Source organism: Bufo gargarizans, chromosome 2 (genome assembly GCF_014858855.1).
Source record: "Bufo gargarizans isolate SCDJY-AF-19 chromosome 2, ASM1485885v1, whole genome shotgun sequence".
NCBI classification, from domain to species: Eukaryota; Metazoa; Chordata; class Amphibia; order Anura; family Bufonidae; genus Bufo; species Bufo gargarizans.
Window position 1 is genome coordinate 202,913,634 of NC_058081.1, and position 71,680 is coordinate 202,985,313.

Sequence of the window (71,680 nt, forward strand, 5' to 3'; positions counted from 1 at the left end):
CGCCAGGCGAGTGTGAAACTGGGCATATGGAAGGCCTCGAAAGAGGCTACCATAAGACCCAGGACCTGCAAGTATTCCCGAATGGAGAGGCACGGGGAGCGCAGCAGATGCGACACTGCCCCTGGACCTGGGAGGACTTGAAGGCTGGTAGAATACTTAGGCAGCCGAGGTGTCCAAAATCACCCTCCGGAAGGAGAGCCTCTGGGACGGGAAGAGGCAGGAGTTTGGGAAAGTTACCAGGCAGCCGAACCGTTCCAGGGTCTGAACAGTGATCCGGACGCTGTCCGTGGTCTGCGGTAGAGAGGGGGGCCTCTATCCGGATATCGTCCCGATAGGGCAGCAAAGGAATGCCCCTGGTACGAAGAAGCGCCATGAGCGGTCCAGGACCGTGGCAAGGACCCGCGGGGTGGTCGCCAACCCGAAGGAAGGGCGACAAACTGACAGTGTCGCCCCATAATGGCGAAGCGCAGGAATCGATGGTGGGATTCCGCAATCGGGACATGTGATAGGCCTAGGAGCAGCAGGGCGGGCTGACTGGGCCCTCTAGTGCCGGGAAGGCTGGTGCAAAGGAAGGGCTCTTTGCGGGCGACCTGAGACCCCCGGCGGAGGAAGCAGGCGACGGCCTACCAGATGAGAAACGGCAAAAGGCATGCAGAGATGAACTCGTCCAGCTGATCCCCATAAGGTCTGGAAACCCCAAAGGGGAGATTAGCAAGGGAACGCTTGGTGGAGGCGTCAGCATCCCACACCTTCAATCAAATCTCTTCGCGCTGAGTGACAGAGATGGCCAACCTGCGGGCAAAGAGGGAAACAATGTCCCTAGAAGCTTCGCAAAGAATCTTAGAAGCCTGAGAGAGCACTGGCTACCCCTGCTGAGTGAAAGGTAGGTCACAGGGACGCGCTGCCAGCGAAAAAAGGACCTGGAAGAGAGTCTATGCGTCTGTCTACAGCATCCTGGAAAGAGGAACTGACTAAGACAGGAAGGGCCACATAATTGGCTAATCCGGCCACCGGAGGATCCACCTTAGGGGGAGGAGACACCTCTCCTCGCCGTCAGCAGGGAAAGGAAAGTATATTCATGCGCTGGGTGGTCGAGAACCTTATTAAGACCACCCCAGGCCCTGGACATGACCGCGGAAAAATCCCTCATGGACCGGGAACATGGTAGTCTCCGACTGCCTGGACGGAAAAAGGGGGAACTCCTGACCAGTGGAAGGAGGAGAATCCCCTTGGAGAATAAAGGTGTCTCGGACAGTCACCACTAAGTCAGCCACCCTGGTGGAGAGCTTAGGCGAGGGGTCCCGCTCCATGACCTAATCAGAGCCGGAAATTCTCCTTCAGACTTGCGCTCCCTAAGGGAGGGGAGAGTCGCCCGAACGCGCCTCTAGACGGATAATTCTCCTTCGGATTACTCTCCCTAGAGAGGGGGAAGAGCAGTCCGCAAGCGCCACCGGCGAGGTGAGGGGGGTGGAGAGACGGAGACATCCGAGGTGGGATGCTGCCGCTCACGCTGCCTCTTCGTAGTCAGTCACCCACTGTGGGGACCACTGAGAGAGATGGAGTCGTTAGCGCCACAGGATTAAAGGACATGGTTGCCTTGGCGACTAAGACCAATTTAGCGGCCGCGCTGGACATGGCAGATGCCCAAGCGGGGACCGCAGGCCCCCAGGGACGTGGAGGAGGGGTGGAGGAGGGGGGTAAGGCAGGGATGCAGGTAATACTTATCTGCTCCTGCAGAACTTCTCCTGCAGAACTTCTCCCTCGACTCCAGGACCAGCAGGGATGCACCTCATCAGGCTTCTGACTCCTTGTCCAGGAGTGCAGTGTTCTGGTGGAGGGAGGCAGCAGGAGACCCAGTAGCTGGTGGGATACCGGAGCTGCAGGTCGAGCCCGGATCCACTTGTCTTCTTTGGGGGGCAATGGAGGCAGCCAGGCAGCGTCCAAGGACGGCAGCGGGCATTCCACGGGGGACCAGGAAGGCGCCATGCCGACCTGTGTCCCCATCTAGAATAATATAAACAATTTTTGAAGGCTGAAAGGGGCTTTGAACTCAGAAAGCCTGGACATGGGGCAGCAGCAGCAGTACCACTGAGCTACCAGCTTGCCTGGCACAAAACGGAGTAGAGTGATGAGGAGCTGCACGGCCATGAGCAAACAGAGTCTCCGGTGTAAGGAGAGTCAGAGCGGCATGCCGAGGCTCCGCCTCCCCGAACGCGTCATTATTGCGCGAAAAAAGCGCGCGAAAAATAAGCGCGCGCGCGAAAATATGCGCGCGCGCGGAAATATGCGCGAAAATAAGCGCACGCGCGAAAATATGCGCGAAAAAATGCGCACGCGCGAAAATATGCGCGAAAATAAGCGCACGCGCGCTGAAATAAGCGCGCGCGTGATTTAAACAAACACCACGTGGAGGAGCGGCCTGCCGGCGGGCGCTGAGGGAGCGCAGCAGCCAAGGCCCGACGAGAGAAGCGCTGAAGCCCACAGTTTAAGGGGGAAGAGATGCCAGTACTCCAGTGCCAAAATGAAGAAAGTGCCCCATCAGGATCCTTCTTCAAGTTCACCCAGGTAGCCACAGACAAATAGACACAGAGGGAGGGGGAGGGATTGGGCAACACTTATCTGCTCAGCATGCTCCCTCGATGGCCAGACCAGCAGGGATGCGCCTCTTCAGACTTCTGACTCCAATCCAGGAGAACAGTGCTCTGGAGGAGGGTAGGCAGCAGGCGTCCCAGCAGCTGGTGGGATGCCGGAGCTAACAGGTCGAGCCCGGATCCACTTATCTTCTTGGGGGGAAATGGAGGCAGCCAGGCAACGTCCCAAAGACGGCGGCGGGCACTCCACGGGGGACCAGGAAGGCGCCATGCCGACCTGTGTCCCCATCTAGAATAAAAATAACAAAAAGGAGTAGAATCAGAGAGTGTCAACCTCCTTCACCAGACACTAAGCAAAGACTGAGTTCCTCCTGGTGGAGTCTGGGGGTATAGCCCGAGGAGGAGGAGCTCTTTCATTTGCATAGTGTCCCTCCTACTAATACCTCTAAGCTATACCCATGGTCTGTGTCCCCCAATGGAAAAAAGTGAAGTTTGGGAACGAATCGACTTCGGATCTTGCATCCGTAGCTCGATTCACTCACCCCTAATTATCAGTATAGGTTATCAGTATCTAAAATCTGGACAACCTCCCCCGACCTTTGCTCGGATCTTCAATGATATATCCTGACCGCGGCGGAGAAACTAGTCTTATGGGGGATAGGACAGGTCTCACCTAGCGCTTTAACTCAATCCCCCCTGATGAAAGGGACCCTGATAATATGGTCCACACTCTTCAAATCGCAGGAGCTTAGATTTCCACTCTCCAATACTCCTCTAGCTTTATTACAAGCTTATATCCACCCTTAGGTTCAACACCCACCTGGCCAGAAAAGCTCATCTCTGTAGAGCAACTTCCCAAATGCCTATTATCTCTTTCTTATAAATCGCTCATATCTGGTGTACCACCTAGTAGAAATGGCCTTGCGGTTCACCTGGAGGTCATTTCACAGTGAACTTTGCTTGTTCGCAATTCAACGAACATGTGAACATATGGCGATGTCTGCCGGCGCCATATTCTTTTGCATTGTGCCGAACTTTGACCCATGACACATCCATCAGGTGGGACAGGACAGCCAATTGAGACATTTCAGCACATGGACATACCCCCTACCCTATAAATAAACCTGATCTTGCTGCCATTTTACATTCAGTCTTTTGCCAGTGTAGGGAGAGGTTGCTGTGTGGAGCAGGGACAGACTGTTAGGGACACCAAAAGCTAGCTAATAGGGCCACAAAAGTCCTTTTAAGGACTGGTATAGGTGTGCTATCGATAGGTGTGACTTACTGAGGGGTGTAATATACTTATAATATACTTTCTAACATAGAAAGTATATTATAGTGCATTTGTATTGTGCAGCAGTTGTGTGCGTCTCTCCTGTGATACTGAAGCTATACAGAGTGCCAAACGCTATTGGAATAACTAATTGCACTTGGTGTAATATATCTGTTGCCACCTCTCCCCCCCCCCCCCAAAAAAAAATGATTGAGGCAGGTGTGTGATATAAATATAATATACTTTCTATATAGTGTATTTGTATTGTGCAGTAGTTGTGTGCGGTTCTGCTGCAATACCGCAGCTATATAGAGGGACAAACGCTATTAGAACAACTAATTGCAACTGGTGTGATATACCAGTTGCCCCCAAAAAACTGATTGAGGGGTGTGATACACCAGCTTCCACCAAATATTGATTAAGGGGTTTGATATACCAGTTTCCAGCAAAAATTCCTCTGTATCAGAACCCTCCTTACTATCTGCTGTGTGCACCCCCAAAGACACCACCATAGCCCCTTCACTCGAGTCAGAGGAATTATTTTCCCCAGACATTACCGATGCGCAGCCATTCTTGGCATCGGATGAGGAAGATAAGGTAGCAACGGCCACCACCCAGCGGTCTGACGACAGTACCCAGATCAGCCTACTCTGAGATCTCTAATGTCAGTGGTGGTGAAGGTGATGATGATGACGTGTTGATGGACGTCACATGGATGGCCACAAGAGAGAAAGAGGAGGGGAGTTCAGAGGGAGAGAAGGAGCATCAGATAAGGAGGAGAAGCAGGCAGAACTTGAGTGCACAGGAGGCGAAAAGCAGACTGCAAATGTATCTGGAGCGAGCCATACACCATGCATGGTCACATCTGGCGCTCCCAGGACGGCGGCACATGGCTCCGTAGTGTGGGCTTTTTTTAACGTGTCAGCTGCTGATAATAGTGTTGCCATTTGCAGCCTGTGCAGTCAACGCATAAGTCGCGGTAAGCCCAACTCACCTAGGGACGACTGCCTTAAGAAGGCACCTAGCCTCCCATCACGGTGTCCAGTGGGAGCAATACCATCAGAACCCACAAAACCACACTCTCGGCTCTCAACGTCATGAAGACTTAAGAAATATATGATAATTAAGAAAGATAAAACAAGTCCTAACAGTCAGGAATACCTGCTAACTAGCAACTAATACAGATATCTTACCAGAGAAGTCACCTGGATTGGTTGGATCTGAGCTTGAGACATTGTATGTTGAGTCTGGTTTCAACTTACGATGGGTCAGAAAAGACCATTGGATGTTAAAAATATTGTATCCTGAGGCCATTATATCTTGAGGGATCACTGTATTCCCTTTATAAGATGCATTGCATCATATAAATGGAAAAGCAAAGAGCGCTTCCATCTGTATTGATGGAAGCGCTAATTGTTTCTGGCACCCGGGGCGGACCGCCCCGCCCCCCCCAGGCACACCACTGCTTTGTGTGCTTAGTGTCCGCCTCCGAGCGGCAACAGCTATACCCATGGTCAAGGCTGTGTCCCCTAATGATATGGATGAGAAATTAATTTACCAGCTAGCTACAGAACGGGTGATAAATAACGAATTGGTGGGGAAGAAGGCGTTCTGACCACTGGAAACTCCCGCAATTCCAAACATGAGTGGTCCTCCAGCTCCCTATCTGAATTTACAGTTAGTTAGCACATTACTCTACCATTTCATTCACTTCTATGGAACTGATGGAGCGCTGTCTACATTAGTCCCACAGAAGTGAGTGGAGGGTGGACCAACAAGCGCAATACCACTCTGTTCAAAGGGGGGTGCACATGGTCCCCTAGTTCTCGGGACTGAGAGGGTCCTAGCACTTGGATCCCTCACAATCCGTTACTTCTCACCTATTCTGTGGATAGGTGATACATCATTTTCATTGGATAACCACTTTAAAAAGTTTGAAGTCATACTGTGAGAAATAATCTGGTCTACAAGTTTTACATCTCAAGATCGTGACACAGTACATTTTGTTACATCATCAACAGGGGTTCTTGTCTGGTCATTAGGGAACCCTAATAAGGATTTTTATATCTGTATTACTGACTGTCCATTTGTTTTGAAGTATAGCATTGGTTTGGATTTACAAAGATTAAGCGGTAAAGGGGTTGTATGACATCTAGTAAAATTTACATGGCAGCTGGACAGTATTCAAAGCAACAAGAAAAGGAAAAAAAAAAAAAAAAAAAAAAAAAAAAGCACTCACCTTATTACAGTGTCCCCTTTTCAAAGCTGCAGCAGCTGTCCCCACCAGACTGCAAGTGATGACGTTTCGTACACTGCCATGACCGATTCCAGCCAGTGAATGGCGTTGCCCTTGATGTCTGCACAAATGGCATGTGACCTGTGAACCACATTGGCCACATGCCATTTGTGCACATATCACTGCTAAGACCACTGATTAGCTGGCAGCAGTCACGGAAGTGGAAACAGAACGTTATCACTTCTGGTCCGGTGTGGTTTATGATTTTCCAAAAGCTACAGCTATTTAAAGAAAGACACATATCAAAAATCATTACCAATTATAATAATTTAATAAAATGTCTAAAGACCTATCAAACCAGTAAACCCTGCAGATACAGAAAGCAGTATAAGCGTCACGTGTCTGAAAGTTTGAAATGTTAAATTCTGCTGTGATCACATTGAAGGTTAACCAGACGATGTCTCCAGCAGCTACCACTGAAGGGTAAAGTGCTCAAGCACCTTGGTATTTGGTTCCAGTTGTATGTTCTGTCGGCCATTATGAATACAAATAATGATGGAACAGAAAACAGCAGGAGGCTCAGGTATTCAGATTCCCTTATAAGTCTTAAGGAAACAGAGGTGATGACGTGTTTGGGATTTTCAAAAATCCATTAGGAATTGGACCATGATGACCAGCACAGGACACCATGTCTTCTGTTCTAGAAACCTATCCTCTGTGGATGTCACATCAAACAGTCTTTGGCGACTCTGTGCCCTCAGATATTTCCTCTTTATCAGATGTGTCCTCAGGCTTCTCCAGCTCAAAGTTCTGTAATGAAACAAAGAGAGAGGTTCCAATTATGAACATACGATACGATAACCTGTTCCAGTAAACATCTTTAACCTAACCGAAACAGGATGAGGCAGGAGGAAATGCTTCTTAAAAATAAAAATAAAAATTAGGAAACAATGTCACTAGCTGTATATTTAACATTGCCTTATATATAGTTTACATGGAGTTCTAACATCTTTAACCCCTTCCGACTTCATGTCATACATGAATCTTATGGCGATAGTACAGACTCAGAAGCTTGTATGCACAGGATCACCACGAGTGCCAAGCAGTGATTGACAGCTGGGCACCTTTAATCCTTGCCTTTTTAACCCCTTATAGTCTGGGGTCAATAGAAAACGTAGCACCTAAGCAGTTAGAAAGAGGGCTCTATCCCTATCCCATCACCCCTCTCACCCATGAGCAGGGGTGTATCTATCACAAGGCAAACAAGGCATTTGCCTAGGGCGGCACTTGCCAATGGGGCGGCAAAATGCCTTCTTTGCCGATCCTTCACTATGCGAGCGGCATCGTCGGCACCGCATAGTGAAGGAGTTGAAAGACTTATTTCCTCCCGACCTCCCCTGCCTTTTGCGTCCGCGCATTGCCTTTGTGACGTCACACGGAGGTGGAGTGATGGGCCGGCAACGCTAGGGTGAGCCTTATCTCCTCCAAGTGCAGAACGGATCCTGCACGCGGTCACCGTGAACGCTGAGGCCAGGCCCCGGCCACCAATGCACTGATTCCTGAGCCTGCTGTCTTTAAAAACTGTAAGTACTTAAATTACAGTAATTCACAAAAAGTTAATTACTTAGTTGTTTTATGGGGTAAGGGGGCTGGGACCCGTTGGGTGGTTAGAGGGAGGAGAATGAGGGAGGGGTTAATACTGTACTAATTCTAGCTGCACATTGTTTTAAAAAAAAAAAAAAAGTAATCTGTAAAATACATTTGTGTTAGAAGTTGTGCTTTTTTTATTTTTAGAATAATGAGACAGCCATTTTATTTAATGTATTTGTGCTAATTTCTGTGCTGTTGGAGGGGGGGGGGGTGAGAGGCAGTATTACACAATCTTTATATATTTGTTTTTTATACATATACAGATTGTGTAATACTGCCCCTCACCCCCCTCCAATCAACACAGAAATTAGCACAAATGTATTAAATAAAATCTGCCTGTATCATTATTATAAAAATTAAAAAAGCACAACTTCTGACACACATACTTTGTATTTTACAGATTTTTATATATTTTTTATAGATCTGCAAAATACAAAATATTTGTGTCAAACTAGGAATGTGCATAGTTTATGTTTTTATCAGGAAAGGGTGGAGCCTAAAGAGGAAGGGGTGGGGTTTACAGAGGAAGGGGTTTGGCCTTGATAGGAAGGGGTGGGTCAAATTTATATTAGGGGGTGCCCGAGTTTAGTCTCGCCTAGGGCAGCACAAAACCAAGATACACCACTGCCCATGACTGCAGGGTGCTGATGGGTTGTCATTGCAGCTCGAGGCCTAAGACCTCTTTCATGTATTTAACATCAGTATTTGTATTCCAAAACCACGAGTGGATCCAAAACACAGAAGAGGCACAACTCTTCCCATTATACTTTCTCTGTAGGCTCCTCTACTGGTTTTGGCTTAGGGTACTTTCACACTAGCGGCACGGACCTCCGGCAGGCTGTTCCGGCAGGTGAACAGCCTGTCGGATCTGTCCTGCCACTAGTGCACCCGTGCCCCTGGACTACCGCTCCGGCCACATTGACTATAATGGGGGGGAAGGGGGCGGAGTTCCGACGGAAGCGCACGCCGAGAGGCCGCCGGAATAAAAGTACGACATGTAGTACAGCCTGCCAGAGTCCCTTGCCGCTAGTGTGAAACTAGCCTTACAAAGGCTGATGCAAAATACTGACCAAATTCTGACTGTGTGAAAGTGGTCTTACGATGGGTTACGGGTCTGCTAACCCATGTAGAGGTTGAATACTGACAAGCAGGCATAATTCGCTACCCATACATAAGTGTAATGTATTAGGTAAATGATCACATGTACAAGTGCTCTTGTGGGACTAAAAATACAGTTAAAAAAAAAATTGAAAACATTTTTTTTAAATTGTAAAAAATGCATTGTAACAATAAAAACAGGCTTTATTATGGAAATAAATACAAACAAAACTACACTATATCGGAATTGTCACTTCTGTAATGTCCTGAGCTATAAAGTTATCTTGTCATGCCTCTCACGAAAAAGCAATCAAAAAGTCTTACTCTACAAAATGGTGCAAATAAAAACTACAGCTCACAAATAAAACGATGATGGGTTTTAATGGTGAAACTAGCTGAGATGATGAGCAATATGTTAAAAATCAGATCGTAATAATGGCTACAAACGCATGTCCAATCAATCATAAAGCGCACAGTATGTTCATACCTCCAACTCCCGCATTACTTCATCCAAAAAGTCTCTTGAGTTCTGCTTGTAAGATACAGCTAGTTTAATGGCATCTGCAAAAAGCTTTGTAGTAAAAAGAAAATTGTTTTGTTAGAAAGTAGTGTTTTATTTTTATTGGCTATGGATTAAAAAATAAAATAATTGTAAGATAATGGATTCCTTTACACTGCGCCTCCCATTAGAATCCACTCTTGTATTGGCTAACCAATAGCAGGCGGGTGACGCTAGGGAGGCTCGTTCCTGTCGTGGCCTGCTATTGGCTGCCGCCCCCCCCCCCCATCCACGCAACGGGGAGATGCAGCGGCGGACGTCAGAAGTGACGTGGGTGCCGGGGAGCCAGGTAAGTACAACCTGTGTGAGGGGCCCGGGCATTTGGGAGGGGGGGGGGGGGGGGGGCGGCATTTTAGGGATTGGATAATCCGTTTAATGATAAGTTCTAAGAACTATACGAGAAAACATAAAATAGAACATGTGTGTAATACTTTACCTTTACTACGTTGGTGCCATCGGCAGCAGAAACAAAGTAAAATGGCAGGCTATGCTTCTTGGCAAAATTAAAACCTTTCTGTGTCATGCGGCGATCAGCTAGAATGAGGAAGGAAAAAAAGACAGTATTGGTAATGAGCAGGAACCAGAACTAGAAGAGTATATATATATATATTTGTCATAGCTATTGGAGAGGAGTGGACCAACATTCCACAGGCCACAATCAACAACATGACCAACTCTATGTGACGGAGATGTGTTGCACTGTGTAAGGCAAATGGTGGCCACACCAGATACTGACTGGTTTTAGGACTGTCTTTTATGTATGTAGAAAATGTTTCAGATCTTTGCGTTCAGCTCATGCAAAATGGAAGCAAAACCGAAAGTGTTGCGTTTATATTTTTGTTCATTGCTTCTCAACCCACAGTACACGTGACATGCTGCAGGGGGTATAAGACAGCTCCAGAAAGAAGAAAAAAAAAATTCCTTTGCTGGTTGCTAGGGAACTGTAGCACGTGAGCCCTTAAAGAGCTTCTGTGAGCAGAATCAACCATATCAATCAAGTAGTGTTGACCCTTCTGAGTAAAACAACCTCTTGTGTTCAAATCCGTGGCCCTGTTTTGGAGAAATTAGTTTTTGATTCCATATGCTAAGAAGGGCTTTAGTGCACCAAGAGGTTGGCCTAGCCCCTTGGAGCACCGTAGCTCCTCTGCTTTCCCCTTAGCCACACCCCCTCCCCTTGAGTGACAAGGCCAAGCATCCATTAGTCATAGGCCAACAAGTCCATGGATCTGAACAACAGAGGGGTCATTCCACTCAGCAGGATCATTGAGGTACCGTGCAAAATGCAGCCATCTTAAAGCTCTGAAATAATGGACTTCTGAGTGAGTTCTCCTCCTCTCCTGGTATAATCCAATCCTAGGGCCACCCACAAGCATCCGAGTGTCCTTCACCTTCCACTCCAATTTATTCTTCTTGAAGTTGGATTGCCCCTACCACTTCAGTACTAAAACCTCAAGCCTACCATTTTTATGTCTCCAAGACACAACAACCATTTTGAAAAGATACGCTTAAAGGGGGTTTCCCATGAAATATAATGATGGCATTGAGCTAGGACCGACCACTGCAACCGACACTGATCCTGAGACTGAACGGGACAGCATTTCAGCCATCTCTTTCTGCGATGGAAATATTTTTCTTTTATCACGGGACCCAATCCCATATCCCCTGCAGCAAACCCCTCTTACTTCTTAAGTAAATTGGGAGCTAGGTTTTTCCCTCTCTGACAACCCTAGGGTAATTAGAACAGTCCGATGGTATAATGATACGGATCTCATATAATATTAGGTTCCTACATGACACGGACGGTTCTACTGTTGTAACATTTTTTTTTTTGTCATAGTACTTCAGTTCTTCCATTTGTATAATCCATAAACTATTTCCTCACCATCAATCTTGTTTGCCACAACAATACAGGGGATTTCGGGCCGGTACTCCCGCAGCTCCTGGTACCAGGTGGACAGGTTTTTATATGTAACTTTTCGCTGCACATCAAACACCTAAACAAGGGTGAAAAATACGTAACACATTTACCCGGCATAGGATGTAGTAGTAATTACATGTGTTTAGTGGGACAAAAGACTAAACTTCATCTCAAAATGGGATATTAGGAAATGACAAAAATGTACAAAATAGACAAATACGGAATGTCAAACACTTATAGGGAATCTGTCACTGGCGACCTCCCCATGCAGCTGTTTGCATAGACACATAGCTGTGGTTCTTCCGATTTGGGCCGTGGCTACACTGCAACTTTTTGTAGCACGACTGATTGATTTGAGCTATTGAACTGCAGCTGCAGTCTAGATGCATGCAATCTCACAGACCGGCAGCTGTCACTCAATAGTTAAAAATCAGTCGTGCTACAAAAGTTGAGGTGTAGCAGAGGACTACAATGTTTTTCTAAGGCTACTTTCACACTTGTGGCAGAGCATTCCAGCAGGCAGTGCCGTCGCCAGCACTGCCTGCCGGATCCGGCAATCCGGACGCAAACAGATGTATTTGTTAGACGGATCCGGATCAGTCTGACTAATGCATTGCAATACCGGATCCGTCTTTCTGGTTGTCAGATCCAGTATTTTTTTTTCCACATTTTTAAAGGTCTGCGCATGCGCGAATCGGAAGAACAGATTCGTCAATGCTGCACTAATACATTACAATGGAAATGAATGATGGATCCGGCATTCCAGCAAGTGTTCAGGATTTTTGGCCAGAGAGAAAACTGAAGCATGCTGCGGTATTTTCTCCGGCCAAGAAAACGTAAGAGGGACTGAACTGATGCATCCTGAACGGATTGCTCTCCATTCAGAATGCATTAGGATAAAACTGATCAGTTTTTTTCCGGTATTGAGCCCCTGGGACGGAACTCAATACCGGAAAAGAAAAACGCTAGTGTGAAAGTACCCTCAGTTGAGCCGATGCTCCGCTCCCGAGTTATGACCCTTTTTTTTTTTATATGAAAATTAGGCCTTTGATGCAATGAGGGCGTCACCATTTCTCTTGTTGCACCCACATTCCGCTCATTTCTGTGGTCAGCCCCTCCCTGGCTGCTTTGATTGACAAAAACCAGCCAGTGGCAAAGCAGTGAGCGAGGGGAAGGGAGCCTCGGATCAACAAAAGAAGGGGCTTTAATCAGGTGAACCAAAGGTGACAGATTCCCTTTAAAGGGGTTTTCCAGGCTTTTAATATTGATGACCTTAGATTGATGGTGGTCAGACACCCGGGACCCCCGCCGATCAGCTGTATGAAGAGAAGACACGACACACGCCGTGCGTACCGTCTCCTGTCTCCCTTCCTGCTCTCTGCTGCTATGTAGGCAGCGAGCAGGAAGAGACAGGAGACGCGTGTGCTTTCTCTTCATACAGCTGATCGGCGGGGGTCCCGGGGGTCTGACCACCTTTGGATAGGTCATCAATATTAAAAGCCTGGAAAAACCCTTTAAAGAGAGAGTGTCTGGTTTTATGATATTGATGATGTATGTTAAGGATAGGTCATCAATAACAAAAAGGTGGGGTTCTGACTTCCGGGACCCCCACTGATCAGCTGTTTGGCAGTGGGCTTGCACAAGAGCTGTGCCCTCTCCAATGGTTCCTGCATGCTGTCTAGACTGCTGTACAGTGTAACTACAGCTGTTCATCCCTTTCACTTGAATGGGAAAGAAAGCTGTAGTTACACTGCACCTCTGCTACAATCTAGACAGAGTGCAAATATAGAGTGAAGAGGCCACAGCACCCGCACGAGCACTGCTGGCCCTTCAAACAGGGGAGTCGAACCCCCACCAATCTAATATTGATGACCTCTTCTGGGCCTAGATCTTCCATATCATCAAAAAAGATAACCCCCTTAAGTGCACTCTCAATAATAATAGTAGAGTAAATCAACTGTAAAATCAATCCTTTGTTATCCACTATCCATGTAATTTTGTTAAAAATCCTCTTCAGCATTTGTTTTAAATAATATACAGTATATGAGTATGTAAAATCTAGACTGCAATCTGTATGGCTTCCGTTATAGGTCTATTACAATTACAAGGTCACCATGCTTTCCTAGAGTCGTGATTTTTTAAATTTATTTTTTATTCTATAAGCAAAAAGGGAGACTGACTGCTGCGCCACTCAGAGGTTTTGACATTCAAAAGTCTTGAAAGGATGAGCAACAATTATTGGAGTCGGCCATAATGACCGTCACGCAGCTTTCCCAGAATAAGGTATGAATAGCAGTTCACTTCTGAGGTAAAGAAAGCCGTCTCTGTAGTGCCACTTACTGACGGTAGTCACGCCGCAAGACATGAAGAGTGCTATGTCACTTTATGGCATCACTGTGATACAGTCATGCAAACGCCAACACTGATGAACATTTGGTCACTTGCCGTCATAGACCAAAAAGCGTCTGACTGTGACTTGCCAGCAACCTTTCTCAGATTTTTATTTATTTACAGCCAAAGAGAGACTTGCTGCTGCTACCCAACACAAGCAGTGCAGCCTCAACTCCTTGCATAAGCAGGGCCTTGAAGCATAACTTAGGATTCAGCCAAACCCAGCGTCTCCTCCAAAAGGACAAGGCGTTCTATCTGCAGACAGCCGTTTTGGGGTTCTTGCCCCTTGTCTGGACAGAGAAGGGTGCCTGGTTGGCTTGTTGAGGGCCTATAATTTACACCCACAGCTGGGTGTAAATTAAAAACATGGGAAAGGTTTTAACAGAACAAGGTGTACAATATAAAAAACACCTACCATGATACAAGCATGAGCTTTGTGGTAATATGAAGCATGCATGCTCTGGAATCTCTCTTGGCCAGCCGTATCCCAAAAATCTGAAACATACAAAAAAATACTTCAGCAAAGTCAATCTATTGACAGCGGTTTGAAGTGTTTTTCAGTCAGCCCCATAGTCATCGAATGAGGTGCATGGTCGACCACCACACCTTAAAACTCCAGTGGTGAGGAGGGGATTTGGGACCTCCGTTATAGTGATTGGTGAGGCTCCCAGCCATCATAAATGTCTCACCAATCCTGTGGATATGTGATAAATACTGTATAATGACAGGTGGGAATCCTAGTCCTAGATGAATAACTTGTGGAGGTTTAACCCATTGTGCGATGATTAGGTGTCACTTACCGACCAGGACCGTCTTGCCATCCACAGTTGTGGTATATTTGTAGAGCGTTAATGCAAAGGTTGACAGCTGCTGAGGACGACTGGAAGAGGTTAAGGCTTCAAGACGGATACATTGAGGAATATCTATTGGGGTAAATATTATGTGAATATCTACATACCGTATTCCATTGGAATTTATTTATTTTCTTCCATCAGAAATATACTGTTGAATTAAACCATCTAAGAAATTCACTGAACCTTAGACTAAGTTCCCATAAGACGGACGGTTTGTGCAGAGGACATTGCACTTCTGCACGTTTCAAATCTGCATAATGCCTAAGGCTACTTTCACACTAGCGTTTAAGTTTTTCAGTATTGATATCAGTCATAGGGACTCCATTCATTGTCAATGGGGACAAAACTGAACTGAACAGAACGGAATGCTTCAAAATGCATTCCGTTACGTTTAATTGCGTCCCCAGACCGGAGAGCAAACCGCAACATGTTGTATTTTGCTTTCCGCCCTGGGAAACTGATCAAGACGGATCCGTCATGACTCCAATGCAAGTCAATGGGAACGGATCAGTTTTCTCTGCCACAATAGAAAACGGATCCGTCCTCCATTGACTTTCTGCATTGTATTGTACACCATGTGCAAACCTAAAGGGTTATTCTCATCTTGTAAAGTGATGCCATCAAGCTGGGGTATGCCTTTACTTTATGATCTTCTGGGGGTCTGACCTTTGGAACCAGCCTTCCTAATTTCAAGTGAATTGGAAGCTGCAGTTCTCTGCATTGCTGGGTGGTCCAGAAGGAGCCCAAATCAGCATGGCAGCCTCTTTATTATCAGCATCATTGGGGTTCCTCTCACCGATGATAAAGTGATGATATATCCTAGCAATGGGAAGAGCACTTTAATTGGGCCGTATATATGTATGTATTTGTCTAATTCTTTCCTCTCAACCTAGTGTTGCCCATCTAGTATTTGCATATCTATGACACCCACTAGGGCTAGGTTCACGTGTTTTTACATACAAAAGACAGGTCTGGCATGGTCTACAGTCAACATATTATTGCAGGGCTGGCCAACCTGTGGCTCTCCAGCTGTTTCAAAGCTACAACTCCCAGCATGCCCAGTCTGCATACAGCTATCAGCCTACAGCAGGACATGGTGGGAGTTGTAGTTTTGAAACAGCTGGAGAGCCGCAGGTTGGCCAGCCCTGTATTATTTTATCTCACATTATATCATAAAAGATGTAGAGACATGTTCAGAAAGGATACAATCCATCCATCAGGAAACGCTCCATCAACCTGCAACCAAAACATGGAGGTCAGATCCCAGGACAATGTGTGAGGTTAGAGGTTTTATGTGTAGCTCCATTAATAGGAGGCATCATCTTCATTCACTTCTTTCAACGTGAAGACCATGCAATACTCCATATGCCAATGTTTCTCAATACCAGCTTTTCACAACTTATCACTAAGGCTACTTTCACACTAGCGTTTGGGGCTCCGCTTGTGAGTTCCGTTTGAAGGCTCTCACAAGCGGCCCCGAATGCTTCCGTCCAGCCCTAATGCATTCTGAGTGGATGCGGATCCACTCAGAATGTATCAGTCTGGCAGCGTTTGGCCTCCGCTCAGCAGGCGGACACCTGAACGCTGCTTGCAGCGTTCGGGTGTCCGCCTGGCCGTGCGGAGCCAAACGGATCCGTCCAGACTTACAATGTAAGTCAATGGGGACGGATCCGTTTGAATATGACACACTATAGCTCAATTTTCAAACGGATCCGTCCCCCATTGACTTTCAATGTAAAGTCTGGACTGATCTGTCTGAGGCTACTTTGACACTTAGAAATTTTTTTACAATATAATGCAGACGGATCCGTTCTGAACGGATCCACCGTCTGCATTATATGAGCGGATCCGTCTCAGACGGATCCGCTCTGAACGCAAGTGTGAAAGTAGCCTTATCCACAAGATATGTCATAAGTGTCTGATGCCCCACTGATCACGTGAATGGGGGTCTCAAGTCTCCCTTTGCATATGTGCTTTGCTGCTCCATTAAACCTCTATGGGACTGACCAAGTTAATCGACCCTCTTGATCAGTCCCATAGAGAATGGAGAGTCACTGCACAACTGTCGCTGCATTCGCTCTCGCGATCAGTGGAGTATCAGACCTATATTACTTATCTTGTGGATAGGTGATGAGTTGTAATTCTTGGATATCCCCTTTAAAGAGGTTATCCAGGCTTTTTTAAACTAAATCCGTGCTTTCTTGTAACCTTTGGAAGAAAGACAGTTTAGTTGATACTTGCCTGTCCCTCACTACGCCGACGCTGCCCTCACATAGGTGGCTGACTCTTTCGTTCAGGTCCCCCCTAGATGTCTTCCCTTCTCTTCCTGTTCAGCTGTCTAACAGTTAATGCAGCTGAACAGGAAAGGAAAGAAGAGCCTACAAGTTATGGGAGGGAAGGCGGCATCAGGGGGAACGAGGGATGAGTATGTACTAAGTAAACTGTCCTTCCTAGTCAAGACACTTGGTTATACGATGTTCTGTGTATACGGAGAAGAAAAGCAAAGAAAAGACTGTCTGTAAAGGCAATATTTAGATGCCATACCGTAAGATAGATCTTACAGCAGAATAGGTCCATGAGTGGTCCAGGATTACATCTGGTAGGTGAATGTACAATATGCCAGTCTAAACCAGTTCTCCTATAGCTGGAACCATTCCCCCAAGCACACATTCTCATGACACAGGACCGAGTCATTCCTATATTTATCTATTGTGATATAGAATTTCATCTCAAAGGGGTTTTCCAGGCTCTTCATACTGATTACCTATGTTGAGGTTGACCAGGAGCTGAGGGTCTGACACCCGGGACCCCCATGATCAGCTATTCCCTGCAGCCTCTGGAACTAGCACCATGATTGGAGCAGGAGGCGCATCGCTGTTCATAGTGTAGCGGCAGCGCTAGGTTACTGCCGCTCTTCAGTGAGCGCTTGGCTGCAGTGACCCAGCCCGGCACTATGAACGGCGCAGCGCTTCTTGCTCCAATCATGGTGCTAGTTCCAGAGGCTGCAGTAAGCAGCTGATCTTGGGGGTCCCGGGTGTCAGACCCTCAGCTCCTGGTCAACCTCGAGATAGGTCATGAGTATGAAGAGCCTCTTTAAGTTGCCACTCACTTGGATTTTCCAACTGCACTGTCCCCAAGACAGATGATTTTGACATTTTCATCTGCGTCATACTTCTTCTGGTCAACCTCGGTGACTCCCGGTTCATCTCCTGCCATAGCGATGCCTCAAACTTTCCACACAGCCAACTAAAATCCGCACATGACTATACAGAGTTCAGAGTCCTGATGGCTTCTCCTGTAGAGAAAAGCAGGATTTCAGGTAAGAGATCACATCTTACAAATCATCAGAGGACAACATTACCCCACATGTGGTTCTTGACAATCCCTAACCAAAGTACTGCCTGACTCCCAGGCCAGGTCACCGCGAGAGCAACTTCATAGCCCCCCGCTATGCAGAACCTCCCTTCCCAAACTCTCATTATCAGAGTGGGCATCAGAATGAGATCAAGCAGTGCTGGCATCATGAGGGCACCAGCCATTCAGGCACATTTGGCTGTATTCTCTCCCTGGTATAATGATGCCCCAGGGGGTCTGCACTAAGGATTACACATGAAGGTGAAGTAGGAAACAGCAAGGGCCCCTAGTCCACAGTCTACACAGAGCCACCATTAGAATTTCTCATATGTGGACCCTACATCCATCCCGGCGCCACTGACCTCAATCCGCTTCCCTCTGCTTAGCAACGGATGCTCCTGTCGCACGACTATTAGCACTCCACGCATGCGCGCTTGTCTGCTTCACGCCTTCTTATTTTTGTATTTTCTAGAGGTAAACGATTGCTCGCACTGTCAATAGGAAGAGAGTCTTCGATTCTCTGTGGTTATCTACATGCAGACGACCAGTAGCGAAGTAAGTAATGATTACTGCCATTGAATGTGGGCGCCAACAAAATGGCGGCTGTTGTCTGCAGCGCAGACCTCTAGGTGAAGCGGAGCGCTCGTACTTCACCGCGCATTTGTGGCGCTCTAATCAAAGGGGGCTGGACGTAGTGTGAGGCGGTGTCTTGTGTTACCATAGAGAAGCCGGCCGGCGGCGCTGTCACAGGTGAGAAAGAATTGACTTCAAGGGCAATACACAATATCCATCCCTGTGCGGCTCACGTGGAATGACAAGAGGCCATTTGTGTCCCCACAATAAAGATGGAGCCCATAAAGTGCATGTGACCAGCTATCATGAGTACATCTTGACCATGTAAAGTGGACATTAAGAAAGAGGTTGTCCCCCTGATGGGGCGGACTGGCCATAGACCCTACAGGGAAACTTCTTGGCGGGCCGCCTGAGCCCTCGTCACGTCCGCCAGCCAGGTACATAACGATCGGATGCTCTCAGCATTAATTACCGTACCTGCCACAGGTGTCCTCCTGAATAGTGTTGAGCAAACTTGTGTTTTAAGTTCAGCGTCTAAAGTTCAGGTTATCGGAGTATCCCGTTATGGATTCCGCTACCATGGACCATAACGGAATTTAGAATCCATAACGGGATACTTTGATAACCCGAACTTTAGACGCCGAACTTAAAACACAAGTTCTCTCACCACTACTCCTGAATTCAGCTGTATTGCCATCCTCAGGAAGGTGATATGCGGAAGTTAAAGGGGTTGTCTCGTCATAGACAATCGATATGCCCCATTGTCTTTTAGGTGCTGAGACCCGTACCTATATCGAGAACAGAGCCCCGCAAGGTGGTGGCTGGAGCACTCCGGTCTGGCCATCACCAAGCCGGCTCTCCATAGAAGTGAATGGGAGCGACGGAAATAGCCTAACAGCCTAAACTGTACGTCACATGTGGCAACTGTTGCACAGCCGTCACACTGCCGACCAATGCCCAAAGCAGCAGGGATGCATTAATTAGTAATTTATGAAGTGGTAACTCATTGCAGTTTGTTAAGGGCCACACAGTTTGGGTAGGTTCACACGAGGGGTATTGTCTGCAACAAAATCCATTGATTATCCCACTGCGGTTTCTGCCGAGGGTTTTCATTTCTCATCCATATCATTGGGGGACACAGGCTTGACCATGGGTATAGCTGCTGCCACTAGGAGGCGGACACTAAGCACAAAAGTGTGAGCTCCTCCCTTCAGCTATACTCTTCCTCCAGGGACTAAGCTAAATCAGTTTTAGCTTAGTGTCTCTAGGAGGCAGACCTCCCTGCGTTGCAGGTCTGCTGATTTCTGTTCTTTTTTTAACTTTTTTTGTAGAGGGAGTTTCAGGCAGTCCTTAAAACTGCCTGCACTCCCACCCAGGAGACGGGAGACCAGGGGGTCCCCCAAACCCCCTGCTCCTTCATGTTCTCCAGAAGCAAAGGAGGACCAGAGGTTCCTACAAAGCCTCTGTTTCCCGCCAGCGTTCGGATCACCACAGCCGTCCACCACAAGTCCTCTCTGTTCCAGTGTAGTCTCCCTCCCCCATATATATATATATATATATATATATATATATATATATATATATATATATATATATATATATATATATATATATATATATATATATATATTAGGAGGAAAGAGGAAATGGCCCCAAAGTGCTTCCCCTTCCAATACTCTCACCTTCCCAAGTTCCTGGTCCCTACGAGGCTGGGCCCCTCAAGGAGGTCTTGGCGGGGGGGGGCTATGCAGGGTGCTGTCGCCCTGTAACATGTACCTGCACTGTTCTGGGGGGCATGCAGGGTTCAGGGGCATATCGTCTGCTCCTGCTCGGCAGCGCTTGTCCTCCTGCTGCTCTCTCGACGGCGTTTGCGCGGGGAGGTGCCGCTTCCTGATTGGCGCAGTGCGAGGTTCTGGGGCCATGGTTAATAGAGGCCTGCTACTGAGAGCCGGTGTCATTTTGGTGGCGGGGCCTATGTTGTCCCCACTCCAGCAGCTGAGCAGAGGGAGAGTGGACTCCGCCCACTCCTGGGATTTAAAGCACCTTCCCCTCTTCCCTATTTAGGCTCCAGGGTTGTCATTATGTCTGAGCCCAGACCCCAGGTCTCGAAGCAGGTGGTCCCTTTGGTGCGTCATTTTGCCTGTGGGTCATGTCGCTCAAAATTTCCATCCCCTCAGTCAGACTCCCTCTGCTTTGCGTTCAAGTGGCTCAACCCCGGACCCGATGGTTTCTGCTGCCCAGTCTATGGTGGAACCGGAATGGGCACGTTCCTTGTTTAGGGTGGTACAGGATGTCTCCAATACCAACAAGGCCATTGTGGAAATATTGGGGCGTATGTCGACAAGGCCAGAACATCCTCCCCCAAAAGGGTGTCTGTGTCTCTGTTTCCTCGGCCTCTCCTCCTCCTGCTAGAGAGTCTTACTCTGACATGTAGAAGAGGCATGTTCTGAGGAGGGGGTCAGATGAGGATGGTGCCTCGCTGGAGGGTCAGTCGTCTAAACTGTCCTCCATGGTGGACAATCTTATTACGGCGGTGATCAAGACGTCGCAGGTTGAGGATCCCCCACCGTCGTCTGCCAGCTCGGGTTTTTCCCTAACCACCAGGAGTTTGATTTCCTCTCTTTCCAATGAGTGGAATTTCCCTGATAGACGTTTTACCTTGCCAAAACGCTTAAACGTCCTTTATCCTTTTCCGGAGAATTTGACTAAGAAATGGTCGTCCTCACCTATAGTGGACCTGCCAGTTTCCCACTTGGCTAAGCATACTACCTTGCCAAAGGCGGATGGGGCTTCTTTCTCTGATATCCGAGATAAGAAACTGGAAGTGTTTGCAAAATCTGCCTTTGAAGCAGTGGGCACAGCGCTGCAGCCGTTATTTGCCTCTACATGGGTGATCAAGGCAATGGGGGAGTGGGCAAGTAATTTACATTAGGGTCTAGACTCGGGAGTCCCCTCGGGTGAACTTGCAGACATGGCCCTGCAGCTCTCTCATGCCAGTGCATATATTTGTAAAGCATCTTTGGACGCGGCCAGGTAGGGGTGGGCGATATGAATTTGTGCAACGATACAGATTTTGTCTATATCGCCGGACCGCGATATGACCACAGAGCGGTAGTGAATTGAAGAAGCTTCTCACTCACCGATCCGTGGCCACCCGACTCCGCAGTACTAGCCAGGGCCTGGCGTGCACATAGCATCATCCCGCTGGCTGACGCTGTGTGTGACGTCAGGTCCCGCCCAATGCATGCCGGGAAGAAGACTTGACACCTGCGGACTCCATCAGCCAGCTGCTGCTGAGCACCCTGCAGGAAAAGTAAGTATAATAACAGCGATTTTTCTGGGGTGGGGGGGGGGGGGGGATCTATTTGCAAAGGATGGCCATGGGGCTGATCTGATGGCACTGGCTCTGGGGGACATGTCTGATGATGGCAAGTGCCATGGGGCTGATGACACTGGCTCTGGGGGACATGTATGATGATGATGGCAAATGCCATGGGGCTGATGGCACTGGCTCTGGGCCCCTGGGGGACTTTGATGATGATGCCAAATGCAATGGGGTTGATGGCACTGGCTCTGAGGGACATGTATGATGATGATGGCAAATGCCATGGGGCTGATGGCACTGGCTCTGGGGGACATGTATGAAATTTGTGTTTTACTAACACTTAGGCCCCTTGCAGATGAGCGTGTCTGGATTAGGTCAAACCTGCGTGAGTAGGAACGCAATTGCAGTCAGTTTTGACTTCAATTGCGTTCCGATGTTTAGTTTTTATCGCGCGGGTGCAATGTGTTTTGCACGCGCATGATAAAAAACTGACTGGTACCCAGACCCAAACTTCTTCACAGAAGTTCAGGTTTGGGTTAGTTGTAGTGTAGATTGTATTATTTTCCCTTTATAACATGGTTATAAGGGAAAATAATAGCATTCTGAATATAGATAGCATAGTACAATAAGGGTTGTTAAAAAAAAAAGTTAAATAATTTAACTCACCTTAATCCACTTGTTCGCGCAGCCGGCATCCCTTCTGTCTTCATCTGTGAGGAATAGGACCTTTGATGACGTCACTATGGTGATGGATCATGTGACGGACCATGTGATGAACGCAGTGACTTCATCAAAGGTCCTATTGCTCACAGATGAAGACAGAAGAGATGCCGACTGCGCGAACAAGTTGATTACGGTGAGTTAAAATATTATTTTTTTAACCCCTCCAGCACTATTGTACTATGCATTCTGTATTCAGAATGCTATTATTTTCCCTTATAACCATGTTATAAGGGGAAATAATAATGATCGGGTCTCCATCCCGATTGTCTCCTCGCAACCGTGCGTGAAAATCGCACCGCATCCGCACTTGCTTGCGGATGCTTGCGTTTTTTTACGCAACCCCATTCATTTCTATGGGGCCTGCGTTACGAGAAAAACGCACAAAGGGGAGCATGCTGCGATTTTCACGCAATGCACAAGTGATACGTGAAAACTACTGCTCATGTGCACAGCCCCATAGAAATGAATGTGTCCGGATTCAGTGCGGGTGCAATGCGTTCACTTCATGCATTGCACCCGCGCGGAAAACTCGCCTGTGTGAAAGGGGCCTAAGTCTTCATCTTTACATTGTTTGGAAAAAGATCTGTCACACAATGCACATATTACAATTTTTTTGTCATTTGTATTTTTTGTATACATACAGAAGAAAATAATATATTGCATATCGCACATGCTTCAAATTATATCGCAATATAGATTTTAGGCCAGTGATGGCGAACCTACGGCACGGGTGCCAGAGGCGGCACTCAGAGCCCTCTCTGTGGGCACCCGCGCCTTGGAAAAAGTCGCGGGTCTAATATGCTTTAGACTTTTTCTGCCATTCATCAGCACAGGACGCACTATGAACAGCACAGGCAGCGCACTGAATGTAGGGTATTAAGCTATTATAGCTAAATGATAAAGTACATGGAAGATATACTATATTGGTATTCAGGTTAAATTTCTGTGTTGGCACTTTGCGATAAATAAGTGGGTATTTAGTTGCAGTTTGGGCACTCGGTCTCTAAAAGGTTCACCATCACTGTTTTAGGCCATATCGGCCAGGCTTATGGCTCGCTCGTCAGCCCTGTTGGTGGTTATTCGCCGTATCCTATGACTCTCTTGCTGGGCGGCAGATAATGCTTCAAAGCGGACCCTGACGGCCCTCCCCTTTTCCGGCAGCAGGCTTTTTGGTAAGCGCCTGGATGTGATCATTTCGGACACAAGTGGTAAGAGCACGCATTTACCACAAAACGGGGCGGTAGTAGGTCAAAAAAGAGGAAGCCTGTTTTTCGCCCCCTTTCAGAGATTTTCCAGCCCCAAGAGGGTCGGCCATGGATCAGAAGCGCAAACCTTCCTTCAAGCCTCGCTCTTCCTGGTGATCCCGTCAACAGGGCTCCAAGTCGTTTAACCCTAAGAACTCCGCTGCTTGCAGTTTTTTTTTTTCGGGTGTGGCCTCCAGCCTCTCTATCAGCCACAGATTCTTTTTTTCAGGTGATTCGCACGCTGCTGCAGCAGGGTGTGAATGTTCCGTGTCCTGCGTGAGACTGTTTTCAGGGATTTTACTCCAATGATCCCCAAAAAGAGGGCACGGTCCATCCCGTTCTGAACCTCAAGGCGCTCAACCGTTTCTTTCGCGTCCGCAGCTTCCAGATGGAGTCCCTGAGGTCGGTCATTGCATCCATGGAATCGGGGGAGTACCTGTCCTCGATAGGATGCTTATCTTCACGTGCCCATCTGCGTCAGTTATCAGGTTTCTCCAAATCGCAGTGGTTCCATTTCACTACCAGTTTGTAGCCCTCCCGCGTTCAGCCTGACCACGGCTGCCAGGGTCTTTACGAAAGGTTATGGCGGCAGTCATTGCCCTGCTGCATGCCAGGGGGATCGTAGCGATCCCTTTCTTAGACGACATCCTGGTGAAGGGTCTATCGTTCCGGGTGACGGCAGACAGCCTAACCATTGTTCTGGACACCCTGAAGCGCTTCGGATGGATCCTGAATGGCATGGTACTCGACACATTTCAGGCCATGGTGTTCTTGCCTCCAGAGTAGCTATCCGCTCTCCGTCTGCAGATTTTCCCCTTGTTGAGGCCAGGTCCTGTTCCCATTCATTGCTGCATGCGGGCAGTGGGTCACATGGTCTCTGCCTTCGAAGCAATTCCCTATGCTCAGTTCCATACCAGAACGCTTCAGCGAGCCATTCTGTCCAGCTGGGACCACTACGCAGCCTCTCTGGATCAGCCCATGCATATCTCTGCCCAGGTTCGCTGGGCCCTCAGATGGTGGTTGGTCTCTCCGAAGTTGACGTTGGGCTGCTCGTTCCTTCCTCAGGGGTTGGGGGGGGGGGGGTGTTGTAAAATCTCTCTGTTCAAGGGCTATGGTCACACGAGTAGCGCTCCCTTCCAATCAATGTTTCGGAGTTGAGGGCGATTCGGTACTCTCTGCAACATTGGGCCGAGCATCTCAGGGGTCATCCGGTTTGGGTTCAGTCCGACAACTCCACGGCGGTGGCGTACCTCAACCAGGGCGGCACTCGGGGCCCTGCAGCCATGGCGCTGATTCTTAGCTGGGCGGAGAAACATGTTCCGGCAGTTCACATCCCCGGCAACGACAACTGGATCGCAGACTTCCTCAGCTGGGAGCGTCTTGATCCCGGTGAGTGGGCTCTTAACCCACAGGACTTTTGAGCCATCTGCGAGCGGTTAGGTCGGCTGGATGTGGATCTCATGGCCTCCAGCTTCAACAACAAGGGCGAGGACTTTGTCGCGTGGTTCAGGGACCCTATGGCCCTGGCGCGCAACGCGCTGGTAATTCTGTGGAGTTGGTTCACGTTTCCTTACGTGTTTCCGCCTCTTCCTCTCATTCCGTGCCTCCTCCGGAAGATCAGGTCTGAGAGACTACCCATCATACTTGTGGCCCCAGATTGGCCGCGCCGGGTGTGGCATGCGTCTCTGGTCCCCCCTTCTCACCGACGAACCCTTCTTCGGGAGGACCTTTTGTCGCAGGGGCTGATCTTCCACCCAAATTTAGGGTCGCTACATTTAACTGTATGGCTGTTGAAGCCGCCATACTGAAGGCTCGGGGGGGGGGTTCCAGAATCTACCAGTCGCTCCATACCCTGGATTTGGTACGAGCCGTTCGAGTCTATCTGTCCAGACGTCATCTTTCCGGTGGACGGATTCCCTGTTCGTGATTCCAGAGGGGCCAAGACGTCAAAGTCTTCCATTTCCCAATGAATTTGTCTTGCCATTGTGGAAGTGTACCGTGTTAATGGCCGGGCCCTTCCAGGTGACTGCTCATTCGGCTCGGGCAGTGGGGGCTTCTTGGGCGGTGCATCATGGGGCTTCGGCCGTTCAGGTGTGCAAGGCGGCTACCTGGTTGTCTTTGCATACTTTTCCCAAGTTTTAGCGAGTGCACACCTTTGCATCTTCTGACGATTCTCTGGGGCGTAGAGTTTTGCAGACGGTGGTTCTGATTGACGGGAGGGTTGCTTGTTATGCCCACCCTTTGGGACTGCTCTGTAACATCCCATGGTCAAGCCTGTGTCCCCCAATGATACGGATGTGAAAAGTAGATTTTTTTTACTTACCGTAAAATCTGTTTCTCTTCCGTTCATTGGGGGACACAGCTCCCACCCATTCTTTTGTTTAGAGGCTTTTTTGGGCCTGTGTGGTTCTGGGTTTGTACATAGTGTGATTTTGTTTTTCTCATTTTATTTTTTTTTTTTTCCCCCTGTTGGTTCTCCTATTGCTTTTGCACTAATGGATTTGTCTTAGTCCCTGGAGGAAGGGTATAGCTGGAGGGAGGCGCTCACACTTTTGTGCTTAGTGTCCGCCTCCTAGCGGCAACAGCTATACCCATGGTCAAGCCTGTGTCCCCCAATGATACGGATGAGAACCGTGACGGCACCCTAGGCTTTCAGAATAAAGCAGCTGAGATTTAGAAGCTATTGTAGCCCCAAATATATCTGGGAAGTCCTTCCTGTTCCCTCTGAGAGTGGCAGAGGGTCCACTGATAGACCCTTCTCTCAGCTCTCCTGAACACAAATCCAAGGCCTCGTTCACACCTCCATTTCTGGATCCGGCAGGCGGTTCCGGTACAGAGCCGCCTGCTTGATCCTCTACTTCACTGCCAGATCCCCATTTGACTGTGAGGTCCGGTGGTGATCAGGCTGATTTCCGGCATAAAGCCTCATTCACACGTCACTGGTCAATCAGTGATTTCCATCAGTGATTGTGAGCCAAAAAAAGGTGCGTCTCTAAACACAGAACAGGAGCAGATCTTTTTCTTATATCTTATGTCTGTGGAGGCTCCACTCCTGGTTTTGGCTCACAATCACTGACCAAACACTGACGTGTGAAATGAGGCTTTAATGTCGAGTTTTCGGCTGGAAATAAACCGCTGCATGCCAAGTTTTTTTCCAGCTGAGACACAGCGTTTTTCCCGGAAATCAGCTGGATCACCTCTGGACCCCATTATGGTGAAGCACAGGATCCTTCAGGTTTCTCTGTGCCGGAACCGACTAAACCCAACATCTTTACAATCAAATGCAGTGATCGAAGAGCTCGTCTGATGGATTTCACACTGAATGGGACTGAGCAGCCTGCAATGTGCAGTATAAAAATACACGTCGGACAACATATTTTTTTATGGAACCAATTTGCAAGTATGGTTCTATCCCATAAGGCCTGATTCACAAAGTGAGTGTTTGATCAGTGATTTCCATCAGTTATTATGAGCCAAAACCACATGTTAAAAATGCAGAACAGGTGCAGATCTTTCCATTATACTTGATGTCTGTCTAAGTGCCACAATCGCTGACCACTGATGTGAAAATGGCCTAATACACTTTGGATCCATTCACACGTCCGTAGTGTATTGCGGATCCGCAATACATCCATCCGGCACCCCCATAGAACTGCCTATTCTTGTCCGCAATTGCGGACAAGAATAGGACATGTTCTATTTTTTTACGGAGCTGCGGACCAGAAGATCGGGGCCTCGCTCCGGAAATGTGGATGCGGAGAGCACATAGTGTGCGCTCCGTATCCATTCCGTCCCCATAGAGAATGAATGGGTCCGCAAATTCTACGGACGTGTGAATGGACCCTTAATGGCCATAAAGATGTCCATAGCCTTTTAGGAAACCAGACAGTGGGTGATATAAAAACACTTTGCGACTTGTCAGATGATTTATATGTGTATGTCACTTTGCCTCTCCACAGCTTGTTCCTGTGTGTGGTCATGTCCACGTTTCGCTGGACTCGCTCTCTTCAGCTGACTTTAGCTGTAATTAAGCCGGACGCAGTGGCACATCCCATCATATCTGACGTAAGTACTTTTCCAATAAAATACTTAACTTACTGCAGTCCAGTTCTGGAGTGCAGCATGTGGCACATTGAACATCGTGTTTGTATCCTTTCTGTACAGTAATAGAAACATAGCTGAACCAAGAATGATCAGAGATTTAAAGGGATTATCTCGCTTCAGCAAATGGCATTTAGCATGTACACAAAGTTAACCCCTTTCCGCCCAGTGCCGTACATGTACAGTGCCTTGCAAAAGTATTCCCCCCCCCTTGACTTTTTTCGTAATTTGTTACATTACAGCCTTAAAGGGAACCGTTACCTGGAATTTGGCAATAGATCTGAGGACATGGGCTGCTAGATCGCCGCTAGCACGTCCACAGTGTCCAGTCCCCATAGCTCTGTGTTTTAGTGTTAAAAAAAAAAAACAACGATTTGATAGATATACAAATTAACCTGAGATGAGTCCAGCGTGAAGGAGCCCAACACCGCCCCGCATCCTCCGAATCTCCTCCTTGCTCCCCGACGTCACAAAGCTAGAGTGCCATAATCTCGTGATGTGCGAGCTAGCCCATGCGCAGTGTCTGCATTGTGTTACTTCCCTGTGCTGGCATCAGCCTCAGGGAACGAACTGCGCATGCGCTAGCTCGCGCATCGCGAGATTATGGCACTCTAGCTTTGTGACGTCGGGGAGCAAGGAGGAGATTCGGAAGATGCGGGGTGGTGTTGGACTCATCTCAGGTTAATTTGCATATGTATCAAATCGTGTTTTTTTTGACACCATGAAAACACAGAGCTATGGGGACTGGACATTGTGGATGTGCTAGCGGCGATCTAGCAGCCCATGTCCTCAGCTCTATTGCCAAATTCCAGGTGACAGGTTTCCTTTAACCTCTGCCATCGGGTCCCTATGCGGCTGTAGGGGGGACCCGATGGCATGGAAGGCATCTCGCTGCCTTCCGGTGACGAGCCTGTGAGATACAGCCCCCTGGATCTCACAGGCCGGAAGCTGTATGAGTAATACTCACTGTATTACTCATACAGCCAATGCATTCCAATACAGAAGTATTGATATGCATTGTAAAGGGATTAGACCCCCAAAAAGTTCGAGTCCCAAAGTGGGACAAAAAAAATAGTTTTCCCCAAAAAATTTTACGTTTCAAGTAAAAATAAACAAAAATGTCATTTTCCCCAAATAAAGTAAAAACAAAATTGGTAAAAAATAGAGGGGGGGGGAGTATACATATTGGGTATCGCCGTGTCCGTATTGACCGGCTCTATAAACATATCACATGACCTAACCCCTCAGATGAACACCATAAAAAATAAAAAGTAGAATAGCAAGCGATCAAAAAGTCCCACGCACCAAAATAGTACCAATAAAACCATTATCTCATCCCGCAAAAATCATACCCTACCCAAGGTAATCGCCCAAAAACTGAAAAAATTATGGCTCTCAGACTATGGAGACACTAAAACATGATTTGTTTTGTTTCAAAAAAGGAATCATTGTGTAAAACTTACATAAATAAAAACAAAGAATACATATTGGGTATCGCCGCATCCGTGACAACCTGGTCTATAAAAATACCACATGATCTAACCTGTCAGATAAATGTTGTAAATAACAAAAAATAAAAACTGTTCCAAAACAGCTATTTCTTGTTACCTTGCCTCACAAAAAGTGTAATATAGAGCAACCAAAAATCATATCTACCCTAAACTAATACCGACAATACTGCCACCCTATCCTGTAGTTTCAAAAATTGGGTCACTTTTTTGGAGTTTCTACTCTAGGGTTGCATCAGGGGGGCTTCAAATGGGACATGGTGTCAAAAAAAACAGTCCAGCAAAACCTGCCTTCCAAAAACCTTTTGGCATTCCTTTCCTTCTGCGCCCTGCCGTGTGCCCGAAAAGCGGTTTACGACCACATATGGGATGTTTCTGTAAACTACAGAATCAGAGCCATAAATATTGAGTTTGGTTTGGCTGTTAACCCTTGCTTTGTAACTGGAAAAAAATGATTAAAATGGAAAATCTGCCAAAAAAGTGAAATTTTGAAATTGTATCTCTATTTTCCATTAATTCTTGTGGAACACCTAAAGGGTTAACAAAGTTTGTAAAATCAGTTTTGAATACCTTGAGTGGTGTAGTTTCTAGAATGAGGTCATTTATAGGGTGGTTTCTATTATGTAAGCCTCGCAAAGTGACTTCAGACCTGAACTGGTCCCTACAAAAAATTGGGTTTTTGAAAATTTCTGAAAAATGTCAAGATTTGCTTCTAAACTTTTAAGCCTTGTAACATCCCCCAAAAATAAAATCTCATTCCCAAAATGATCCAAACATGAAGTAGACATATGGGGAATGTAAAGTAATTTTTTTTTTTGGAGGTATTACTATGTATAACATGGTTATAAGGGAAAATAATAGCATTCTTAAAACAGAATGCATAGTACAATAGGGCTGGAGGGGTTTAAAAAAAAAAAAAAAAGTAAAATAATTTAACTCACCTTAATCCACTTGTTCGCGCAGCCCGGCTTCTCTTTTGCCTTCATCTGTGAGGAAAAGGACCTGTGGTGACATCATTGCGCTCATCACATGGTCCATCACATGATCCATCACCATCCACGGTGTCCGTGTTTTGAGGATCCACAGATCCGCAAAACGCATACGGACGTCTGAATGGAGCCTTACAGGGGGGGTGATAACCCCATATAGACTGCCTGATCACCCCCCCTGTCATTGATCACCCCCCTGTCAGGCTCCCTTCAGACGTCCATATGTGTTTTGTGGATCCGTAAAACACATACGGACGTCTGAATGGAGCCTTACAGGGGGGTGATCAATGACAGGGGGTGATCAGGGAGTCTATATGGGGTGATCAGGGGTTAATAAGTGACAGGGGGAGGGTGTAGTGTGGTGCTTGGTGCTACTTATTACTGAGCTGCCTGTGTCCTCTGGTCGTCGATCCAAGCAAAAGGGACCACCAGAGGACCAGGTAGCAGGTATATTAGACGCTGTTATCAAAACAGCGTCTAATATACCTGTTAGGGGTTAAAAAATCACATCTACAGCCTGCCAGCGAACGATCGCCGCTGGCAGGCTGGAGATTCACTCGCTTACTTGCCGATCCTGTGTGCGCGCGTTCACAGGAAGTTTCGCGATATGACGTGTAGACGCGTGACTCTGCCTGAGACAGCCGCCCGGACCGCGATCCTGCGTTAGGCGGTCCGGAGGTGGTTAAAGGGGTTCTGCAGTTTTTTTAAACTGATGGATCTATTCTTTGGATAGCTCATCAGCATCTGAACGGCGGGGGTCCGAAACCCCTGCCGCTCAGCTGTTTGAGAAGGCAGTGGCCCTGGCAGTAGTGCTGCAGCCTTCTCGCTGTTTACCGCAGGCCCAGTGTTGTTACGACTAGTATCACTGGCCTGGGCGGGGCTAAGCTCCATTCAAGTGAATAGAGCTTAGCCCCGTCCAGGCCATTGATACTAGTCGTGACGTCACTAAGCCTGCGGTAAACAGGGCCACTGCCTTCTCAAACAGCTGAGCGGCAGGGGTCCCTGGTGTCGGACCCCCGCCGTTCAGATGCTGATGAGCTATCCAAAGGATAGATGCATCAGTTTAAAAAAAATGCAGAACCCCTTTAAGGAATTTATTACTACATGGCTGATCCTGGTTGCTTTTCCACTTCGTGGCCCTGTCAGTCAAAACAGCGAGGGGGGGGGGGGGGGGACTGGTCACAAAAAGGAACGGAGCTTGGGTGCAACATGATCAAAGGCGATGCCCTCATTGCACTAAAGATCTAATTAGCACATTAAGAAAAGTGTCATAACTCGGGCTTCAGATCAAGAAAAGAAAACCAGTGTTTTTATCCAGGTGTACCACAGCCATCTGCCTATGCAAACAGATGGGGAGGTCACTGGTGACAGATTCTCTATAAATGTTTTTATGTTATCTCCTTTCTTAGGCCTTGGCATGTATTGCTTTATTTCCCTGGCATGTGCCCCGGCTAATAGCCTCCATTTACAATTCATAGGCTGTACATCAAAGGATCCTAGACAACAAATTTCTTATAGTAAGAAGTAAGGAACTTCAGTGGCGAGCAAAAGATTCTCAGAGTTTTTACCAAGAACATTCAGGTAAGACTTGTTTCTACCATTGTCAGTTGGGGGTATACCAGAGGAAATCATGAATGTGTGCGCTATAAGTTGTAGGACAAACTGACCTCTAAGGTAAGTGCACTTACAGAGGTGTTCTGTGTTCTTCAGCAGCAGAAGACCTTCCGTCATATGACCCTTGTCTTTTCCACCTGGACACACCAATAGACTGGCCACCATAGGCACATCTTGGGTCATGAAAGCTGAATGCAGGCATATGTATAGAAAAGGTAAAGGGTGTTAATGGATTGCTCTTATTGCCCATTCTCCATTGGACAGATGATAGAGGTGTTGTGTCATCAGTGTCAATCCCAGAAAAAATAATTCATTAAAGGGATTCTGTCAGCTAGTTTTGGCATCTAGCTTTTATTTAGTCAGAAAAAAGTTTCCGGTGCCCAGCACCGCCCCGCATCCTCTGAATCCCCTCCTTGCTCTCCCGATGTCACACAGTTGTAGCGCCGTAATCTCGCGCATGCGTTAGTATGCTGCATTTCACTGCCGGCATAGTGTTCCTTCCCTGTGCTGGCATCAGCCTCAGGGAACTAACTGCGCATGCGCTAGCTGTCATATGCGAGATTATGGCGCTTCAACTGTGTGATGTCGGGGAGCATAGAAGGGATTTAGGAGGATGCAGGGCGGTCACAGTGGGCGTGGCTGGGCTCCTAAAATGTTGGTAACAGCCCTGTGGGCCCCTTACTAGCCTCATTTGCATATATATAAAATAGTTTTTCTGACTAAATAAAAGCATTCATACCTATGGAAAATGTATATTGTGGACGAGAGAGCAGAGTATATTCAGTATGTAACCTTGCTGCACAGGGAAGGGTTTATCTGTGAGGTAATCCTCATTATAAAAGTAGGTGTGGGACCAGAAATCGCAATAATACCTGTACAAGCAATTTTTTACTCTGCAAAAAAAGTCTCGTGTACTTTTACGCATGAAACTTCTTTTGGTCCGGAGTGCTGTTATCAGCGTAGCCTGTCATGCTGTTTGGTCCCTGCCGCCCGCCATATATAAGGTGTGGAACGAAACTGGCATTGCAGTCTGCGCTGATACAGCAGGAGAAGGAGAGGAAGTCACGCGTGATACCGGAGGTAGTCGCCGTGCCTAGGTTCTCATGACAATGAAATGAATGCTGCTATGATGATGCCTACGTTATCTTTAGTTATTGGGTGTGGGGCAGGGGCAGCCGTCATACTATGGATGGGTGAGCCATATGTGTCTTGATACTGTAGTCTATTCTGCTTTGGTTATGTATGGCTTAGCATGTTGTGTATTGGGGTGCTCGCAGAATGTGAATACTGCCTACAGTAATAGAAATGACTGACCGGTAAATATAAGTCCTTATCATGTCAGCCTGAAATCTTTCCTATTGCTATCTGTGTATTGGAAAGCTGGGTGAGTACCAGAAGCTTGGCGGGAAAGTGGGACATGAACCTATACATGATTATTTCTGTCATTACAAGAGATTTATCATCTGTCAGTCATATCGAGATGTGCTATTAATGGGCAAAAGTAGCAAACAAACCTAAAACGACACATATTGGTATCGCTGTATTCGTTCTGACCCAGAGAATAACATTAAAGGGGTTTTCCGGGTTCAGAGCTGAACCCGGACATACCTCCATTTTCACCCAGGTAGCCCCCCTGAGTTGAGCATCAGAGCAGTTCATGCTCCGATGCTCTCCTTTGCCCTTCCCTAAATCACGCAGGCGAAGGCATTTTCAAGAGTTCCGGTGATGTGCTGCCAGGAAGCCCAGTGACGGCACCGACACTGATGGACTGGCTTTAGCGCTGCCCTAGCCGTTTTACTGGCTAGGGCAGCGCTAAAGCCCGCCCATCAGAGCCGGTGACGTCACCGAACACGCTGCCGGACAGAAGCTTCCCGCCCGGCAGTGTGTTATTGTAAACAAAAGAGCCTTTGCCCTGCGCGATGTAGCACAGGGCAAGGGAGCGCATCGGAGCATGAGATGCTCCGATGCCAACATCAGGGGGGCTGCCTGGGTGAAAATAAGAGTATGTCCGGGTTCAGCTCTGAACCCGGACAACCCCTTTAACACACTAGTTATGCCACACAATGAACGTTGTAAATTTAAAGTGTATAAAACTTTTTTTTTTTTTCCCTCCCTTTCCCCATTACTACCCCAAAAAAAGGTAATAACCGTTATATTTACCCCAAAATGGTGGCACTAAAAAAATACAGTTCACCTCATAAAAACAACCAAACCCTCATATGACTACATCGACAGAAAAATAAAGTTATGCAAAAAACAATGGTGTACTCCTTGTTGACCAAAAATGCTTTTCCAAAAAAAAATGTAGTTCCCTCTGTGTGGAAAGTTAAAGGGGTTCTCCAGGATTTACATATTAATAACCTATCCTAGGTCATCAATATGAGATCTGTGGGAGTCCAACTCCTGGGACCCCACCGATGAGCTGTACGAAGAGACCATGGCATTCTGTGAGCGCCTAGGCCTCTTCCTAGACCATGTGACATTACGTCTATCGGTCACATGACCTAGGCACAGCTCAGCCGTATTCAAGTGAATGGGGCTGAGATGTAATACCAAGCACAGCCACTACACAATGTACAGCGCTGTGCTTAGCTGTGAGGAGGCCATGATGCTCACGGGAGAACTGTGGCCTCTTGAAATAGCTGATAGGCGGGGTGCTGGGAATCGGACCCCTATCCATGTCATATTGATGACCTGTCCCGAGGATAGACTCTTAAGACTCTGAACAAGAAGTAGTATACATGAGACTTCAAAGAATTATGTCCAGAAACCCTGGTTTAGTTGCCCATAGCAACCAATCGGGTTCCTCCTTTCATTCTTCACAGCTCCTTTGGAAAATGAAAGGATCAATCTGACTGGCCACTATGGACAACTAAGCCATTTTTCCTTTGCAGCAGTTTTGATAAATCTTCCCAATTATGTCTAAGTTACAGTTAAGGAAACCAGTTAACGCTGCTTAACAATGTGATATTCTTAATTTATGCCTGAGTTGTAGTGGCTCCTATGACAGATAAGTATCTTGCTTCGCCATTACTCACATGTGTGATTTAATATCTTTTTTTTTTCATACTGAATTAAATTCTCTCTCTGTAGGATGCTTCTTTTATCAGCGATTGGTTGAGTTCATGTCGAGGTAAAAACAACATATTCCAAGTCCTGTGTGATGTATGTGCGGCACGTTTCATCTGTAATACCTAGAAGCTGGTGATGAATGACAAGTGCGTCTGACAACCCAGTGCAGTCCCATGTGATTATCTCCATGTTGTCATGTGGTTTACCTGGTAATTAGCCAAGAACTGCTAGATCTTCACTGTTTTGTTCTTCTACGAACCAATGTCCTAGATCAGGGATCCGCAACCTTCAGCACTCCAGCTACTGCGAAACTACAACTCCCAGCATGCACACTTACTCAGCTGTTCTTGTAACTCCCATAGGAGTGAAAGGAGGATTCTGGGAGTTGTAGTTTCAGAGCTGCTGGAGGTTGCTGATACCTGTCCTAGAGTATAGGGAATGTCAGGAAGGCTGTTAGGGCTAGCTTTGTTTCCAGCCCTCTGTAGATTGGACAGGTGTACCAGAAGGAACATTTTAAGGTACATTCACACGACCGTATAATTTATCCATTCATTCCTTTGGGTGAATAAAATGTGCGGACAACATTCAGTATGTGGTCCACATCCGTGTTTCCGCATTTCTAGTCCTGCAAAAATATGAAGCTTGTACTACTATTGTCAGCACAGATCGGTCCCCAGCCCCATTCAATCCATGGATCCGCAAATTGCGGATGACATATGGAATGGTTTCCGTATGGCCTCATGCACACAACCGTTGTGTGTTTTTGGGGTCTGCAAATATCAGATCCGCAAAACACTGATGCGTCCATGTGCGTTCCGTAATTTGCGGAACGGCGCGGACAGCCATTAATATAGCTGCCTTTTCTTGTCCACAAAACGGACAAGAATAGGACAGGTTATAATAATTTTTTTAATTTTTTTTTTGCAGACCACGGAACGGAGCAATTGAAGTGGATGGGTCCGCATCCAAGCCGCAAATACTGCGGCTCGGATGCGGACCAAAACAACGGTCATGTGCATGAGGCCTATGTCATCAGTTTTTTTTGCGGCTGTTTCCGTATTATTGAAGGCCCTAATTCTTCTTTTTTTTTTTTTTTTCTTCTGTTTTTTGCGCACTGAAAAAAAAAACTGAAGACATACAGAACACAAACGAAAGTCATTCGTCCGCACACGATTCCGTTATTTGCGGAGCGCAAAACGGAAAGGATTACACACGGTCGTGTGAATGTACCCTAACACTTCAGGTTGTCACTGAACCTCTCATGCATACTATTCATTGCTTTTGATTTCAGTGTGGAGTATGTAAGGTTGTTGGATGAGATTGTGTGGGGATTAACACTGCTAAAGGGGCCACTTCCAAGTTATATAAAGCATTGGCACGGCGGGAGGGTCATCTAGTCTGCCCCTTCCTCTATGAAAAATGGGCCAAAGAGATTTTTGCTCTCGGAGCAGGAATGGTCGAAGTTATGCAAGTTACCGATCAAATGTCCACCTGTAGAGTGATTCGGTTAAAGTTTACACATAGGCTAGATTTAACCCTGAAAAGATTGAAGGTAGTGAAATTGAGGGATACAGATAAATGTCCTAAGTGTAATCAGGAGGGCGCAGGCTGGATACACCTTTGCTGGCGTTGCTCCAAGCTTGTGAGATACTGGCAAGCGATATTAGGTTATATACAGGTTAAAAGGGGTTGTCTCACTTCAGGAATTGTTACCGTATTTATTATGTAGAGAAAGTTAATACAAGACATTTACTAATGTATTGTGATTGTCCATATTGCCTCCTTTGCTGGCTGGATTAGTTTTTCCCATTACATTATTATACTGCTTGTTTCCAACCATGGTTACGGCCATCCTGCAATCCAGCAGTGGTGGCGGTGCTTGCACACTATAGGAAAAAGCACCAGTCTATGTGCACTCCCACGGTCCAGGCCACCAGAGAAGCCTGGGCTTTTTTTTTCTATAGCTTGCCATAGCTGCTGGATTACAGGGTGGTCGTAACCATGGAATTGAGCAGTGTATAATGGAATGGAAAAATGAATGAGGCCAGCAAAGGAGGCAATATGGACAATCACAATACATCAGTAACTATGTGGCAGAATACAGTAATTCATTATATGGTGATGGAAGGCAGAACCTATACATCGGAAAATAAGTTTGCGGTCTGGTTTGCTATATGGTCATGGTAGATAAATATTCAGGATTTGGTCAAGAGGAAATTATTTTTGTTAATATAGAGTTAAGTGGGAATTGATGGTGAAACTCCGCTCCTTGGGGGGGGGGGGGGTTAAGTAGAATGGTATAAGGAGGTTGAATAGGGGTGGGTTTACTATTTAGATTGGTGTGTGTGTATATATAGTAATTGCTTCCCCCACCCCGAAAATAATAAAAATAAATTTAAAAAGTAGTGTTCAGGCACATCATTTATGAATTTGTAAAGTAATTCTTGAACTTCCGGCTTCATTTCAATTCCTTTTTGTTGCAGTGGTCCCATGCGTGCCTACATACTAGCTCATGAAGATGCAATCCAACTGTGGAGGGACATTATGGGTCCAACAAAAGTGTTCAGAGCCCGTATTACAGCACCAGAAACTATCCGTGGACATTTGGGATTGACCGACACACGCAACACAACACATGGTTCAGGTAAGACCCATCCACCCAGCTTTCATTCCAAATAACACAAAAAAAACAATATAAATGTGTGTGAGGTTTGCTGAGAGACAACATATGTACGGTCATCTCACCACTTCATTTGACCTGGATAATCCAAATATGCACAGGCGATGCGGGGTTCCACAGATACAATAAATGGAGGAGCCCAGCAGCAAAAAGGAGTTCTAAATGAGACTAACTGTATTGAATCCAGCCTAAAATAGGACCATACACAAATCCTGTACAGCTCTGCTACAATAAGCAGCTTATATCTATAAGATTGTACCTGGTTGGTATAAATCTCTCTGCACTGTTAACCCCTTAAGGACCTGCACCGTACATGTACGGCACAGCTGGACAGGACTTAAGGACCAGCGCTGTACATGTACGGTGAAAGGTCCACTGGGTGCAGGAAGGGAAATCGGGGCACCATGGCTGCTTTTACCAGCAGGCATCCATGCCAGGTAAGGGCAGCATGGTGTCTTTCCACCCCACCCCCCCTGCAGCTCCAAGCGCTGCGATTGGCCGGTCAATCAAGACTGGCACATCGCAGCGCCGGAAGCAGAAGGAAGCTGCGGGGCTGTGGCGGTCATGGGGAGGTGACTGGTGCTGAACTAGTCAGCAGCAGTCTCCTCCGAGGTCAGGCAGAGGGGACTCCAGTGTTTAGCATCCTGCCAGCCCTGTGATTGGCTGGAACAACGCTCCAGCCAATGGCAGCGCTATAGCAGCACAAGGAATGGCTGAACCTGTTTGCAGGCAGCCATTCTAGTTGGTGACTGGGTGCAGAGAGGTTCTGTGCTGCTTGTTGGCTTGTTGGGACTTGTGGTGCACCACCACTGCTTACTGGTACTTGTGAAAAGAACAACATCTGGAACATCTGCTGCAGTGATTTTTATTTATTTATTTATTTGCTGCAGAAGTTCCAGATCCCTTTTCCCAAGCCCTAATCCCTGTCCCTATCCCCCATCCGATTTTTGCCTATGGTGAACAAATTGTGACACTTTTTTTGTCACTTCTATCTGGCTTTTTTTTTTCCTGCTCTGCACCACTTTTTCTGTGTGCGAGCTGTGAACGCCAAGCGCTGATCAGTCCGTAATCCACTGTTCAGCACCTGGGCTCATTTTTTTGGGTGCAAATATTATTATTATTATTTTTTTTTTTTTTTAGAAGTAATAGTTAGAATCTTACATATAAGTAGATTTTTAGATAGTGTTCTCTTTTTGTATGTGCACGTCGGGCCGCTTGTGGGACTATTGTCCTGCACTCATAGGATTTTTCAAAGCCAGGTCGGGGAGGGTCCCAGTACTTCAGGAAGTCATGGTGTCCGTGTTGTACCAGGGCAACATTTTCCAGGTCACGTCCACTAGAAGCAAGGAAGGGAAGGACCCCAAAAAGATGCAGGGTGTGTTCTAAAATGGGGATAAGGAAAGACACCATTTACCACTGCAAAACCTGCCCTGTGCATGCAGGAGTGTTTTAAAATCTACCATTCATCCATGGAGTATTAATTTAAATTTCATCCTTGATGCACCCTGTAGTTTTACCACCTCATATCTCTGATTTAGTCCGCATAGCTTACATATCCACTTTTCACCAACCACTACAGATTCATTTCTGTGAGACACCTGGTAGGTGAAAAGTGCCCTTTCCACCCCTTAAAATGTTCGTACGGGAGTGCACTTTCCAAAATAGGGTCACTTTATTATTTTTTTATTATTTTTTTTTATTTCTTGGGACCTCAGGAATTTTTGTAAATGCGACATGGCATCTAAAATCCATGTCTGCCAATTCAGGCCTGCCAGCAAAATCCATATTTAGCTGTTTGACTCTAGAGCCCTGCTGTGCGCCCACACATCATTGTTTGAGCACATACAGGGTATTGCCGTATTTGGGGGGAAATGGGGAACAAAATGTGGGGTGCATTTTGTCCTGTTACAGTTTGTGAAAGTGAAAAATGTGGGTGTGAAGCAACTTTTTCTAGAAAAAAAAATTATTTTTAATTTTCACTGCCAAGTGTTTCCTAATTCTAGGAAACACCTTTTGAGGTCAAAGTGCTCCCTACACACCTTGAAAGATTCCTTGAGGGGTATAGTTTCCAAAATGGGGTCACTTTTGGGGGTTTCCACTGTAGGGCCACCTCAGGGTGTCTTCATATGCGACAGCTCTAGCTAAATCCGCTCTCTAAAAGCCACATGGTGCTCCTTCCAATCTGAAGCATGCTGTGCGCTCATACATTAGTTTTTGAGCACACATGGGGTGTTTCTGTAAACTCCAGAATCGGGGTAATAGATTTTGAGTTTTGTTTGGCTGTTAACCCTTGATGTGTTGCAGAAAAAAATGGATTAAAATTTTTAATCTGCTCAAAAAAGTGAAATTTCATTCCTATTTTCCTTTAATTCTCGTGGGACACCTAAAGGGTTAACAAAGTTTGTGAACTCAGTTTTGAATAGCTTGAGGGGTGTAGTTTCTAAAATTAGGTAATTTATGGGTGGTTTCTTTTATGTAAGCCCCATAAAGTGACTGGTCCTGAAAAAATTGGGTTTTGGAAATTTTCTTTAAAATTGTAAGATTTGCTTCTAAACTTCTAAGGCTACTTTCACACTAGCGTTTTGGCTTTCCGTTTGTGAGATCCATCATGGGCTCTCAAAAGCGATCCAAAACGGATCAGTTTTGTCCTAATGCATTCTGAATGGAAAAGGATCCGCTCAGAATGCATCAGTTTGCCTCTGTTTACAAATTTTTCCAAATTTTTTGTACATTTTGGTATTTTTTTAATAAATAAAAATGATATATTTTGACTCAAATTTACTGTATTTTTCGCCCTATAAGACGCACCAGCCCATAAGACGCACCTAGGTTTTAGAGGACAATAAGAAAAAAAAAATGTCATTAGGCCTCAGATCAGCAATCAGACCCCCAATGTTAATAAGATCTCAGATCAGACCTCAATGTGACCTTAGATCAGAGCCCAATATAAAGAAGACCCCCAATCAGACCTCAGATGAGGCCCCCAGCCATATTTCAGCCTCAGATCACAAAATAAAAAACCCACTTACCCCTCCTGCTATCTATCGACTGTGCTGTGAACTGGCGTGCACAGCCTGAGGTCACAGAGCACCCTCACACTGTGCGCAGCCTTCACAGCTGAGGACCAGGAATCGGCGAGTACAGAGCCTTCACCTCTTCCTGGTCCTCCGGTACTAATGAGCGCTTCCATAATGGCGAAAGTGCATCTTATGGGGCGAAAAATACGGTACCACTGTCGTGACGAGAAAACAGTCTCGGAATGGCCTGGATAAGTAAAAGCGTTTTAAAAGTTATCACTACATAAAGTGACACGTCAGATTTGCTAAAAATGGTACTTACAGAAGTGAATGGGATCTACAGCCTTCTCAGCTCTTTCCATAACCCCAGACGCCTCTGGTCATTGCACAGAATGGGTATTCGGATCTCGGTCATGAATAGCTGAGATGGGAATACCTCTTTAAAAGTATTATCCCACAAATAATATCCCCTATCCACAGGATCACTGGAGGTGGGTCCGACCATTTGGGCATTCAGCGATCTTGAGAACAGAACGTCCCTAAGTCCCTTCTCTTAATGGAGCATTAGTGCCCATGTCAGTCCGGAGCTCCATTCACTTCTATAGGACTTGTGTAGATTGTGCTTCATCAGTCCCTTAGAAGTGAATGGAGTGATGGGCCGGAAAGTGCCCTACTGTTTCTTCATAGAAGGTACCCACCAAATGATCACTGTAGAAAGGTGATTAATACTTGTCATTGGATAACCCCTTTAAGTTTCCTGACGTGGCAGCTGCAGTGAGTCGAAATTCTGATACTTTACATCTATGTAGGATATTTGCATCTCAGAGTCCAGATCCCTTAATGTGTAAAGACAGTTATTCAGCAGAGAACGTTGGACCTAATAGTACCATGTATGGTTGTATATACTGTATCTTTCCATGGTACTTCTTCATTTTCTGATGGCCTCATTTTTATTCTAACCCATGTGACTTTCTTCTTGATGTAGACTCAGTGGAATCTGCCTGTAGAGAAATCTCATTCTTCTTCCCGGATTTTGATGTTAGTCGCTGGTATGAGGATCAGGAGCCTCTCTATCGTGCTGGACCAATATGCTACGATGAGGAGACTCTTGAGCACAGACTTGTGGGAAAGTGAGGAGGACACTGGGACTTGTCATGGTCGGGCAGTGCGCAGTCTGTGGTCTAAAGCCGAAGTGCATCTGTGATTTGTTTGTAACACTGCAGCAACAAGCCACCGCTATCAGAAGTGGAAGAACTTAAAGGAGAGCATTTGCCCAAAAAAGGGATATCCTCTTAATGCAACGATGATCGAAGAAAGCCATAAAAATACAACCTGTTCAGAAATGATCCATTGACTGTTCTTTTTTCTTTACAAATGTTTTTTTGCGTATTAATAATTTGTAGCGAACCGTTCACCATCAAATGCAGTGCAATCTGCAGGCAGCGTGTTATAGCGCAGGAGGAGCTGAGCAGATTGGTATATACCGTACATTTGTGGAGAAAGAAAACTCGAAAACTTGTAATTTACTGATCTATGTTCTTTCTTCTATGCTTAGGAGTCCAGTGGGCAGACCTAATCAGTGATTGACAGCTATCTCTCTATGCTTAGTCACGCAGAGGTTGCTGTCAATCACTCATTGGGACCGCCCACTGGAGTCCTAAGCATAGAAATGGCAGAGATCAATAAACTACACATTATACAGAATCTTTTCTCAATCTACTCCGCTCCTCCTGCCCTATAATATGCTGCCTGCAGGTGGCACTGAATTTTTATGGTGACGGTTGCTTTTAAGCATAACTAAGGGCCCTTTCACACTTGCGTTGTCCAGATCCGGCGTGTCCTCCACTTGCCGGAGGTACACGCCGGATCCGGAAAAACGCAAGTGTACGGAAAGCATTTGAAGACGGATCCGTCTTCAAAATGCTTTCAGTGTTACTATGGCAGCCAGGACGCTATTAAAGTCCTGGTTGCCATAGTAGGAGCGGGGAGCGGGGGAGCGGCATACTTACAGTCCGTCCGTCTCCCGGGGCGCTCCAGAATGACGTCAGAGCGCCCCAGGCGCATGGATGACGTGTACATGCGATCACGTCATCCATGCGCCTGGGGCGCCCTGACGTCACTCTGGAGCGCCCCGGGAGCCGCACGGACGGTAAGTATGCTGCTCCCCGCTACACTTTACCATGGCTGCCAGGACTTTAGCGTCCCGGCAGCCATGGTAACCATTCAGAAAAAGCTAAACGTCGGATCCGGCAATGCGCCGAAACGACGTTTAGCTTAAGGCCGGATCCGGATCAATGCCTTTCAATGGGCATTCATTCCGGATCCGGCCTTGCGGCAAGTCTTCAGGATTTTTGGCCGGAGCAAAAAGTACTGCATGCTGCGGTATTTTCTCCGGCCAAAAAACGTTCCGTTCCGGAACGGAAGACATCCTGATGCATCCTGAACGGATTTCTCTCCATTCAGAATGCATTACGGATAATCCTGATCAGGATTGTTCCGGCATAGAGCCCTGACGACGGAACTCTATGCCGGAACCGGCCAACGCAAGTGTGAAAGGGCCCTTACACCAAGCTTTGGTTGCCGTTTACTGGCTTGCATAGCTGTTTATAGATCTTATATTGTAACTTTAATGTTACAGACTGCAAGGGGCTATCTAACAGTCCACTGCAGAGTTAAGAAGTTGAAATTTAATGTTGGCACAGTGATTACATGAACAGAATACACAGTCACATAGAGATGTAGTGGAAGACTTTGAATAATAACCAAAGTGAAAAGATTGATTTTTGGCACACATGGTAAGGCACTGAGGATGTTAGAGCATATGTCAGAAGGTAACCAGATGCAGCCGTACGTGGATTGGTGGTCTAGTCTGGCAGTACAGGTCGCCATTTTAGGGTACTTTCACACTTGCGGCAGGACGGATCCGACAGGCTGTTCACCCTGTCGGATCCGTCCTGCCACTCCATCCCCATTGACTATAAGGCTGGCGCAGTTTGTGGTGAGAGACTGCCGGACTAAAAAGTCGGACATGCAGGACTTTTAGTCCGGCGGCCTTTCGCCGTGCACTGCCGTGCTGCGCCGGAGCTCCACCCCGTCCCCATTATAGTCAATGGGGACGGAGCGGCGGCACGGCGCAGTACGGCAGTTCGCGGTCAGAGGCCGCCGGACTAAAAAGTCAGACATGCAGGACTTTTAGTCCGGCGGCCTTTCGCCGTGCACTGCCGTGCTGCGCCGGAGCTCCACCCCGTCCCCATTATAGTCAATGGGGACGGAGCGGCGGCACGGCGAAATAGCAGAAGGACGGATCCGACAGTGTGAACAGCCTGTCAGATCCGTCCTGCAGCAAGTGTGAAAGTAGCCTTAGTTGTACAGGAAAGATTTACTATTAAATGATGTACCCAATATTTGTAATATTGGGGACATCATTTAATAGTAAATCTTTCCTGACCCTCTGAATTATCAGATGGTCATAGAAAAGTATATTAAATGTACTGATAAATGTAGACAACCTGCCATACAAAATACCCTTTTAGCACTACTTTGTAATCCTAGAGTGTTAGTTTATAAGAGTATAAGAGCAGGCGACTAAGCTTTACTATTAGACAAACTTGCTTACTTTCTGTGCTAGCTTCAGGATAGGTCATCAATATGAGATCGGCAGCTGTTTGAAGAGACTGCAGCTCTCTGTGAGCGCTTAGGCCTCCTCCTAGGCCAGTGACCTGTTCATCGGTCACATGGCCTACCCTAGGTGCAGCTTGGTCCCATTCAAGTGAATGGGCCTGACCTGCAATACAATGTACCGTGCTCTGAGGAGGCCACAGCATTCACCGGAGCTCTGATGAGCACTGCCTTCTCTTCATACAGCTGATAGACAGGGTGCCGGCAGTCAGACCATCACAAATCGGATATTGATGACCTGTCATGGGGATAGGCCATCAATATGAAAACCTCTTTAAAGGCATTTTTCTGGCATCAACCAATAAAACTGTTACATAGGGCTGCCTCATCTCATACCATAGAGTTTTAAAGGGACAATAGAAAATATAATACTGTTAGGAAAGTGGTAATACCCATTCTCTTTCCGCTGTCAGGTGTTAAGGTCGATTCTTGGTTTAAACTAAAAAGGATTGCTTTGTTCTTGCCTTCTGCGGCTGCGCTATGTAGGAAAGTTCAAGTCAGGACAGAGATTGTGCACAATCTTGTGATAAAGCACTTTAAGTCTGACCTATTCAGACTGTACAACTGGTATCTCGCCATACATCTATACATCTCCCCCAGGAGAGTAGTACTGCTCTGTATGGAGAACCATGGAGTAGTCTCTGGCTTGGCTGACATGACTACTGGAATTTGCTTTTCCTTTCCCACGAAGCACTGCCTGTAATAAGTCTCCATACACTGCCAGGTCTCTTTAGGGAGAATCGGTGCCCTCTTTTAGCTTCCCTGTACACATCCACATTCAGCTTGGCCAAGTATGCATGGTACTTTTAAAGGGGTTGTGCAGTGGTATAAAATTGTTGTAAAATCATTATCAGATTGGCGGGGCGGGGGGGAGTAACTGGCTGCCAGACACCAGTTACCTCCAGGAGACACAAAGGTTCAGGCCGGGATAAAATCCACGGCGGCCCCATGCATAATAGATTGTCGGAGGATCCTATTAAAGTGGATGGGATCCTTTGACGACAATCTAATGTACAGGGCCCTTTTTTAATTAGCGATTTTAAGCGTTTGAACAGCAATTGAGTGTTTCTGCTGTAGCCATTATTTTCATGTTTTAGCCTATTACATTCCAGGGGGCCCAACACCAGTTTTTATGCCTTTTCAATATAAACACGGGCATTTCTATATTCTCTTTAAAGTCTGAAGTGAATCAGGTAATGTATTGTTTTTATAGCCTTCCACTGTCCTTGCTGGTCTGCAATTCATCTGTTTGTTAATCTGCTACTTCCACAATCAAGGGGGCGACATATTCCGAGTGTCGGATTCCAAAAGAAAAGTTTGGTGCTTGAGGCCGGGACATCACAACCTAGAGGAAAATGACAAATGCAGAGGCTTGCGTCAAAATCAGTAGTGCCATGGTAGAAGGGGGTCTAGGGCTAAATGTCGACATTTATAGTTTTTAGCTGCTGCCACAAAACGCGTTGGTAGTCACTAATCATAAGGATGACCGGGTTGCAGCAGAGCCCTTGTTTTTTTGGTGGGAGCTGCCTTCTACATAGTAAATTTTAACAGTGGCATCAGTATTGAAGTATGATTTACAAATGGGTCTGATAATAGTGGGGTGCAGTTGTGCTATGTGCTGACATTGACTTTTTCTGCATAGACATTGTGGCAGATTTATTAACAATGGTTTTTCATACTCCAGCCTGTACCAAATTTATTAAGAGGTATAGGCCTTTTAATAAATTTGGCAGTCCATGCACCAAACGCTGAGATCTTCAGCATCTATGAGCTAGTGTGAATCTTAGTAATATAATTTACACCAGCTTTTGGCATCACTTACTGTAAATCTTTCAGACCATGGAGGCCGCGTCCCTCCACTTTACCTCACACTCCTATCTCCACTTTTGCGAAGTGTTAATAAATGTAAAAAAAGAAATATGCAAATCTGGCACATGCCGTAATCTGTACTCCACTTTTATGGCATAGACCCATTGATACATCTGCCTCCCAGAGTTATAGCGATAGCTGGAACATGTCACATGTAATGGTATGTGTACTGACATCAGTACTCTTACCTTTTCAGGGCTGTAGGCTCCTGGTCCTGGCTTTTGTGTGGTATCTCCAGGTACAGAGTTTCTGGCCGTCATGCTGTACTGAGGAGGTTTGTATTTGTATGTTATCGGATCAACAACACGGTACGTTCCAGGACCCGGTGTCTAAAAGCAAAAAAAAAAAACGTTCCACAAAACCTATTGTAACCTATCTGCAATGGTTCTAAGAGATCTGGAAAAAATTGGCCAAAAGGCTCAACTGCTATAAAAAACCCATTATTCACCTGATAAGTCTGCTGCCGATGAGGTGGTCCTCGTTGGGCTAATGTTCCGGACACCCATGTGACCACTGACCTCAATGGTGATGCTGACATCTGTGGCACAAGACCATTGAAGCCAGTGTATGGCGATCTGGTAAGTGTATAGTATGTTACCGCTGCAGCAAAATCGGTAAAGACCACCGGGGACCAAAAGTCCCATGACACGGAATTATCAGGTGATTCTGTTACTTCCTCTTTGGCCAAATTGTTTCCAATCTAATATATTAGAAACTCACTTTTTGCAGATCTTCGTGGAAGCTTCCAATTTTGCTCCTTCCAGTCATTGAGTAGTTTGGTGCTGCTGATCTATTAACGATTCTTGGTCCCAGCACTGATGGAAGCAAGTATGCTGCTGGACCTGAGGAGAAAGAACCTGTGATCACCTGTGCTGAGGTACAGTATAACTACTGTATGTGTACTATATGGGGGGTTTATACAGTAGATCGGTGGCAGTGTTTTATACTTACTGGAAATGGGGTAATAAAAAGCTGGAAGTTACATCAGAGGTGCTATAGTCAATGGGGATTTGGATTATTACCAATTGATATTGGATTAATGCTGGTGGACATGTTCATAGCTTCATTTGCCTAGCCAACCGTTGAAGATAAAGTTAATACAAGGCACTTACTAATGTATTGTAATTGTCCATATTGCCTCTTTTACTGGCTTGAATCATTTTTCCATCACATTTTACACTGCTAGTTTCCATGGTTATGACCACCCTGCAATCCATCAGTGGTGGTCATGCTTGTACACTATAGGAAAAAGCTACTATAGTGCACTCCCGCTGTCCCAGCCACTAGAGAAGCTGGCGCTTTTTTCTCTAGTGGGCAAGCACAACCACCGCTGCTGGATGCCATGGTGGTCAGCACCCCTGGATATTAACCGTGTATAATGTGATACAAAAATTATTCAAGCCAGCAAAGGAAGCAATATGGATAACAACAATACATTAGTAAGTGCCTTGTATTAACTTTCTCTACATGATAAATGCACTTGCTGAATTGAGACAACCCCTTTAAGGCTTGTATTACACTATGCGATCATGGAGGGCCGCATGCTCAACCTGCGGCCCTCCAGCTGTTGCAAAACTACAACTCTCAGCATGTCCGAACAGCCTACCTACAGCAGGGCATTGTGGGAGTTGTAGTTTTACAACAGCTGGAGGGCTGCAGGTTGAGCATGCCTGATCTAGGCGATTGTTGGGAAGGAAGTGTTCCCTCCCAGCAATCGCCTGCTCGCTAGCGGAGGAGACTGCTCCTCGCCATATTGCGGAGGAGATCCCTGCATGTAATAGCAGCAATCACTAGTGTCATCGCTCGTTCCCAGACTGAATCATTGATTGTAATGAATGAGCGTTTGCTTGCTCATCGGGTAATTGACAGCAGTATTACACAGCCAGGTCATCGCTAACGCTCGATCTGGCCGACTATTGGCCAGTGTAATACAGGCCTAAGCATACATTTTAGCCTAGGACCTCACTGGATATACTATTGCAAATCTGCCGTTGCACTGCCGGTGCTTTACATGATAATCCTATTATGGCGTAAGGCTCCGCAATGCCATCCATTTATTTTTTTATTTTTTTTGCGGATCCATTGTAACAATGCCTAAAACGGAAAAGAATAGTCCATGTTCTATTTTTTTTGCGTGGCTACGGAACGGACATACTGATGAGGACAGCACACAGTGTGCAAGAGGCCTAACTATCTTAAATATTCAGGTTTGAGGTTTATTAATAGTTTGGATTGACTGACAACACTGTAGTTGTGAGGGTGCAGTGTTTCAAAAACAGTAGGATTGTATATGTTCAAAGCGAAGTCCAACATTTCTTTCAAACGGTCGTCCATTCTAACCAATTGGACAAAGCAGTCGAAGGTCTCCAATTATACATGCTGTGGGACTCATCTGTTGATGCATCAAATGTTTACCTGGAGTTTGGTCATTGCTGAATATCTTGGTCCTTGCCCCTAATGAATAAATTGGAGCTGATTGATAGGCAGACTTGCCAGCACGCTCAGGAGAGTAGCTACCTATGTTAAGAAACAAACATAAAGGTAACTTTGACAAGACTATAAAACAGTACTGTGCATTCTGCTAATTTTATTCACCTGTCTAATGCCTGGTAAAAATGGCTATAACGGTCTTTCAGCAGTAAAATGAAAAAAAAAATTGCTCACCTCATTCACTTGAACACGTGGGGACACTCTCTCCTCAAACTCTTGCTATTCACTAGATGCAGCAGAACCTGACATGATGTCAGACGCTGGAAACATCAGGTCCTGCTGCATCCAGTGAATAGAGAGGGTTCAAGGAGCAAGAGTTCCCACGGTGTGTTTTTATGTCGGCACAAGCAGGGATAGGGGCGATAGATTATATATACACAACTATGGGCCATGATGACTACTCGGGCCACAAAGGGGTGTATTACTTGTATACACACACTAAGAGCACTGAAGGGGTTGGGGTTTTACCTTTAATTTTCGTTTTTCACTGCAGTTAAAAATGGATGAAAAATGGCCGTTAAAAACACAACCAGAAAATGGATGTATAAATGGTTGAAAAATGGCCATGAAAAGCTGTGAGTGTCGTGTGAATGTAGCCCTACTGTACAAGCACTGAGCTTCCATTTAATTAGTCAAGTCTGCACCTGGTCCTGGAGTCCTGAAGGTATTTAGATCCCTTGGTCTGCCATAAACAGAATATGCAGGGGTGCCATCTTTTCCCCTCATGGTGATGTTAGCTGGCACCAAGTACCCTGGCCCTGGAGAGCAATCATCCACAAACTTGAATCGACGACTACCAAAGCTGAAGGCAGGTGCTCGATATTTACAAGGATCGTGCTGTACATATCCTGTAGTGGGAAGATAAGAAACATACTGTATGTAACGGAAAAATATCAAAGTGAGAGAAGAAACACCTAAGGCCTCATGCACACGGACGTTCTTTTGCTCCGCATCCGAGCAGCAGTGTTTGCGGCTCGGATGCGGAACCATTCACTTCAACGGGGTCGCAAAAGATGCGGACAGCACTCGGTGTGCTGTCCGCATCCGTTGCTCTGTTCCGTGGTCCGCAAAAAAATATAACGTCCTATTCTTGTCCACGCTTTGCGGACAAGAATAGGCAGTTATATTAAAGGCTGTCTGTGCCATTCTGCAAATGGACACCATCTGTATTTTGCGGACCGCAAAACACACATCGGTCGTGTGCATGAGGCCTAAATTTTACATATTTTTTTTTACTTGTTCTCTTTTGCCATAAAACATGGGGCCGTTGAAAACTCTGCTAATGCACCGTTTGCCATCCGCGGTTCCAGTCTGTCAAAAAATATAACCTGTCCTATTATTTTTGCGGAAAACTGTTTGCGGCTGTGACGAACCTCGCCACGGTGTTTTGGAGGGGGCTGGTTGCCAGCCTCCTGCCTCAGAATTATGGCCCATACTAACTTTAAAGAAGACAGGCCGGCCGCACAGCTTAAATCTGTCTTTGGAATTGTATTTTGTTATGTGAGGGTACCCAGATGGCTAGTTTAATTGTATTCGTGTGGTCTGAGTGCCATTCGCCTAATGATATGCACTCAGACTTGAGCTATCTGGGAATATGTTAAATGTCTGTGGTTGCTGGGAGGGTGTGACATTGTGTGTTTAAATGGTGATGTCTGTCCTGTTGTCTCCACATGTGTATTGGCGATCTCCCCTTTGTCCTGAGAGATAATTGGATTATCCCTCGGTTGTCTCTGGGGCAGAGAGGAGGAAACCATGATGCATTGTGGGGATGTGTTGTATCTGTTCGGTGTGTCGCAGTCTCCATTCTGGTCCCCTGGGGGCGTGTCCACCAGATGGAGACCTGCATAAATACGGGCGGGTAGCCCTCAATAAAGGGTTCCTGTTTTATCCTTCATCATGTTGAGACTGGTGTTTGGATAACTGATCAAAACTGGGGGATTGCTATACGCTGAAGATTTGCTATACTCCCCTGGCATAACTACTAGCTCTTGTAAGAGCTGTTCCTGCTCTCTGGCTGTAGGAGAGGTTCACCCACTGGAGCCTGGAGCCTTGTAGTAGGTCCAGCGTGGGTGGAGGACGGTGAGACCCCAACCAAGCTACGGCGGTTCGTGGGGTCTGCAGTGCGTACGGTGTCAAGTGGAGTGCTTGGAGTCCTCGGAAAGCACTAGGAGCATCTATTGACGGAGGTACCCGGTCGGGGTGCCAGGCGTTCCGTTACATTGGTGGCAAGCAGTGGGATGGCGTCCTAGTGTGAGGAGAAGCAGCTCGGAGACACCGTTCGTGGAGTATATTGAGGGCAACGCTAGTATCCGTACAGCGCCCCTGGCTACAGCAGGATGGAATCGGCTAGTCTTCGAACAGCGTTCCACTACGAGGAGGATGATGACCCGGACTGGAGGGATGCAGTCCGGAAAGGCGTCTGGCACGAGGCCCTAGAAGATGTACAGCGTCGGCGGGGCGAGTGTCTCCCCAGTGAGGAGCAGCAGTTGCGGATGCGAGTGGCCCTGCGAATGCCCCTTCTGGGAGAGGAGCCCCTGAATAAGTGGGTGACAGAACTGGAGAGCCTGGTATGGAAGGAGCTTCGGCTAGATGACGCCTACCAGGCACTCTGGTGGTATGTGATTCGGCACTCTCCCTGGATGGCTGAGCACAACAGACCCGAGGGTGAGGATTATGATGGCCCTGGCCTGTTGTTTGACGCCTTCGCAGAACCGGAGTTCGGAGATGCTGGAGGGTCCCGGTTCTGGGATATCTATGACTACAGAGAGGCTATGCATGATTGGGCTACAGCGAGAGAGGTGAGACAAGACCTGGCATCTCTAGTGACAAAGGAGTGGGAGCTGGAGCAGGACTACCAATACTTCTTCAGCTCAATTCGGTCCCAATATACACTGCCAGAGAGCTGGGTGGCAGTCCCAGACCTACAACCCTACAGCTGGGAAGACCCGACTGAAGTATCCCCTGCTTCAGTACCAGCTACAGAGGTAGGGGTCCTCATAGACTGGTCCTGTGAGGAACCACAACAGGCAGGTGGAGACGGGACCGAGGGCTCTCCACTGGGATGCTGGCCCAGACCCTCAGCAGCAGCCGGAGTTGCCAGGTGTGGACGCAGGTGATCCTGACTCGCAAATGTTGAGGGACCTCACAGACTGGTCCTGGGAGGACCCACAGATGGCAGGTGGAGATGGGACCGAGGTCTCTCTACTGGCCCTACAGGGATGCTGGGCCGCCTGCCCAGATCTCCAGCGGCAGTGCATATCACAGGGAGAGGAGACAACCGGTCTCTCTCCCCAGCGGCAACCTGAGTTCCAGGGGGAGGAGATGCGGGGTCCCTCTGCCTTACAGCAACCAGAGTCCTGGGGAGGAGAGGCAACCGGCCTCACCTTCCACCAGCAGCCGGAGATACCGGGAAAAGGGGAACACAAGCCCCTCTGCATGGGCGCAGATGGGACCGCGGGCTCGGTGCCAGTCCTACAGGGATGCTGGACAGTCGGTCCAGATCCCCATCCATCTCCGCAGGGATACCAGGAGGAGGAGGTAAGCGAGCCCTCCCCTTCCCAGCTACTTCCCAACAGAGTTCTGGGGGCAGGGGATGAGCCTGCGCTACCCACTGATTTCTTCCCAGCGGAAGAGCTGGCATCAGGGCAGAGCGCAGTCGGCCTCTGCCCTCCTCTATCCTCTTCTCCAGAGCCGGACATCCCACAGGCTACCCCAGCGGAAGTGCTGGCATTCGGGCAGAGTGCAGTCGGCCTCTGCCCTCCCCTATCCTTCTCCAGAGCCGGACTCCCCACCGGCTACCCCAGCGGAAGAGCTGGCATCTGGGCAGAGCGCAGTCGGCCTCTGCCCTCCCCTACCCTCTTCTTCAGAACCGGACTTTCCACAGGCTACCTCCGCGGAAGAGCTGGCATCTGGGCAGAGCGCAGTCGGCCTCTGCCCACCAAGTACATACAGCTCCAAGATGGAGAACCACAAGGCAGCAAGGAGTCGCAGATGCCCACTCAACAGCTGGGGACATAAAGAACAGAGCCAGGCCCCAAAATTCAACAGGTCCAGTATGGGGTTGTGGTTGGACTGCCAGACTAACTCAGGTACTGACCGTGAGGTCAGGTATCTGGTTAGTCTTCCCTGGAAGGGGGAGATGTGTGACGAAACCAACCTCGCCACGGTGTTTTGGAGGGGGCTGGTTGCCAGCCTCCTGGCTCAGGATTATGGCCCATACTAACTTTAAAGAAGACAGGCCGGCCGCACAGCTTAAATCTGTCTTTGGAATTGTATTTTGTTATGTGAGGGTACCCAGATGGCTAGTTTAATTGTATTCGTGTGGTCTGAGTGTCATTCGCCTAATGATATGCACTCAGACTTGAGCTATCTGGGAATATGTTAAATGTCTGTGGTTGCTGGGAGGGTGTGACATTGTGTGTTTAAATGGTGATGTCTGTCCTGTTGTCTCCACATGTGTATTGGCGATCTCCCCTTTGTCCTGAGAGATAATTGGATTATCCCTCGGTTGTCTCTGGGGCAGAGAGGAGGAAACCATGATGCATTGTGGGGATGTGTTGTATCTGTTCGGTGTGTCGCAGTCTCCATTCTGGTCCCCTGGGGGCGTGTCCACCAGATGGAGACCTGCATAAATACGGGCGGGTAGCCCTCCAATAAAGGGTTCCTGTTTTATCCTTCATCATGTTGAGACTGGTGTTTGGATAACTGATCAAAACTGGGGGATTGCTATACGCTGAAGATTTGCTATACTCCCCTGGCATAACTACTAGCTCTTGTAAGAGCTGTTCCTGCTCTCTGGCTGTAGGAGAGGTTCACCCTCTGGAGCCTGGAGCCTTGTAGTAGGTCCAGTGTGGGTGGAGGACAGTGAGACCCCAACCAAGCTACAGCGGTTCGTGGGGTCTGCAGTGCGTACGGTGTCAAGTGGAGTGCTTGGAGTCCTCGGAAAGCACTAGGAGCATCTATCGACATAGGTACCCAGTCGGGGTGCCAGGCGTTCCGTTACAGCGGCCCCATTCAAGTCAATGGGACCGCTAAAAAATGCAGAGGCACACAAGATTGTCGTCCGCGTCAGTTTTTTTTCCTATCATTTGCATGGCAAACCTGTCTTAGACTTTTTTTTTTTTACATTCCTTTATGTCTGGTGGTCCTCCAAAAATAAAGGAAGACACGGGGAAACGGAACAGAACAACAGTCGTGTGCATGAGGCCTTATGATGCTGATTTTCTGCATACAAATCCACACTGTGTGCAGAGAACTGAAATATTCCTGAAAACTACTACAGCATGGCACTTGGCTGTTTCTGTCAGTACTATAGACTAGCATGGAGCACCAGGGCACATGCTCAATCTCAACTCCATTCAAACTCCTCCTGCACGTATTCTTGTAATCTCAGCTCCCAGTGGTTGGGCACCCACAGATCTAGCATTTATCACCTATCCAGTGGCTAGGCTGGATTACCCCTTTAATTTATGATATATACATTATTTTAAATACAATTTGCAGTTTGTTTTACAGTATGCTATACAATGCATAAACTATTTTTTATTTGCTTATTATTCTGTATTATTCTAACTTGATATTTAGTATGTACCAAAGAACTATTTCGCTAGGTTAACTACTTTTAACACTGGCGTTTTGGCTTTCCATTTGTGAGATCCGTTCAGGGCTCTCGGATGCGGTCCAAAACGGATCAGTTTTGCCCTAATGCATTCTGAATGGAAAAGGATCCGCTCAGAATGCATCAGTTTGCCTCCATTCCGCTCTGGAGGCGACACCAAAACACTGCCTACAGCGTTTTGCTGTCCGCCTGACGAAGTGGAGCCAAACGGATCCGTCCGGGCACACAATGTAAGTCAATGGGAACGGATCTGTTTTCTCTGACACAATCTGGCATAATAGAAAACGGATCCGTCTCCCATTGACTTTCAATGGAGTTCATGACTGATCCGTCTTGGCTATGTTACAGATAATCCGTTTATCATGGATGCATGCGGTTGTATTATTGTAATGGATCAGTTTTTGCAGATCCGTGACGGATCCGCCCAAAACGCGAGTGTGAATGTAGCCTAAAAAAGGAAGTGGGAAATGGTACATCAACTGACAGTTGTGAAGTCAAGGGAGTAGCCACCATAGTGGTAAAATTAGGTCCTCTAAGGGTATTAAAAAAATAAATAAAAAAATATACAGATTATGCCCTTTAGGGCTTATGCACACAACTGTTGCCTGTTTTGCGGTCTGCAAAACACGGATACCGGCTGTGTGTGTTCTTCATTTTGTGGAACGGAACTTATCTGGGCAATAATAAAACAGTCCTATCCTTGTCCATAATGCAGACAATAATAGGACATGTTCTATATTTTTGATGGGTGCTATGGAACGCTTTATTTGCAGCCCCAAAGAAGTGAATGGTTCCGCATCCGAACCAATAAATGTGGATCGGATGGAGGCCAAAAATACGGTCATGTGCATGAGCCCTTATACTGTGAAACACAAGCGGAATTCATATATCCAGCATGGAAAGAATTGGTAGACTACAATTAAAGTAATACAAAGCAAACTAGTAGGAGATATACAGTACAGACCAAAAGTTTGGACACACCTTCTCATTCAAAGAGTTTTCTTTATTTTCATGACTATGAAAATTGTAGATTCACACTGAAGGCATCAAAACTATGAATTAACACATGTGGAATTATATACATAACAAAAAAGTGTGAAACAACTGAAAATATGTCATATTCTAGGTTCTTCAAAGTAGCCACCTTTTGCTTTGATTACTGCTTTGCACACTCTTGGCATTCTCTTGATGAGCTGCAAGAGGTAGTCACCTGAAATGGTCTTCCAACAGTCTTGAAGGAGTTCCAAGAGATGCTTAGCACTTGTTGGCCCTTTTGCCTTCACTCTGCGGTCCAGCTCACCCCAAACCATCTCGATTGGGTTCAGGTCCGGTGACTGTGGAGGCCAGGTCATCTGGCGCATCACCCCATCACTCTCCTTCATGGTCAAATAGCCCTTACACAGCCTGGAGGTGTGTTTGGGGTCATTGTCCTGTTGAAAAATAAATGATGGTCCAACTAAACGCAAACCGGATGGAATAGCATGCTGCTGCAAGATGCTGTGGTAGCTATGCTGGTTCAGTATGCCTTCAATTTTGAATAAATCCCCAACAGTGTCACCAGCAAAGCACCCCCACACCATTACACCTCCTCCTCCATGCTTCATGGTGGGAACCAGGCATGTAGAGTCCATCCGTTCACCTTTTCTGCGTCGCACAAAGACACGGTGGTTGGAACCAAAGATCTCAAATTTGGACTTATTAGACCAAACTGGTCTAATGTCCATTCCTTGTGTTCTTTAGCCCAAACAAGTCTCTTCTGCTTGTTGCCTGTCCTTAGCAGTGGTTTCCTAGCAGATATTCTACCATGAAGGCCTGATTCACACAGTCTCCTCTTAACAGTTCTAGAGATGTGTCTGCTGCTAGAACTCTGTGTGGCATTGACCTGGTCTCTAATCTGAGCTGCTGTTAAACTGCGATTTCTGAGGCTGGTGACTCGGATGAACTTTTCCTCCACAGCAGAGGTGACTCTTGGTCTTCCTTTCCTGGGGCGGTCCGCATGTGAGCCAGTTTCTTTGTAGCACTTGATGGTTTTTGCACTTGTGGACACTTTCAAAGTTTTCCTAATTTTTCGGACTGACTGACCTTCATTTCTTAAAGTAATGATGGCCACTCGTTTTTCTTTACTTAGCTGCTTTTTTTCTTGCCATAATACAAATTCTAACAGTCTATTCAGTAGGACTATCAACTGTGTATCCACCTGACTTCTCCACAATGCAACTGATGGTCCCAACCCCATTTATAAGGCAAGAAATCCCACTTAGTAAACCTGACAGGGAACACCTGTGAAGTGAAAACCATTTCAGGTGACTACCTCTTGAAGCTCATCAAGAGAATGCCAAGAGTGTGCAAAGCAGTAATCAAAGCAAAAGGTGGCTACTTTGAAGAACCTAGAATATGACATATTTTCAGTTGTTTCACACTTTTTTGTTATGTATATAATTCCACATGTGTTAATTCATAGTTTTGATGCCTTCAGTGTGAATCTACAATTTTCATAGTCATGAAAATAAAGAAAACTCTTTGAATGAGAAGGTGTGTCCAAACTTTTGGCCTGTACTGTGTGTGTGTGTGTGTGTGTGTATATATATAATATATATATATATATATATATATATATATATATATATATATATATATATGATGATAGATGTGTTTTTTTTTATGCATCCTCGAAATCTAGAAGTCTTTCTGCTTGTAGATCACCCCATATTTACTGCGGGACATTACCTGTGTTTCCTGGTAGGGCATACTTAGGGCCTGGACTGCTGTATAAAGCTGCAATTGGCCCCCGTGGCCTGTGGGGTTTCCAAGGTCCAATCTGCACCTCCGTAGTCATGGCGAATTAATGCAGGACTGCCGGCACCATACACGGGATGGAGTATGTCTGGAAAACAGAAGTCATTGATTTCATTACCATTAGAATTCAGAAACTGATATTTCTAGACGCACAAAAGGTTCTGCTGAACGATAAGAATTCTCTAATATTATATGTAAAGAAGAATATCGGAATGTCTCCACACAGGGGAGATTCATGAAACCAGTCTTTGTTGCCAGACCAATATAAGAAATAAAAGTGCCATATAGGTATGGTATTAGTATGTAGACTACAACATGCAACACATAACATGTATGTACAAAAATACATTGGGCCAAATGTATTAATGCCATTGCACCTAGACCTCGCTGTAACATGTGCTAAAATCTCTGGAGCTTAATGTCCCATCAAGTCATAGCAGATGCACCCGCATGGAATAATCATCAAGGGACATGACTTATAATACTAAAGGGTATGGCTTAAGATGTGACAATGCCCAACATGGTACAGCATTTTGACGCAAAGCAAGCCAACTGATAGCGGTGTAAAGAAAGTTTTTCAGATACTGATGACCTGTCTTCTGGTTTTGGCTTAGAAATACTGATACCAGTGTAAGGCGTCTTTACCACGACCGTTTTTTTTTTTTGTTTTTTTTGTTTACGGACAGTTTTTTGCGTTCCGTTTCAGTTCTGTTGAAAGCTAGAACATGTCCTATTATTGCCCACAAAGCACATTCCGTGGCTCCATTCAAGTCAATGGGTCTGCAAAAAAAAAAAAACACATACGGAAATGCAGCCGTATGTCTTCCGTATCCTTTCCGTTTTTGTGGAAACATCTATTGAAAATGTTATGCCCAGCCCAATGTAATTACTGTATATGCCATACAGAAAAGCGGAACAGAAACACAACGGAAACAAAAAAAGGAACAACGGATCTGTGAAAAACGGACCGCAAAACACTGAAAAAGCCATACGGTCGTGGGAAAGAGGCCTAAGTGCGGCGCAGCCTTGAGGAAGTAGTATATAACACAAGTGTCATCTTTTTGGCATTTTTTGAATCTTTGTCTTGCAGTCCCCCTTCCTCAAGCCTTGCACAGTGTATCTGTTCTACGTCTACATGACGATTTTGGCGGCTAAAGCTGTCGCACAACCGACGGTCGCAATGTAGCGAGCTGCAATAGGAATTAAAGGGATTGCAGAGAGACTCACACGTTTGCTGCAACCAAGACGCACAAACAAGAATTTTAGGCAATTTGCATGTTGCAGTCACAGCAAAAGTATGAGTCCCGCTGCGGCCTCGTTCATTGCTATGACAGCCCTGCTGCACTGCGATGCTTGGGCGTGACACGTGTTATGCCCAAGATCGCTGTGTAGACGTAACCTTATCCAGAATTTGTCTTTAAGTTCCCCCATCATGACTTAAAGCGTTTTCAAAAATGAAAATAAAATAAAATGCATGGACAAAATGTTACAAAATAAACACCACCAAAAATGCTTGTAATACAAGGAGTTATTTACATGGTGGAAAAAAAGTGCATTGCATTATTTGTCCTGTACCGGTAGATGTGTGCATGTCTCAGTCTCCCTGTGGTCAGTAAGAATCAGTATGCAAGGCATGATAACCCAGCATCTTCACAGAAACAATGAGTCCTAGGTTACCAGCAAGTTTGTGAGGCTGTTACTAAAACAAACTGTATTCACCACATTCACACAAGAGGCCAAAAAGAGCATAGCAACTCAACACAAAGAGCAGAATGGCTGCATTCATACCATCCAGCCAACATGACTAGAATAGCCGTTCATACCATCCAACCAACATGACTCCAGAATATCCACATTCACACCATCCAACCAACATGCCTAGAATAGCCGTTCATACCATCCAACCCACATGACTAGAATAGCTATTCATATCATCCAACCAACATGACTCCAGAATAGCTGCATTTACACCACCCAACCAACATGACTCCAGAATGGCTGCATTCACACCATCCGACCCACATGACTAGAATAGCCGTTCATACCATCCAACCAACATGACTCCAGAATGGCCGCATTTACACCACCCAACCAACATGACTCCAGAATGGCCGCATTCACACCACCCAACCAACATGACTCCAGAATAGCTGCATTCATACCATCCGACCCACATGACTAGAATAGTCGTTCATACCATCCAACCAACATGACTGCAGAATAGCCGCATTCACACCACCCAACCAACATGACTCCAGAATAGCTCCATTCATACCATCCAACCCACATGACTAGAATAGCCATTCATACCACCCAACCAACATGATTTCAGAGAGTCACGATGTGCATAATATCTGATAATATCCTCCTATATTATATATATATATATGAGGTAAATGACTTCCTTTCCCATCAACCATTGTGTTACTTACAATCTCAAACAGGCTTTGAACAAAAATGCATTTCTGCTCCTTATGGAGCTGCCCGGTTTTCTCATATTGAGAAAATGAATGCTCATTATGTTTGGGAAGAGGGAATGCTAATGAGCTTTTAACAAGCTCTGCCTCTAATACCACCAGATGTAAGGCAGCTATCCTATAAGTCAATGTTCTTTTTCGCCGCAATCTGCGACATTTCCCTGCTAACGCCAGGTCTAAAAAAGTGGGTGTGGAATGGGCAGGGAAGGGGACGAGCCGGCAGGTCGAAATGGTCTAAATGTAAGCCAGCGTAGACTGGCGCTGGGTTCAGACCTGAGCGTTCGCGATGGAGCGCTCTGTATGCGCGATTGTACGGGTGTTTGCAATCGCGCATACAGAGACAAGCGAACGCCCATTGTCACACGTCCCCAGCTGAAGCCTATGGGCGGGAACGCGCGACAAGACGCCCCAAAGAAGCTCATGTACTTCTTGGGGCGTCGGGCGTTTTACAGTGCGACCATACGCGCTGTAAAACGCTCAGGTGAGAACCATTCTCATAGGGAATCATTGGTTCTTGCCTGTTGAGCGTTTTACAGCGCGTAGGAACGCGCTGTAAAACACTCAGGTCTGAACCCAGCCTTAGACCGGCGCTGGATATGCCAAAGTTATGTAGAGGCCTGTGCAGGGGCTTATTAAGACCGGTGTCTAAAACTACAAAGGTCTTAATAAATTACCCCCATAGTGAATATTCATAGGCTGCAGTGGTAAATCGCTGCAGTCTATGGGAAAAGCGATCAGATGACCATATACCCTAGATTTTAAAAATAAAAATCTAAAAATTCAAATCACCCCCTTTTCCCATTTTACAAATAAAAGTAAATAAAAAAATAAACATATTTTATTGCTGTGTCCCAAAACACCTGAACTATTAAAATATAAGTTTTTATCCCGTATGGTCAAAATCATAGACTGAATCGATGTTTTTTTTGTTCCTTCACCTTTATCACTTTTTATTATATATATTTTTTTTTTATCTAGTCATACACACCTCAAAATGGTATCAATGAAAAATAAAGGTCGCCCCACAAAAAAAAAAAAGCCCTCATACAGCTCTGTAGAGGCAAATATAAAAAAGTTATGGAGACAGAATATGGCTATGTAAAGGAAAATTTTTATTTTTTAATTGAACTGACCCGCAGAATCGAGATACAGACGTAGTAGGGTTAACACATGCTCAACTAGACATGTTAAAAAAACTAGGTGTGTTAAGCCGACTCCGTCAATTGCTCTTCAATTGCTTGTCACAATGAGTTGAGTTTGAGTGTCACTTCAGTAAATGGCATCATGTATAGAAAGTTAATACAAGGCACTTACTAATGTATTGTGGTTGTCCATATTGCTTCCTTCTCTGACTTCATTCATTTTTCCATTGCATTATACACTGCTTGTTCCCACAGTTACGAACACACTGCAATCCAGCAGTGGCAGTCATGCTTTCATATTGTATGAAAAAGCGCTGTCCTATGCGCACTCCCACAACACCGGCCACCAGAGAGGCTGGCGCTTTTTCCTATAGTGTGCAAGCACGAGCAACACTGCTGGATTACAGGGTGGTCGTAACCATGAAAGCGAGCAGTGTATAATGTGATAGACATGAACAATTGCAATACAGTACATTAGAAAGTATTATCTACATCAGTGGTCCCCAACCTTTTTTGCACCAAGGACCAGTTTCATGCAAGACAATTTTCCCAGGGACGGGTTGGGGTGGGGGGATCTGGGGCGCGGCTTATGGGGGGCTGGTCGGAGCTGACTGATTCACGCGGATAACAAAACACAAGGTACATATTAAAATATATAACACTATATAAACTCTGCTGCACTGTACCATATTTTTCACCCTATAAGACGCACCTAGGTTTTAGAGGTGAACAATAAGAAAAAAATATTTTCCATTACACCTCAGGTCAGACCAGTAATCAGACCCCCAATGCCTCAGATCAACCCCCCCAACCTTCAGCCATCTATCAGCCCCCATGTTAGTCAGCCATCAGCCCCATGTAAGCCAACCATCAGACCCCCATGTCAGCCTGCCATCAGACCCCAGCGCAAATAAAATAAAAACACTTACCTCTCCTGCTCCTGGACACCACCGCGAACCTCTTCATCCTGCTGTTGGCTGTGTATCGCAGGCGCAGCGCACAGTGTGAGGTCACAGAGCGCCCTCACGCTGTGCGCAGCCCATAGCCAAGCCAAGGACCAGGAAGTGGTGAGTACAGAGCCTTCACCACTTCCTGGTCCTCTGGTACTAATAAAGCGCTTCTGGGTCCGCAATTCTGATCCCGAAAAAAATAGAACATGTCCTATTCTTGTCTGCAATTGCGGACAAGAATAGGCATTTTCTATTAAGTGCCGGCGAGGTGCGGTTCGCATAATGCGGACATGTGAATGGACCCTAAGGTGGAGTTCACACTTCAGTTATTTCCAACGGGTCAAAAACACAGAAAAGGAGCAGATCTTTCCATTCTACCTCATCTCTCTGTAGGCTTCACTACTGGTTTTGGATCACAATAACTGATGGAAATAACTAGGGATGAGCGAATTTCAAATTTTGAATTTCGAGTTCGGGTTGTAGTATAATCTGAATTGCGTTATGGATTCTGTTACCGCGGACCATGACGGAATGCATAACGGAATGCCGCAATCCGCATCTGACGGTCCACACCGCAAAAAAAGTAATGCATGCACAACTTTTTTGCGGTGCAGAGGCACGGACAGAAATCCATGGAAGCACTCCGTAGTGCTTCCGATCTGTGCCTCCGTTCCACACCGTGCCATATCTTCCGGATTGTGGACCTATTCAAGTCAATGGTCTTGTTTTTTCAGAGCACAATACGGACACAGACCTGCTACGGTCGAGTGCACGAGGCCTTACTGTGCTACATCCGTAACACATCATGTTTTCCAGATTCCAAAGACATCATATGCAATATTAAATGGTGCTATAAGAAAGTACAATTAATCCTGCCAAAAAGCCTTCATATATCTATGTGAATGGAGAAATTAAAATGTTATGGCTTCAAGAAGGCAGGGGGTTACAAGAACAGAATCGCTGTCAGGAAGGGAATAAGGCTATGTTCACTTTGCAAACAAATGACAACATTTTCTGTCACAAAACTGGTGGAAGGGAAAACTGGCTTAGTTTCCCCTAGCAACTAATCAGATGCCACCTTTCATGTTCCAAAGAGGCTCTGAAAAATGAAAGGTGGAATCTGATTGGTTGCTCTGGGCAGCTAAACCAGTTTTGCTTTGCAACAGTTTTGATAAATCTCCCCCATAGTGTCTACAGTTCCTACGAAAACCTGTGTGTCTTCATGGTAACCGACAACAAATTCAGTGTAATGTGATTTTGACTCCCATTCTCTTCCATCCGCTGACTACTCCTTACTAATCTACCTCATGTATGGGGCAGAAATGGTGGAATGTATGGGGGAGATTTATCAAAACTGGTGCAAAGGAAAACTGGTTTAGTTGCCCATAGCAACCAATCACATCAAATCTTTAGATTTCCAAAGGAGCTCTGAAAAATGAAAGGTGGAATCTGATTGGTTGTTATGGACAAGTCAGCCAGTTTCCCTTTTCACCCGTTTTGATGAATCTCCCCCCTATTATGTTTGTCCAATTAATTCTTTATAATTATTCAGAAATATGGCTGGAGGCTGCAGGGAAAAGCTGACAAATGGGGGTGCCGGGTGTCAGACCCTCACAGATCGAATAATAATGACCTATCCTGAGGATCAGGAGCCCCCTTAAGCTATGTTAACCCGTATTAGGCCCCTTTCACACGAGCGTGACGGATTAGGTCCGGATGCGTTCAGGGAAACTCGCACCATTTTGCAAGCAAGTTCAGTCAGTTTTGTCTGCGATTGCGTTCAGTTTTTTCTGTGCAAGTGCAATGCGTTTTTATGTGTTTTTAACGCAGTGATAAAAAACTGGATGTTTACAAACAACGTCTCTTAGCAACCATCTGTGAAAATCGCATCCGCACTTGCTTCCGTATGCAATGCGTTTTTCACGCAGCCCCGTTCACTTCTATGGGGCCAGGGCTGCGTGAAAAACGCAGAATATAGAACATTCTGTGTGTTTCATGCAACGCAGAACTGATGCGTGAAACACAAAGCTCATGTACACAGACACATTGAAATGAATGGGTCCGGATTCAGTGCGGCTGCTATGCCTTCACATCACGCATTGCACCCGCGCGGAAAACTCGCTCGTGTGAAAGGGGCCTAACAAAACCAGTGGCAGATCAGTAGACTCACCCAACTCTAAGAACGGCGCATTTTTGATGGCAGAAACACCAGCGAAACCATGCCAGATACCACCAGCTATTTTAGCCCTTGACTTCAATGGAGTTTGCACCACTGACCCATTCATTTCTATGGGGTCATGCACACATCCGTGTTTTTTGCGGATCCTAGACGCTGTTCCTCAAATTCTAGACCATAGCAGATGGGAATAGTCCTTTTGTATGGATGGGAGTGAGAATAATGCAGAATACCCATGGAAGATATCCGTAGTTTGCAGATTGAAATACGGACACGGCGGTGTGCATGAGGCCTTACTGTGGACCAGCCAGGTGACAGCGATGTAACTGTTGTGGTGTTATAGGGGCCCCTTCAGTCTACAGCTCCAATGACAACCCAAAATAAGCCAGAGACACCAGCATCCTCCCTCCCACACAACCTCACCAGTCCTGCGGGCGGTGATCGCTACGACACCCTCTGAATGGTGGTTTGTATTCACTGTGCAGTTGCTATGTGACCTCCTGCCTAGCAACCACCATGGAAGGCCGATCCCAAGAGCCAGCAATTGCCTGTTTGTCTCCTTTGACGGTCCTGGTCTGTTCCACAGTGTATTATATGTGAGATGGCGGTATTACAAGTGGCCACTTAGCTCACATTACATACTTAGGGCTCATGCACACGAACATATATTTTTTTCCGTGTCTGTTCCATTTTTTGGGCGGAACCATTCACTTCAATGGGTCCGCAAAAAGAACAGAAGTTACTCCGTGTACATTCCGTTTCCGTATGTCAGTATTTCCGTTCTGCAAAAAATAGAACATGTCCTATTACTGTCTGCATTACGGACAAAGATAGGACGGTTGTATAAGCGGACAGCTGTTCTGTTCCGCAAAATACGGAATGCACTCAGACGTCATCTGTATTTTTTTGCGGACCGCAAAATACATACGGTCGTGTGCATGAGCCCTAATCTTGATACTGAGACTCTTCTGACCTGGTTATAACGTTCTACTAAGAACTAATCCGTCTGCTATTTTACACTACATCATAGTGACAGTAAGGGTATGTTCAGACAGGATTCGGGGCCAGATCTGTGCTGAAACTGCCTCCCACGATGAGGAGGATTTTTGCCGCCCGGTTTTCAAGACCTCTCTAAGAACGTACAGGTCCTTTCTTGGCGCAGTTACCGCGCGGACCCCTCGCAAAGCTGCATCAGGAGCCTTAGATCCACTCAATGAAAACCGACAGCAGGACCAGCAGCACAGCCATGGACAAAATCCTCCTTCTGATACCTGTCACCATGGGGCCATGGCTCTGGAGAAATGAATAAAGTTCCCTCGGCCCCCCTTTTATTCAGGACGCTGGGGGAGATCAGACCCTGGACGCCCACTGATCTGTAGTAAAACTGGAAACCACCTCCAGAAATCTGAATGAAGCCAAATGAAATGATATATGAAAGGAATATTCTAGAATAATAATTTTAAAAAATCCATGGCGTCTTTCTCCCCGAAGCAGCAGCAGCACACCTGTCCATGGGTTGTGTCTGCTATTGAAGTGAATGGAGGTGGACTGCAATACCACACATAACCTGTGGACAGGTGTGGCGCTGTTTTGGAAAGCAGTCATGTTTCTCTATACTTTAGTAGTCACAGAGCTGCAGGAGAAGCAGGGGTGGTTTTGGCAGTGGGATGACGCACTGCCCCCTTCCATTATATTGCGGCTGCCTTATACACAGTTGTAGCATATAACGGCCCCAGACCTTCCGTCCATATAAGGGCGCCCCTGGACCCTATCTCCGGAGACTACATTTCCCAGCATGCATTGGTGCTCCCCTCTGCCTGCAGTACGTGATGTAGCTATAGCCCTACTAGCTTCACCCTGAAATGTCTGACCTTCCGTGACGTCCTCCGCTCCTACGTCCGCCGAGCCCGGCTGCTGCACTGACTGGTCTACCTGCTGGCTCCAGTCTTTACCGCGGCCATTGTTTGCGGTCTCCTAGTAACAGGCCTCGTGGTAACCGCCACCATGGTAACGACGCTGCGGCCAGCTCTAGGGCTGAGTTCCCCAGCGCTCAGCATGCACTGCGCCTGCGCCGATACATATCAGCCGTGTGTGCTCTCACCCCCTGGGAAGCTCTGCTGCACATAGCGCCTAGGGTCCCCAGGGTTAGGGTTACTGCACCCCTGCTGCTCATTATTATGCTGGATTCTCAGGTTTTTCTCCCTCAAAGAAATATTCCTTACCCCTTATAGGATCTTGGGATTTTCAGTTTTTGTGTTTTAATTTTTCACTTCCTGCCTTCCCAGAGTCATAACTTTTTTTTTTTTCCATTCACATAGCCGTCTGAGGGCTTATTTTTATTTTTTTCAAACGGCACTATTTAGGCCCCTTGCAGACGAGCGTGTCCGGATTAGATCCGGATGCATTGCTTCTGCGATCAGGGAAAATCGTGCGAGTAGGTACGCAATTGCAGTCATTGCTTCCGGGGTGTTTCTGGCCGTGCCTCTGCCCCGCAAAAAAGTAGAACGGACCCACAACGGCCGTGTGCATGAGGCCTAACAATGCGTTTTTCACTGAAGCCCCATTCACTTCTATGGGCCCAGGGCTCTGTAAAAAAAATCTGAATATAGAACATGCTGCGATTCTCACGCAACACAGAACTGATACGTGAAAAACAACGCTCATGTACACAGACCCATTAAAATGAATGGGTCAGGATTCAGTGTGGGTGCTATGCGTTCACTTCACGCATCGCACCCGCGCAGAAAACTCGCTTGTGTGAAAGGGGCCTTAGGGTTGCATATAATGTAGTGGGAAGCGAGACAAAATTTTCAAATGGGATGGAATTAGAAAAAAACGCAATTCTGCCACAGTTTTATGTGTGGTGGGAGAGGGGGGTTACGTCATTCACTATGCAGTAAAATTGACCTGTTACATAGTAACATAGTATATAAGGCCGAAAAAAGACATCTGTCCATCCAGTTCGGCCTGTTATCCTGCAAATTGATCCAGAAGAAAGCAAAAAACCCCTGTGAGGTACAAGCTAATTTTCTCCATTTTAGGCTGGTTTCACACGGGCATTGCGAAAAAGATGCGGGTGCGTTGCGGGAACATGCACAATTTTTCCGCGCAAGTGCAAAACATTGTAATGCATTTTGAACGCGCGTGAGAAAAACTGGCATGTTTGGTACCCAAACCCGAACTTCTTCACAGAAGTTCGGGTTTGGGTTAGCTGTTGTGTAGACTGTATTAACATGGTTATAAGAGAAAATAATAGCATTCTGAATACAGAACACTTAGTACAATAGCGCTGGAGGGGTTAAAATAAATAATAATAATAAATTTAAATCACCTTAATCCACTTGCTCGCGCAGCCCGGCTTCTCTTCTGTCTTCTTCTTTGAGGAATAGAATATTTGATGACGTCACTGCGCTCATCACATGGTCCATCACATGATCCATAACCATGGTGATGGATCACGTGATGGACCATGTGATGAGCGCAGTGACGTCATCAAAGGTCCTTTTCCTGTGCACAGCAAAGATGAAGACAGAAGAGAAGCCGGGCTGCGCGAGCAAGTGGATTAAGGTGATTTAAATTTATTATTATTATTTTTTTAACCCCTCCAGCCCTATTGTACTATGAATTCTGTATTAAGAATGCTATTATTTTCCCTTATAACCATGTTATAAGGGAAAATAATAATGATCAGGTCTCCATTCCGATCAACTCCTAGCATCCGTGCGTGAAAATCGCACCGCATCCGCACTTCCATGGGGCCTGCGTTGCGTGAAAAACGCAGAATGTAGAACATGCTGCAATTTTCATGCAACGCACAAGTGATGCGTGAAAACCAACGCTCATGTGCACAGCCCCATAGAATTGAATGGGTCCAGATTCAGTGCGGGTGCAATGCGTTCACGTCACGCATTGCACCCGCGCGGAAATCTCGCCCGTGTGAAAGGGGCCTTAGGGGAAAAAATTCCTTCCCGACTCCAATCAGGCAATCAGAATAACTCCCTGGATCAACGACCCCTCTCTAGTAGCTATAGCCTGTAATATTATTACACTCCAGAAATACATCCAGGCCCCTCTTGAATTCCTTTATTGTACTCACCATCACCACCTCCTCAGGCAGAGAGTTCCATAGTCTCACTGCTCTTACCGTAAAGAATCCTCTTCTATGTTTGTGTACAAACCTTCTTTCCTCCAGACGCAGAGGGTGTCCCCTCGTCACAGTCCTGGGGATAAATAGATGATGGGAGAGATCTCTGTACTGACCCCTGATATATTTATATATAGCTATTAGATTACCCCTTAATCATCTTTTTCTAAAGTGAATAACCCTAATTGATAATCTTTCAGGGTACGGTAGGCCACTCATTCCAGTTATTACTTTAGTTGCCCTCCTCTGGACCCTCTCCACCTCTGCTATGTCTGTCTTGTTCACAGGAGCCCAGAACTGTACACAGTACTCCATGTGTAGTCTGACTAGTGATTTGTAAAGTGGCAGGACTATGTTCTTATCACTTGTGAAAGAAAAGACCGGCACTCACTTTATCTTCAAAAGTTTTTCTCTTTATTCGCCACGCATAAAATGTTCAGTGACGCGCGTTTCGGCTCTGCTGCGAGCCTTTCTCAAACCAATGGCATATAACAGAGTCACACAATATAGGTGATTTAAATAGACCGCCACAGCGGAAATGACATCATGTAGTCATGGTAATTTAGACAAACAGAATAGAGTGAAAAGAAAAAAAGAAAAAGCAAAGGGGGAGGGAACAAAAGAAGAAAGGGAAAAACAAAGTAACAATTTAAATAATCAGATACACGTGAGAAGCAGCCCAATCGCAACAGCATCAATGAAAATGGTAGCAATCATGGATTCTTATGAAATTCTCTAGACAATCATAGTAGCTTGCAATTCAGATGATGCGGTTGGGGAGTTCCTCACGTTTTCTGTAAAAATACAAGAAAACAAAGTATAAGCTTAACATACATTTAAAGAAAACAAACATCTACAGGAAGCTATGGAGATCATACTCCCGATTTAACCCCATGGGTTCCAGTGTCTGGAGTGTATGAATCCAATAGCAATTCACGCTTTTTTAACATTTTTAAACGGTTACCACCTCTTCGAGGTTGTTGTACCTGCTCGATGATTTGAAAGCGCAATTGCGCAATATTGTGCTTACAGCGGTCAAAATGGTGAGGAACTGGTAGGAGTAAATTGTTTTTTCTAATAGTGGACTTGTGCTTGGAGAAGCGGTCCTTCATTCGCATAGATGTTTCACCTATATATAACAGTCCAAAATCCATTGTATTTTTTGGCGAAGATTCGTAGATGACGTGTTTTGTGTATGGCGGGGCGGCATTCGATCCCTTCGTGCCTTTTCAGATTTTTTAAATTCGATTTGGCCCGAGCTGCAGTTTACTCTGCATTATAGTGATCATGAGATTAATTTTTTGGACACCCTGGTCATTAAGGGTGCAGGTGGGTCAATTGTGACCGATTTGTATATCAAAAATACCGACAAAAATTCTCTTCTCCATTTCTCAAGCTATCATCCTCCCACAGTAAAAAAAAGCATTACCCCATTCCCAATTTCAAAGGGTACGTAGGATTGTTTCCAATACTGAAGTGAAAGAAAAACGTCTTGATGAAATGTCTATGAGATTTGAGAATAGAGGGTATCCCACAGCACTGCTGGATAGTGAGAGAAGTAGGGTCACCTCCTTGACCCCTAAACAGGAGTCCAGGGGGTCACGTATACCGTTTGTTACTAAGTTCCACCCATGGGTTAACAGGTGTCGCTTTATTTTTTCTAAGCATTGGAACATTTTGTCCAGAGCTTATCCCTCTATTGAGGAGTTTAAAAATCCTCCATTATTGTGTTATAAACGTAATAAAAACATCCGTGATATGGTAGTGAGGGCAGATGTGGGCAGTGCTCAAACTGAGAAGCGTCAGAAGACTCTATCTACTCCTAGAAAGGGCACATTCCCTTGCCTAGGGTGTATACAGGGGCTGACTGGCAACTTTTGGCCCAGGGGGCAAGTAACACCCAGAGGCCCACTGAGCCAACCCCCCCCCCCCCCCCCCAACTTTCGTCAGCCATGTAAATTAGAACACAGTAAAACAAAATAAACTAGGCATGCTCCGATATATCGGCCGCCGAAACACATCAGCCGAAAATTGCATTTTTGGTATAATGCCGAAAGTGTCATTTTCTGGCTGATACAGTGTTGCATCCGTGTATTCTCTCCTCCCCGCTGGGCGCTGCTCTGTGTCCCCCCCATGACACTTGATGACTTTTGCAGGAGAAACTGTATATTGTGTGGCACAGTGTAGGCTATATGTGTATAACATAAACATATTTCATTTGAAAACTTACAGTTACTTGACCCTTGGGGATCTCGGACGCCACTTCCACGCTTTGGCCGGGGGCTCGGCGGAGCTGATGTTGTGTTTTATCCTAATGAGAAAGATTTTATAATAAGGATTTGGAGAAGGGGCAGAGGGGTCACAGAGCAGGGAGAGGCTGGTGCTGCTACTAGGGGGTCATACCATAGGGGAGTAATAAAGCCCACCATAATGCCCCACCCCCCCAGTAGAAATAATTCTCCTTATAATAGACAGTGCACAAAATACCCCCTTGTAATATCCCCAGTTGAGCTAATGTCCCCATAGTGCCCCCTATAATGTGCCAGTAGCCAGATAGGGCCCCCCTATAATGTGCCAGTAGCCAGATAGGGCCCCCCTATAATGTGCCAGTAGCCACATAGGGCCCCCCTATAATGTGCCAGTAGCCACATAGGGCCCCCCTATAATGTGCCTGTAGCCATATGCCCCCCCATAATGTGCCAGTAGCCATAGGTCCCCTATAATCTGCCAGTAGCCATAGCCCCCCTATAATCTGCCAGTAGCCATAGCCCCCCCTATAATCTGCCAGTAGCCATAGCCCCCCCTATAATCTGCCAGTAGCCATAGCCCCCCTATAATCTGCCAGTAGCCATAGCCCCCCCTATAATCTGCCAGTAGCCATAGCCCCCCCTATAATCTGCCAGTAGCCATAGCCCCCCCTGTAATCTGCCAGTAGCCATAGCCCCCCTGTAATCTGCCAGTAGCCATAGGTCCCCCATAATGTGCCAGTAGCCATAGGTCCCCTATAATCTGCCAGTAGCCATAGCCCCCCTATAATCTGCCAGTAGCCATAGCCCCCCCTATAATCTGCCAGTAGCCATAGCCCCCCCTATAATCTGCCAGTAGCCATAGCCCCCCTATAATCTGCCAGTAGCCATAGCCCCCCCTATAATCTGCCAGTAGCCATAGCCCCCCCTATAATCTGCCAGTAGCCATAGCCCCCCCTGTAATCTGCCAGTAGCCATAGGTCCCCCATAATGTGCCAGTAGCCATAGGTCCCCTATAATCTGCCAGTAGCCATAGCCCCCCTATAATCTGCCAGTAGCCATAGCCCCCCCTATAATCTGCCAGTAGCCATAGCCCCCCCTATAATCTGCCAGTAGCCATAGCCCCCCTATAATCTGCCAGTAGCCATAGCCCCCCCCCCTATAATCTGCCAGTAGCCATAGCCCCCCCTGTAATCTGCCAGTAGCCATAGGTCCCCCATAATGTGCCAGTAGCCATAGGTCCCCCATAATGTGCCAGTAGCCATAGGCCCCCCCTATAATCTGCCAGTAGCCATAGGCCCCCCACTAATGTGCCAGTAGCCAGA

At 46.4% G+C, this 71,680-nt stretch overlaps 3 protein-coding genes across 3 annotated transcripts; 1 reads left to right on the forward strand and 2 right to left on the reverse strand.

Annotated features, from left to right (window-relative positions):
- Positions 1-6,432: 6,432 nt before the first annotated feature.
- On the reverse strand, positions 6,433-18,377 carry RABL2B (RAB, member of RAS oncogene family like 2B). The gene is made up of 9 exons (XM_044283410.1): positions 18,287-18,377; positions 17,680-17,865; positions 15,777-15,806; positions 14,517-14,596; positions 14,132-14,211; positions 11,290-11,401; positions 9,844-9,941; positions 9,336-9,419; positions 6,433-6,910 (listed from the first exon to the last, which is right to left on the reverse strand). The coding sequence occupies exons 2-9, from the start codon at positions 17,784-17,786 to the stop codon at positions 6,830-6,832; spliced, it is 672 nt and encodes a 223-aa protein (XP_044139345.1). The 5' UTR covers positions 17,787-17,865; positions 18,287-18,377; the 3' UTR covers positions 6,433-6,829.
- Positions 18,378-18,572: 195 nt separating this feature from the next.
- On the forward strand, positions 18,573-42,097 carry NME6 (NME/NM23 nucleoside diphosphate kinase 6). Its single transcript, XM_044283411.1, has 6 exons — positions 18,573-18,674; positions 27,749-27,854; positions 31,866-31,968; positions 35,095-35,134; positions 37,557-37,717; positions 41,756-42,097. Exons 2-6 carry the CDS (start codon positions 27,768-27,770, stop codon positions 41,902-41,904), a joined length of 540 nt encoding a protein of 179 aa, XP_044139346.1. The 5' UTR covers positions 18,573-18,674; positions 27,749-27,767; the 3' UTR covers positions 41,905-42,097.
- Positions 42,098-44,068: 1,971 nt separating this feature from the next.
- On the reverse strand, positions 44,069-65,951 carry ODF3B (outer dense fiber of sperm tails 3B). The gene is made up of 7 exons (XM_044283413.1): positions 65,837-65,951; positions 57,152-57,308; positions 49,452-49,655; positions 48,733-48,834; positions 47,038-47,159; positions 46,506-46,646; positions 44,069-45,793 (listed from the first exon to the last, which is right to left on the reverse strand). The coding sequence occupies exons 2-7, from the start codon at positions 57,258-57,260 to the stop codon at positions 45,701-45,703; spliced, it is 771 nt and encodes a 256-aa protein (XP_044139348.1). The 5' UTR covers positions 57,261-57,308; positions 65,837-65,951; the 3' UTR covers positions 44,069-45,700.
- Positions 65,952-71,680: the final 5,729 nt, after the last annotated feature.

Bases quoted from the DNA above. Each gene is read 5' to 3' on its own strand.
- RABL2B (XM_044283410.1), bottom strand. From the start codon at position 17,786: ATGGCAGGAGATGAACCGGGAGTCACCGAGGTTGACCAGAAGAAGTAT. The intron at 9,942-11,289 runs GTGAGGAAATAG...TCCTCATTCTAG, and splicing joins TGTGGCAAACAAGATTGATG to CTGATCGCCGCATGACACAG. The intron at 9,420-9,843 runs GTAAAGTATTAC...TTTACTACAAAG, and splicing joins ATGGCACCAACGTAGTAAAG to CTTTTTGCAGATGCCATTAA.
- ODF3B (XM_044283413.1), bottom strand. From the start codon at position 57,260: ATGACTACGGAGGTGCAGATTGGACCTTGGAAACCCCACAGGCCACGG. The intron at 47,160-48,732 runs GTAAACATTTGA...CTTTCTCCTCAG, and splicing joins CAGCAATGACCAAACTCCAG to GTCCAGCAGCATACTTGCTT. The intron at 45,794-46,505 runs GTAAGAGTACTG...ATTTTCCTCTAG, and splicing joins GAGCCTACAGCCCTGAAAAG to GTTGTGATGTCCCGGCCTCA.
- NME6 (XM_044283411.1), top strand. From the start codon at position 27,768: ATGTCCACGTTTCGCTGGACTCGCTCTCTTCAGCTGACTTTAGCTGTA. The intron at 35,135-37,556 runs GTAAAAACAACA...TTTTTGTTGCAG, and splicing joins TTGGTTGAGTTCATGTCGAG to TGGTCCCATGCGTGCCTACA. The intron at 37,718-41,755 runs GTAAGACCCATC...TTCTTGATGTAG, and splicing joins CAACACAACACATGGTTCAG to ACTCAGTGGAATCTGCCTGT.